The sequence below is a fragment of the Eleutherodactylus coqui genome, chromosome 7 (genome assembly GCF_035609145.1).
Source record: "Eleutherodactylus coqui strain aEleCoq1 chromosome 7, aEleCoq1.hap1, whole genome shotgun sequence".
Lineage (NCBI taxonomy): Eukaryota > Metazoa > Chordata > Amphibia > Anura > Eleutherodactylidae > Eleutherodactylus > Eleutherodactylus coqui.
The window spans coordinates 14,843,460-14,915,548 of NC_089843.1; the positions used below are offsets into that span (position 1 = coordinate 14,843,460).

The 72,089-nt window shown below is 48.2% G+C and overlaps 1 protein-coding gene across 1 annotated transcript; it reads right to left on the reverse strand.

Moving 5' to 3' along the window:
* Positions 1 to 3,997: 3,997 nt before the first annotated feature.
* LOC136572370 (zinc finger protein 436-like) lies at positions 3,998 to 46,889 on the reverse strand. Its single transcript, XM_066572883.1, has 8 exons — positions 46,824 to 46,889; positions 35,883 to 36,044; positions 25,877 to 26,050; positions 25,677 to 25,800; positions 11,595 to 11,683; positions 11,253 to 11,510; positions 11,027 to 11,135; positions 3,998 to 5,108 (listed from the first exon to the last, which is right to left on the reverse strand). Exons 2-8 carry the CDS (start codon positions 35,985 to 35,987, stop codon positions 4,126 to 4,128), a joined length of 1,842 nt encoding a protein of 613 aa, XP_066428980.1. The 5' UTR covers positions 35,988 to 36,044; positions 46,824 to 46,889; the 3' UTR covers positions 3,998 to 4,125.
* Positions 46,890 to 72,089: the final 25,200 nt, after the last annotated feature.

Consider the following 72,089-nt stretch of genomic DNA (forward strand, 5'->3'; position numbering starts at 1 on the left):
TTGGCAGACCCACTCGTGCAGAACTTATAGGAGGTGTGGGGCAAGGATCGTAGTAACCTGGAGCATTTGCGGGTGGTGATGCAGAGAAGGAGCATGAGCTGACATACGGTTTTAGAACCGTTTGCCGTGGGTCAGTTGGTGTATCTGTCTTCTAGGAATTTGAAATTTAAAGGTACCCACACTAAAACTAGCTCCTCTGTTCGTGGGACTATTTTCAGTCACCAGAGTCATTAACCCCATGGCATATGAGTTGGCCCTGACGGACTCGTGGAAGGTCAATAGGGTTTTCCACAAGTCGCCTCTTAAGAGATTCGTCCCTCCACTGGAGCTTCCCTGGCCGCAAGGTGAGGCGAAGAGGGTGTCAGAGAACCGGTATGAGGAAAATCCTGGGCGGTCCAGGCCAAGCGCCGGTTCCACCAAAGCGGAAGAAGCCGGCTGGTTTCCCCTGATAGCGACGCCAGTGGTAAAATAAGGCCCGCAAAACATCACGACAAACACCTTGTCGGGGCTAATGGGAAAGAGCTGTGGTCTTTGACACATTTTCTCAAAGTGCTAAGGAGTGGGAACACACTCAGTCAATGCATTGCAACTGCCGCTCTGCCGCCTCCCTTGGGGCAGAGCCACTGAGTCACCCCCCTTCCCCGCCAAGTCCCCACTCTGCCTGTCTGGCCATGGGGCCAACGTGCGGCCATTCCAAGCCTGCGCACCCACTCAGAAAAGCAGGGTTAGGTGGAGGTGGGCGCCCTGCCTGCCCCCACCGTGACCCCCATGGCCCCTCTCCCATGTGGCGGTGTGAGGCGGCCGCCCCAAGCCCGGGCACCACCTGAGAAAAAACGGGTAACGTGGAGGTGGGTGCCCTCACCTGCCCTCGTAGCCCCTCTCCCACGCACAGCTACGTGAGGCAGCCACCCCAAGCCCGACACCCTCTCAGAAGAGGCGGGTGCCCTCGCTGCCCCTGCCGTCTGACCCCCACAGTTCCTCTCTCACGCAGCGGTGCGAGGATGAGATAGCCGCACCAAGCCTGGGCACCCCCTTTGAGAAGCCGGCAAGGTGGAGGCGGGCACCCTCGCCTGCCCCCACCATCTGACCCCAATGGTCGCTTTTACACACAGTGGTGCGAGGATGAGGCGGCACCCCCTCCGAGAAGCTGGGCAAGGTGGAGGTGGACGATCATGTCTGGCCCCTATGGCACTTCTTCCACCCAGCGGTGTGAGGATGAGGCGGCCACCCCAAGCTCGGGCACCCCCTCTGAGAAGCCGGGCAAGGTGAAGGCGGGCGCCTTCGCCTGCCTCTGCCATCCGACCCCCGTGGACCCTCTCCCACGCAGCGGTGCGAGGATGAGGCAGCTGCCCCAAGCACGGGCACTGCCTCCGAGAATCCAGGCAAGGTGGAGACGGGTGACCTTGCCTGCCTCCGCCGTCTGACCCCCGTGGCCCTTCTTTCACGCAGCGGTGCGAGGATTGGGTGGCCGCCCCAAGCACGGGCACCCCCTCAGAAAAGCCGGGCAAGGTGGAGGCGGGCGCCCTTACAAAGACGTGATCGTGCGGGTACAGTAAGACGTGATCGAGGTGGTTAACAGGAGATCAGACGTGGAGGGGGTACCCTCGTTGTGCACAGGCAAGGCTCGACCTTTCCTCTCCCGCGAGGGGTTGGCTTTGATGGATGGTCTGAGGCGGAAGCAGGTGCTTGATTTTGTGTGGTGCGCCTTGCGTAGGTCCCTTCGGGGGAAGCACTCTGCTGGGTATGCGGCACATGGGTGCAGCCATTTCGCAGGTATGCAATATTTAGTGGGGGGGGGGGGGTTCATTTTATTCCCCTGCATCTCATGTGACATTTTTCATTCGTGAATACACTTGAAAATAAACTATTTAATAGATTTGCCTCCCCCCATTGTCTTTTATGGTTTCTCCTGCATTATTTGTTAAAGGCCGCTCTCAGTGCAAATCCTTTTACTGCTAATATAAACCAAGAATAGTTTAGGGTTCTTTTTGCTCTCTTTGCCGGTCAGTCTTTCTGCCTTCACTTTAGCAATTTTGATTTTTTTCTTGACATGATTTTTTTTGTCTGTATGATTTTAGCGCTTCTTCGCTGCCTTCTTGTTTTAGTAGTTTAAATGCTTTCTTTTTTCGTTTATTGCCCCTTCACAGTCTTGTCGAACCACATTGGTTTCTTTCTACTTGTGTTTTAGTAATTCACGAGGTAATTAGGATGTTTTTAAACTTTTCCCATTTGTTGTCTGTACTGATATTTTTGAGAATGCTGTCCCAATTAATGTTACCGATAGTAGCTCTGATGGAGGTGATCAAATTTTGCTTTACTAAAGTTTAGATTTTTTGTCACTCCCTGGTAAGGTTTCTTATTGAATGACAGCTGGAAATTAATTCTATTGTCGACCCGCTCCCTGACTCAACCTCCAGTCTTCTCCTCTCCAACAAGGCATTTCAGAGTTTGGTTAGTCTGAATACAATTACTGCAGACAAAGCAGATCTTAAAGAGTTTCAAGCTACTATGTATGCTGTTACCGGTGACCGGCAGTATAATCTAGGGGCTCGTTCACACAAGCGTATATGTGCAGTACAATACTGGCATAATACACACTGAATAGAACCCATTGATTTTATGTTCAGTCGAGTGGGAAAAAAGCACAGCCTGTACTAGTTTGGTACATATTATGCAGAGAAACCGGCCATTGAAGTGAATGGGTCAGCATAAATACACAGGAGTCGCACTCACTGCATATTTACACTGACTCAAATCAATGGCCCCTTCTGAGTTTTTTTGCATGACCAAATCTGCAGGGTATTTCTCACAAGAACAGTCAAAAAATGCAGGCAATTATGATTTTCAGTCACGTAAATACAGTGTATATTTATGCAACCAAGATCCGCATATGCCCATTTGAACGAACCCTAAGTGATCCTTTTATAGCTGCAGAAGGGCTTACCTGGCCCCAACCACATTCCTCTATACTCCTGGGGGTGAGACCCCAACCAGTGTCATCAAACAATACAGCATGGAGAGTTAATGCTGGGCCCATGTGAGCTCTGTGCCCTGGAGAGCACAGGACACGGGTGAGTGACTCTGCAACCCTTATACATGTGCAGGCGACTGCTACAGTACATGTCACATTGCTCACACTACCTCCCGTAGCACTTAAGAGACACAGCAGGGATAACATGGGGTTTCCTCAATAATCTAGCTATGCAAGTGGTGGTGGAAAGGTGGCAGGCATGCTGAGACTTTGAGACTAGTGAGCACCTGAATTTGATACATAAATTGAGTGTATAGGCTGAAGCACTGTCCCCATCTCCCTGCCACATACAGGATCTCTGACACATCCAAAAACCTTTGGAATTGTGTCACCCCCAAGTATCCTGTTGTGTTTAATCCAGCCGAACTGATGAAGGGTCTCGACTCTGAAACACCTTTTCACTTGCTGGTTTTGTATTTAGTCAAATAATAATAAAGAAGTGCTTTCACTATCGCATATCGGACCTTAATCTTCTAGTAGCTTGGAGTGTTGCACCCTCACACCAGTATTTTTCCACACTCACGCCCACCTTGGTGGAGCGTTATCTGGTTGGCAGCACCTCCATCATTTGAAACCCTTTTTACTCCAGAACTATTTCACCGCTCTCACTGGGTCTTGCTCCACCCTTTTTTTACCTTTTTTATCTTTGTTACTCCTGCAGTGGTGACAGTCAGCATTGTATTTGATTAGACACAGGAAGGAGGCTCCCTCTGTCACTCATAGCCGTCCCGTGAATCTTATGGCTCTGTGCATGCATTATTCTATCTCTCATTTGCATAAGTACAGTAATAAGAAGCAAGGTGCATGGTGACCATTCAGCTTCACTGCTATGAAAGTAATGGCTTTTTTCCCCTTTATATTCACCATACCTTTCCTCCATGGATCCTGGCCACAGTTGACTTCGGGCTTCTATTACGTTTGGGTGTTTAGTAGATCCAGGCTAACCGCAACCAAAGTAAAACCACTCATTTGGGCTGTTTAATGTCTGTGAGTTACCTGAGGCATTACATTTTTTATTAGCATTTCCCACATTCCAAACAAGAATATGTTTTCCACTCTGTTGAGTTTCAAAAACATTTTCCACCCACAACACATCAAAACGTCTGCTTCCCAAAGTGTCTCCTTCTCTGATGATCGCTAAGTTTGCCTCTGCTAATAAAACATTTCTCACATTCTGAACATGAGTATGGTTTCTCTCCCGTGTGACTTCTCTCGTGTGTAACCAGAACTGCTCTTTTTGTAAAACATTTTCCACACATTGAACATGAATACGGCTTTTCTCCTGTGTGACTTCTCTGATGATCCTTAAGTTTGGCATTGGTAATAAAACATTTCTCGCATTCTGAACATGAATACGGCTTCTCTCCTGTGTGACTTCTTTTGTGTCGGATAAGATTTGATTTGGACGTAAAACCTTTCCCACATTCAGAACATGAATACAGTCTCTCTCCCGTGTGAATTCTCGCATGGGTAATTAGATTTGATTTGGAGGTAAAACATTTCCCACATTCTAGACATGAATACAGTTTCTCTCCTGTGTGAATTCTCTCATGTTTAACAAGATCCGATCTCTGCACAAAACCTTTCCCACACTCTAAGCATGAATACGGCTTCTCTCCTGTGTGGCTTCTCTCATGTCTAACCAGACTCGATTTATCAGTAAAGCATTTGTCACACAGTGAACATGAATGCAGCTTCTCCCCTGTGTGAATTCTTTCATGTGTCACAAGATTTGATTTAGCTGTAAAGCACTTTCCACATTCTGAGCAGGAGAATGGCTTCTCCCCTGTGTGAACTCTTCTGTGCATAACAAGATCTGAGCTTTTATTGAACTGTTTTCCACATTCCCCACATTGAAACCGCTTTGGAGCTGCACTTGTGGTCACAATCTGTGATTGGTCAGGAAAAGGTTGCTCATGAATAGGGGGATTATAAGACAGGTCGGTATTGTGAAGTGCTGGATGCACGATAAGGGTAATGAAATTTTCTCCTGAAGGGGACGGCACGATACCTTCATCTTCTACTTTATAATTTAGCAAAAACATGAAGTTTCCATCAGGATTCTGACCGGGATTTTCTGTTAAAATTAAAAATTGATATGGTAAATTTTTTCAGTACAAAATAGAGAAATGTATTTATAGCCTTCCCTGGAAACGTGCAGTTTTTGATGTAGTATTTGAGGCAAAGCCAAGAGTGGGCAAGCAGACGGCAGCGGCATAAGGCCCTTGCGGACGCTGGGATCCAGCATTGCAGCCCCGCTGTGCCTTCGGCGGTTTTTGTGACAGACGATGTTACAGGAAATCAGGTGACCCCCGCAGTCAATGAGAGGCTGCAGCATCAGGTTTCTGAACTCCTGGCACCATGGCGCTCAAGACTTGCTCTCTCCGTGTCTTTGTGTGTTTCCTCTGGGCACTCTGGTTTCTTCTCACTCTCAAAAAACAAGTTAACCCTTTCCAATCCACTATCTGACGTCTAAAGACATTATAATTTAATGCTGTACAGCTCCGATGTTGGAAGACGTCCGTCGGGGTTCTCTTACTGTATATTGTCAGCCTCTCTGTTGTCAGAGCCTATCCAACGTGTCACCTCATGCAGTACTGGCTTTAGCCAGTAGATAGCACCGTTGTATAACGGAAGAAAAAGAGCATACAAATTGGATTGGAAAGGGTTAAATTGGCTTGCTATGAAATTGGCTCAGATGCTAATGTGTTTGAAATAGGAAATATAGAGAGTCACCTTCGTGGGGAAAAGATGTGAGTGATAAATAGGTTGGCGCTTTCCCACCATCTGTGACATCATCACAGGGGGCTGTTGGCCTTATTTGAATAACTAAGCCAGTCCCCTTCTTACAGTCGATGCAGAGATAGAAAAGGGGGCGAGTTTAGTTACTGAAATGGACCGAACAGCCACCCCCCTGTGATAATGTCACCGACACTGTGTAGGTGGAAGGAGCTCCGTAGCATGTGACCTGATGTCAGAACTGGACCGCGTGTTTCAGTATGTGGATCACCACTTTACGGGTGCGTTCACACGTTGCGGAGATGCTGCGAAGAAAACACAGGAAAATCATTTACTATTAAAATGATTGAGATTAAAGCAAATTCTGTTCAAATGTAGAGAAACAACCCGCTGTGGATTTCCTACTGTAACTGTTCTGTACCGAACCGATGGTTTTACTGCAACAATTCTGCAGCATTTCCACAACGTGTGAACGCACCCTCAGTGTTTTCCGGGGCTTAAGGCCCAATATCTACAGGTGCATTTGATTTGCGGAATACGCGCCTGGGATCTGCACATCAAGCCGCCCACAGGGAAGCACTGATACTTCATTTAACACATACGGATTTCTTTTCATATGATTTGCGGATGCCACATGCGGATAATAAATCACAGCATGCTCCACTGTAGCGCGGGTACGCCTCATTCATCTCTATGGGAGCTTACGATCCGCAGTGCATCCGCAAATACAGTTACGGATTCACTACAGATTTGAAGGTTAAAATGAATTAGGGAGGTGGGGTTGCGCATTTTTTCTGCTCGGATGATCCACAGTGCATCCGCGTACATCCACACGGAAAAAGGACGCAATCCGCGATCTCCCACAAGCAACAAAAACCTATTTAATGATGCCTCGCAGCGCATCCATTGTGGAAATCTACATGAAAAATCAGCGTGTGCCGTAGACATGAGGCCTTACTATTGACCCAACCTCAGGATAGATCATCAATAGCTGATCGGCAGGGTCCACTGCAGGGGGTCCCAGCCACTCGGCTGATATCGGACCTGCTCTCATTGTGACCAGAGCTGGAAGCAGACGGCTCTCCCTAGTGCAGCGGCCCTGGATTGGTATCACATTGAATTCATTCTCAGGGCCGCTGCTTTGTCTGCCAATCATGTCTGGCCTCCGACAATAAACTCGGTCCTTCAATCCCAACTGGGCATTATTTGCGCAATGCTTTGCTACCTTTTGGCTGCTTTGCGCAAAAAATGCTACGCAGCAAGCATCTCACAAGTTACACAAACAGTGCAGATTATTGTACCGTTTACGTGATTTACATTGACTTCTATGGAAGTTATGGAAACAGTGTAACACGGGTACTTCGCTGTTTACATAAGTCCAGCCACCTCTTACAGCCTTGATGCGGTGGCAAGAGGCATGGGGCCAGGTAGCCCCATTCTACAGACAGGCGCCGGCTCAAGAGGAGGGTCCTACATCTATCAGACATTTATGGTATATACATGGGACATGCCATAGATTTTAGTGGCCAACTTGAGTTCTCTCTCTCAGATCCTGGCTGTTAGTGCAGCTGCTGTACCCCATAAACTGCCTCCCCCAGTGTTAAGCCTGGAGCACAACTGGACTCCTAGAGCACCTTGTAAATAATCCCTCTTCAGATAATACCCTACACATAGCCGCTTTACCCCAAAGCTCTACACAACTCGATCAAAGCCATTTAACCCCTTGAGTGGCACGCCCGGAAATTTTCCGGGACGAGCTCCACTGCTCATAGTGACATAGCCCGGAAGATTTCCGGGCTATGTATCACTATGGGAGCTGCAGAGCACAATGCCACAAGCTGTGACAGTGTGCTCTGCCTGCACAGACCCACACAGAGCAGTGCAAGGGCTTTGAAAAACCAGCAGAAGATATTGCCGATATGTCGATATGCCGGCAATATCTCCTGCTTTGTTTACAGGTTGCCATAGAGACCATCGGCTTGTCAGAAGCAAGCCGATGGTCTCTGTGGCAGGGAGAGCTGGTTGTTAGCTGTCAGAGGACAGCTAGGTACTAGCTCTTACAGCAGAGATCAGAGAAAACCTCCGATCTCTGCTGTGTTAACCCTTTACATGCTGCAGTCTATGTGACTGCAGCATGTAAAGGGCTGTCACTGCAGCATGTAAAGGGCTGTCACCATCGGACCCCCGGAATGTGATTGGGGGTCCTGATGGGTCCCTGTGGAAGTCTCCTAAAGGGACAAAAAAAATAAATAAAAAAATAAAAAAATTTAAAAATTATAAAAAAAATAATAAAAACACTTGTCTCCCTTTACTTTGTAAAAAAAATCAAAAATACAAATCACACATGTGGTATCCATGCGTCGTAATGACCCAGAGAAGGAAGTTAATGCATTATTTAACCCCTTAATGACATGGCCCCTTTTTTTCTTTTTTCCCCATTTCTTTTTTTTCTCCCCCGTTTAAAAAATCACAACTTGTCCCGCAAAAAACAAGCCCTTATATGGCCATGTCAATGGAAAAATGAAAAAGTTATGGCTCTTGAGACGCAACTGCAAAATTAGTTGAAATTCAATGATTAGACCATTTTAAAAAACCTGCCCTGGTGGGCACGACAGGGTGGTAGGAAACCCGCCACTCAAGGGGTTAATGAGTGCCGTTCAATGAGATCAGAACCGGTTTAAGTGGCCAATTCAGACTCCATACGATCGTTCACCAGCACATATATTTTCATTATTCCCCCCCGCTCACTTGGGAAGAAGTGCCGCAGCTTCACAACATATCTGATCTGCCAACAATAGAGCACTTGCTCGCTTGTCAACTAATCGCTGCCCTGTGTGATCAAGTGATTGAATGTTCTAACAAGTACTCGTTCACAATCATTGGCCCATGTAAAAAGACCTTAGAGGGCAATTCCTATCTTAACAAATGATCACAGGACAGGGAATACCTTGCCGATCAGTGGGGTCTGCCTTCTGGGACCTCACTGATCCAGAGAAATTGCGCCTGGTGAGTCCCGGAGTTTTAACAGTGGTGGCTGTGCCCATGTGCCGCTCACTTCAATGGGCCTGTGATAGAAAGCAAAGTTCCATTGCTCACAATATAAATAGAAGGATCCCGCAGCACCGCTCTCAATACCCAAACATGGGGAAGAATTCTCTGCACAGCCGATCAATAAAGGTGGACCAACCTTTGTATATTGCAAACTTGAAAAGTGAAGAAGATCCGCAGCAGACAAGGAGATGATGTAAAAAATGTTCTTTTATTCCAAATCCATAAAAATAGATGGTACAGGCAGCGACGTTTCGACCATTGCTGGTCTTTAGCAAGCATGCTTGTACGTCGCTGCCTGTACCATCTATTTTTATGGATTTGGAATAAAAGAACATTTTTTACATCATCTCCTTGTCTGCTGCGGATCTTCTTCACTTTTAAAGTTCCATCGCTCAGCCATCACTTCTAGTCCCACTGAAGTGAATGGTAGCGCTAAAGATTGCCGAGTGCTTGTACTGGGGTATCTCCGCCACTTCCTATTGAAGTGAATGGCTCAATGAAGAACATGCATGGCCACCGCTGTAAAACTAAATGAACCCCTTCCCGCTCCAGGACGTACAGCTGACCTAGTGATATTACTCAATGCATTATATATAAAGGGTTCGTTTCATTGATATTCACGGTCAGTAATACAATGGGAATTTTGTGGTGATTGTTAGGAAAAGAATCATTTCATGTAGATATTTTATTCCATTTTAATTTGATTGTTTTCAGGTGAAGCAATATTTATTTAGTGAATTGATTATTTCTATTACTGTTTGAGGGAACTCTATTTCTCTCCCGGCGTTCTATGGATTGACCTTCTTGTTACAGAAGAATAGATTGATAAAGCTCGATTGACCATTTGCAATGCAGTTATGCGCTCCACGGACGGGTCATAGGATTGTTGTACGTGAAGGAAGGAGATCTCTCCCGCACACGGAGTACGTCAGAAAGCCCCGACTGGGCACATGATGGACGCCTCCATGTACGCTCCTCTGATACCCATATATATGTGTTTAATGTTTGTATGCTTGACAAAGACACTTTTTTCATTAGTGCTGAAATGCGTAGCATCTGGAATAAACTTATATTAACTGCACTACCACACGTTATCACACGTTAGAGTTTCTTTGGACCCGAGCAGCGCGGTGCCATGTTTTACTTTTAGCTGTGTAAAAAAAAAAAAGTAATTTTGCCATATCTATAATAAAATCTATACCATAAAAGAAAAATACATATTTGGTATATGTATTCTGCATTATTTTCCCCGCACGGTGAACATAGTCTGAAAAAAAAACAAAGACCGCCAGAGATACACTTTTTCAGTCACCCTGTCCCCCAGAAAAAAAATGCAATAAAAAGCGATCAAAAAGTCGTATGTATTCCGGATTGGTACAAACGTAAACTACAGGACATCCCGCAAAAAATAAGCCCTGCCTCAACTACGTTGACGGAAAAATAAAAAAGTTATGGAGTGCAGAAGATGCAGCAGAAAAGAATTGAAAAAAAGTAAATGTCTTTTGAAAAAAAAACAAAAAGTACTACAGCAAAAAAAAAAACAAAAAAACCCTACACAGGTTTGGTATCGCAGTAATCGTACCAATCCATAGAATAAAATTATAAGGTCATTTTTGTTGCAGTTTGTGCGCCGTAGAAAGAAGACGCACCGAAAGATGGGGGAATGTCATGTTTGTTATTTTTTTGTTTTACTCCACTTAGAATTTTTTAAAAAGTTTTTCAGTACATTATATGGTACTTCAACCCTTTCCAATCCACTGTCTGACCTCTGAAGACATTATGATTTAAGGCTGTACAGCTCTGATGTTGGAAGATGTCCGTCGCGGTTCTCTTACTGTATATTGCCAGCCTCTCTGCTGTCAGAACCTATCTAATGTGTTAGCTCATGCAGTACTGGCTTTAGCCAGCAGATAGCGCCGTTGTATAACGGCAAAAAAAGACTAAGCCCCTTAGGAAAACCAGGATACAAATTGGATTGGAAAGGGTTAAAGAGCACCAATGAAAACTACAACTCATTCCGCAAAAAACGAGCCTTCAAACAGCGACTGCGATGGATAAATAAAGGAGTTCCTTTTTTTCTTTAAAGGGGGGAGGAAAAAACTAAAATGGGAAAAAAAGGGGCCGCATCATTAAAGGGTTAAAAACACAACTCGGGAAAGCTCTTTGAAGCCTCCGACTTGACTTTCTAAGTTCATTATTACATACCTGCAGTAACATCTACCAGAGTGTCCTCCTCTGTGTTACTCGTAGATGGGTGATCGCCCCTCATCCTCTCTTCTTCAATCTCCATTTTAAAATTACTCAGACCTTCATCCTGACCGAACAGAGGAAACCATTCAGTAATATCTAACAAATCAACCTAAAAACACCCAACATTCATGACTGCGGGATGGAACAGCTCCACACAGTCCTATATAGACTTGGCTCCGACCTGCCGGTTCTCTGGGTCATGGTGGTTCTCCTCTGGGTAGTCCTGCGAATACAGAGGACATCTCTCTATTGCGTTGCTCTCGATAGGTCCATCTACAGGATACACACAGTCATGGATCCGCTGATGAGCGTAGTTATTGAAGGAACCCTGTTCTTCTACAAGCACTCTCCCCTCCTTACACTGACGATCGGCCCTTAAATCCATCTCCTCTTCTGTGTCATCTATAATCTCAACCTTAATATCAATCAGATTTTCATCCTAAACAGACAAGAAAAAATGTAGCATGAACCTGGGTTGGATGACTTCATGGTGGTACTACGGGGAGACCTCAGCATGGCCTACCTCATGATTGTTTGGGACATTAGGATGTTCCTCTGGCTGCTTCTGATTGTATATGGGTCGGGGACAGCTCTCTGCTGGATTTCTCCCATCTGTACAGACACAAACACACAGTGAGGGTTTAGATATCTATTGTATATGTGGCCATATCGTGACAGCTATGACCCATCGAGGCCCTGACTCCTCTAGACCTCTGATGTGTCCTTTAGTGTTGGGAAGTTGCTCGGTGCGGCCTCAGTGGATCAGACTTGTTTCTCTCGATCAGATGAGAGTTGGGAGGAGAAGTCGTCACCTTCATCTTTGTCCTGTTCCTGCAGTGCAGCCAGCACATTATCCTGTCGATAGAGGGCACTGCCATTAGGGAATCCCACTGCCATAAAGGAGTATTCTGGGCACTTTTCAACTGATGACCTATCCTCTTGATAGGCAATCAGTAGATAAAGAATGGGGAATCTGCCACTTGGGACTACTGTTTATCAACTGATCGCCCAGCCCGCTTTCCAATGCAGCAGGTCAGATGTAACCTTCAGCGCACAAGGGAAGACGTGGGAGCACTAGCTTCACTCCCATTGAAATCAATGGGAGAGCCATGCTGCTGTTCCACTTCCTACTCCTGTGCTGGGCAGGAAATGGGATAGCAGTGCGGAACTCCTATTGATTTCAATGGAAGTGAAGCTAGCAATCCCACTTCCTCCCCTGTGTGCTGATGACAACGTCAGACCCACTACACTAGACAGTGGGCTGGATGATGCCCATCCATCAACTACTGATGGCCTATCTAGAGGAAAAGAGCCCAGACTACCCCTTTAAGAGGGGACTTGTCTGTAAAATGTAAGTTAGTGGTACCATCCACATGATGCCAGAACTCAAAGTATCCAGCAGATCATTGCCCATCACAGTGCCCCTGCTGGCTTGTCTCCTTTCCATCCTGGTTCCATATCGTTCCCAGGTAAGTGATGCACCCGGATGTCCACATGATGTAAACCGTGATCCGACAGGCCAGGCTGCCATCTTCTATTGCTTCATGGTCCAAAGCTGGATGCAGTTTCTGATTGAATACCTGTGGCTGATGCTGGGAGACCAAGTCCAATCCATTGAGGCCGCACCAAGGAAATTACAGATAGGGAAAAGGTTCAACCTTGGGCAAACCCCTTTAAATATCTACAATACAAAAGGGACACTTTCAGGATGGCTTTTTCAATTTTGAAGTGGACTGTTAGGGGGTTGATGCAGCCCTATGACTAAAGGAGAGGGGCACCAAGCAAGGGCCCCCCAGTTTCCCAATGTGTTCTTATAGGAGATGTGGACAGTGGTCATTTCTCTTTCCTTATAGTAACAGACTCTTTTAAAGGTCAACTAAGAAAGTCTCATCCGTGTGCAGAAGAGGCGTAATTAGGGAACTCCTGAATTACATGTCATTTTACACGCATATGAATACACTGCAGATGACTGTATTAACCCCTTAAGGACACGGCCTGTTTTGGATGTAAGACCGTCACGATGTTTGGTGGGATTTCCATTTCCACTTTTCAAAAGCCAGAACTTTTTATTATTTTTTGTCAACGCAGCCGTATGGGGGCTTGCTTTTGGGTGGTGACCTGTAGTTTTTATTGGTTGGGTAGATTATGATACATTGTAGAACTTGTATTAATTTTCTTTGGAGGGCAGGGAGAAAAACAAATTGACAGTTTTTTGTGTTATTATTTCTACAGTGTTAATCAAGCAGCATAAATGACATGAGAATAAAGTGTTTTGCAGGTTGGTATGATTAACCCCTTAATGACATGGCCTATTTTGGCATTGAGGACGCAACAATTTGGGGGGGGATTTTCATCTCCACTTTTCAAAAGCCATAGCTTTTTTTATTTTTCCGTCTGCACGGCCGTGTAAGGGCTTGTTTTTTGCGGGGTGAACTGCAGTTTTTATTGGTTCTTTTTCGGGTGCATATAATGTATTGTAAAACTTTTATTAATTATTTTATGATAGCAGGAAGAGAAAACAAATTCTGCCGTTGTTTTTTTGTACAGTGTTAATCATGCAGCATAAATGACACAAAACCTTTTTTTTGCGGGTCGGTACGATTATGATACGAAAATTCGTTTTTTCCACAATAAAAACACCATTTTGGGGGAAATTATTTGTTTTTATAAATTGCTGCATTTAAACTCCAATAACTTTTTTTATTTTTCCATGGACAGAGCTCTGTGAGGGCTTGTTTTTTGAGTAATGAGCTGTAGTTTTTATGGGTACCATTTTGGGGTGCATATGGCTTTTTTGATTACTTTTATTGCTTTTTTGGGAGGCAAAATGAAAAAAAACATTTTGCCTCAGTTTTTTTAGGTTGCTTTTTTTAAGCTTTTGACTGTGCAGGATAAAAAGTATGTTCATAGAATCATAGAATGGTAGAGTTGGAAGAGACCTCCAGGGTCATCGGGTCCAACCCCCTGCTCAGTGCAGGATTCACTAAATCATCCCAGAGAGATATTTGTCCAGCCTTTGTTTGAACACTTCCACTAAAGGAGAACTCGCTACCTCCTGTGGTAACCTGTTCCACTAATTGATCACCCTTAGGGCGCCCACCCACTGGCGTTTTTTTTTCCCTGCGAAATTCGCAGCATTTTTTTCTCTGCAGGGGTCTATGGGACTTGTAATGTTAAAATCGCGATCGCGCAAAATCGCGATTTCGCGGTAGATTGCGATTTTGCGCGATCACGATTTTAACATTACAAGTCCCATAGACCACTGCAGAGAAAAAAATGCTGCGAATTTCGCAGGGAAAAAAAACGCTAGTGGGTAGGCACCCTTACTGTCAAAGTTTTTTTTAATATCTAATCTGTGTCTCCTCCCTTTCAGTTTCATCCCATTGCTTCTAGTCTTTCCTTGTGCAGATGACAATAGGGCTGATCCCTCTGCACTGTGACAGCCCTTCAGATATTTGTAGATAGCTATTAAGTCTCCTCTCAGCCTTCTTTTTTGCAAGCTAAACATTCCCAGTTCCTCTAACCGTTCCTCATAGGACATGGTTTGCAGACCGCTCACCATCTTGGTAACTCTTCTCTGAACTTGCTCTAGTTTGTCTATATCTTTTTTAAAGTGGGGTTCCCAGAACTGGACCCAGTATTCCAGATGAGGTCTGACTAAGAAAGAGTAGAGGGGGATAATTACCTCACGTGATCTAGACTATGCTTCTCTTAATACATTTCAGAATCGTGTTTGCCTTTTTGGATGCTGCATCACATTGTTGACTCATGTTCACACCATGATCTATTAGTATACCCAAGTCTTTTTCACATGTGCTGCTGCTTAGCCAAATTCCTTCTATTCTGTATGTTCTTTCTTCATTTTTCTTGCCCATATGTAGGACTTTGCATTTCTCTTTGTTAAATACCATTCTGTTAGTCGCTGCCCACTGTTCAAGCTTTTCTAGATCTTTTTGAATCCTCTCTTTCCTAGTGTTCGCTATCCCTCCTAGCTTTGTGTCGTTGGCAAATTTGATCGGTTTTCCATCAATTCCCTTCTCCAGATCATTTATAAAAATGTTAAACAACACTGGGCCTAGGACAGAGCCTTGGGGTCCCCACTTGATACATTCTTCCACTTGGATGTGCAGCCATTTATGACCACGCTTTGAGTATGATCATTCAGCCAGTTGTGAATCCACCTAACAGTTGTCTTGTCAATCCCATATTTGGTCATTTTTTCAATAAGTATGGTATGAGATACTTTGTCAAATGCTTTACTAAGGTCAAGAAAAACTATATCCACTGCATTTCCCTGATCAACCCAGTCAGTGATAATATAGAAGGAAATTAGATTAGTCTGACATGACGTGTTTGTTACAAACCCATGCTGGCTCTGTTTAATTACTCCATTTTTATCCAAGTACTTGCATACATGATGTTTAATAATTTGTTAAAAGATCCTTTCCGGTATAGAAGTCAGGCTCACAGGCCTGTAGTTTCCTGGATTCACTTTCTTTCCTTTTTTGAAGATGGGGACAACATTTGCCCTTTTCCAATCTTCTAGGACTTCTCCTGTTCTGCACGAATTTTCAAAGATTATGGTGAGTGGTTCAGCAATTACCTCTGCTGCCTCCTTTAGTATCCTGTTCAATTGTCGTGCGAGTCATTATGGATATGACGATACCAAATATGTGGGATTTTAAGTTTTTTTTTTTTAATACTAATAGGGGAAAAAGCACAAAAGTTTTTTTTTAACTTTTTTATTATTTTGACACTGGTCTGATCTTTTTTTTTACATTATTTGTGTCCTTGTGGGGGATTTGCACCATAGCACCTATGATCGCTGTGATAAAGCATTGCAGGACTTCTGTCCTGCAGTGCCTTATCGCTTGTTATAGCGATAATAGGCACTGGCAATGCAGGACGCCTGTATCTGGCAACCTGTTGCCATGGTAACCTGATGGCCCTCCACGACTACATAGCCGTCATCTCTGTGTCTATATATTGAGGAGAATCTACCTCTCCTCTGTGTCTATACACTGAGGAGAATCTACCTCTCCTCTGTGTCTATATACTGAGGAGAATCTACCTCTCCTCTGTGTCTATATACTGAGGAGAATCTACCTCTCCTCTATGTCTATATACTGAGGAGAATCTACCTCTCCTCTGTGTCTATATACTGAGGAGAATCTACCTCTCCTCTGTGTCTATATACTGAGGAGAATCTACCTCTCCTCTGTGTCTATATACTGAGGAGAATCTACCTCTCCTTTGTGTCTATATACTGAGGAGAATCTACCTCTCCTCTGTGTTTATATACTGAGGAGAATCTACCTCTCTTCTGTGTCTATATACTGAGGAGAATCTACCTCTCCTCTGTGTCTATATACTGAGGAGAATCTACCTCTCCTCTGTGTCTATATACTGAGGAGAATCTACCTCGCCTCTGTGTCTATATACTGAGGAGAATCTACCTCGCCTCTGTGTCTATATACTGAGGAGAATCTACCTCGCCTCTGTGTCTATATACTGAGGAGAATCTACCTCGCCTCTGTGTCTATATACTGAGGAGAATTTACCTCGCCTCTGTGTCTATATACTGAGGAAAATCTACCTCGCCTCTGTGTCTATATACTGCCGCGGGCACGGGTGGCTGGTCAGCATGGTGCACGCGCTCGTGGGCCCAGGTGGCAACGTGCGCGCGCCTGTGAGTGCAGCTCTATGCACGAGCCCCTGGTTATAAGATTCTGCTGGAAGGTAGTCGCCTCCCTCTCTCCGCCCCTGGTCGGAGGCTTCTGGTTATAAGGCTGGCAGTGAGGTCCATTCACTGCCAGTTATTGGTTTCTGTTCAGTGTGCTAGCATTCTGCCTCTGTCAGTCTCCTGCTGTCAGCTAGTAGGGACCGCTGCCCAGTTGCCCGCCTGGGGTTAGCCAGGAGTGGAGGCAAGTAGGCAGGGACAGGGGTTGCGGGTAAGTTCTAGGGCAATCCGGGCTGGCGTATCATCGGGTAGGATACCGTAACATAATAACTGGCCCTTAAAATTCCCCAGCGGGGTTTGTTTTGCTCTCCAATGGAGACTATGAGTGCCCTTGCTAATCAGTTGCAGGATCTAGTGGGCGTGACCCAAGACCTGTCCGGTCGTATGGTGGCCCAGGAGCAGCGAGTGTTGGCGCAGATTCCTGCCACTCCATCTATCCCTGAGCCCAAGTGTCCTCTCCCTGAGGTGTTTTCCGGGGGGAGAAGCAAGTCTTTTGTTTTTCAGCAGGCATGTAGACTATATTTCCAGGTGTGGCCCGGATCCTCCGGCTCTGAGTCCCAGAAGGTGGGATTGATTCTGTCCTTACTGTGGGGTCCCCCCCAGACATGGGCCTACTTCTTACCCGAGAGTTCGGCTTGCCTGCAGTCTGTTAATTCATTTTTTTGGGAACTTGGAGGTATTTTTGATCAGCCGGACTGGGCGGGGGTTAGCAGTATCTCACCTTATGGCTTTGCATCAGGAGCAGCAGTGTGCTGAAGACTATTGCTCTAAATGTAGACAGTATGCCGGTGAAACCTCCTGGAACGATGACGCCCTCAAGGATGTGTTTTTGTTGGGTCTTTCTGATGCTGTTGAAGATCTAATTATTTCCCATCCCGCTCCCGTAACACTTAATGAGGCGATGGAATTGGCAGTAAAGGCTGACAGGAGACTGAGATCTAGAGAAAAAGAACGTCAGGCCTCTAAAACTAGGGAGTCCTGTAGATCCATTCCCATTTCTCCTATGCCAACTCCTGGGGCCGAGCCTATGGAAGTGGACCAGCTAAGTTCCGGGGAACGGCGCGGTTCGGGATGACTCAGTCTTTGCCTCTACTGTGGGGAAGCCGGACATCGGGTAACAACCTGTCCACAGAAGCAACGGCAACATCACTCTGAATCGGCGGAAAAACTACAGATCCTAGGCGATTGTCGGAAGGGTCCCCTAGGATCACAGGTACTCCCTAAGTTGTTGGTGCCTTGTCAGGGTGGCTTCCGGAATTTTATTCGGTCCGGTCTAGCCCAAATTGATTCGGGTGCTGCCAGCAATCTGATTAATTAAAATTTTGTCAGACCTCTGATGACCGAATTTTCCATGCTCAAGCCCCCCATACGCTTCATCAGTATTGATTTGACCCCTCTCTCTGCAGGTGTTGTCCAATGGAGGACTCCCCTACTACAGTTCACTGTGTGTGTTCTCCATTCTGAGAATCTGTCTTTCCTGGTTATGGAAAAGATATCTGTTGATGTGGTGCTTGGTATGCCCTGGTTGGCAGTGCACAACCCCCAATTTGATTGGTCCACCCGGGATTTGACTCATTGGAGGTCGTCCTGTCATAATCACTTAACTACTATAGCCATATGCTCAGCAGATACTGTGCTTGTCCCGGAGTATTTGTCCGATTTTCAAGACGTATTCTCCAAAAAACTGTCTGAGACTTTGCCTCCCCCTAGAAAGTGGGACTGTGGTACTGATCTGATTCCCGACAGTCCCATCCCTAAGGAAGCCATTTTCAATTTGTCAGAGCGTAAGCACGAAGCCCTTAAGTCCTATATCTCGGAGTCTCTGGCCAAACAACATATCTGACCATCCAGGTCCCCTGCCGGGGCAGGTCTCCTCTTTGTTGAGAAGAAGGATGGGACATTGAGGCCTTGTGTGGATTATCAGGCCTTGAATAAAATGACAGTGAAGAACCAGTGCTCCTTGCCCCTGATTCCGGACTTGTTGAATCAGGTGGTAGGAGCCCACTGTTTTTCCAAACTGGACTTAAGGGGGGTGGGGGGGGCTTACAGTTTAATTCACTTTCGAGAGGGAGATGAATGGAAGACCGCGTTCAACACCGCGTTAGGACATTTTGAATGTCTGGTTATTCCTTTCGGGCTCGGTAACACCCCCGCTGTGTTCCAGGGCTTTATGAACGCGGTCTTCCATGACTTCCTGGGGGTATTTCTGGTCATATATCTTGATGACATTCTGGTGTATTCTCCAGACTGGGATTTACATGTGCGACACCTGAGGTTGGTTCTCACCCGTTTGCACGAGTATGAACGTTTTGTCAAGTTGGAGAAATGTACATTTGGTTCTAAACAAGTATCTTTCCTGGGTTATGTGGTCTCACCCACGGAGATTCGGATGGAGTCTGATAAAGTAGCAGCAATCTCCCAATGGGTCAGACCAGACAACCTTAAAGCTCTCCAGCAGTTTTTGGGTTCGCAAATTTTTACCGCAAATTCATTAAGAATTACTCGGTTATCGCTCAACCCTTGACCGATCTGACTAAGAAGGGGGCCAACTTGGTAAAATGGTCGCCTGCAGCCCTAGAGGCTTTTAGTTGTCTAAAAAGAGCATTTACTACTGCCCCGGTGTTAGTACAGCCGGACGTGCAATGACCCTTTTTCATTGAGGTAGATGTGTCTGAGGTGGGGGCAGGAACTGTATTGTCTCAGGAAGTCAGTGGGAGATCCAGGTATAGTCCATGTGCGTTCTTTTCGCGGAAATTTAGTTCAGCAGAAAGCAACTACGACATGGGTAACCGTAAGTTGCTGGGGATGAAATGGGCTTTAGAAGACTGGCAACACCATCTTGAGGGGGCTAGACACCCCATTACCGTGTATACCAATCACAAGAATTTGGTATATCTCGCCAATGTTAAAAAACTCACAGCTTGTCAAGCCAGGTGGGCGTTGTTTTTCGCCAGGTTTAATTTCGTCGTGACATATATCCCAGGAGAGAAGAACGTGAAGGCGGACACCCTGTCACGGAATTTCGGGGCACTGGAAAGTGAGACTTTGACTCCCGAGAATATCTTGGCACCTGTGGTGGTGGTGGCAGCTGTAGAATCTAACTTCGTCCCTTAACTACAGAATGGTCAGCAGGATGCTCCTTCGGGGCTGCCGGAGGGCAGATGGTTTGTGCCAGAGACCTTGCGTCTCAGAGTCATTGAAGAATCTCACTCGTCAGTTTTCGCAGGCCATCCGAAAACCAAAAGAACTTGCCAAGATTTTTGTAAAAGAAATCATTCGCCTACATGGGGTTCCCCGAAACATTGTATCTGATCGCAGGGTTCAGTTTGTGGCGCAGTTTTGGTGAGGCTTCTGCAGAAACCTGGGAACATCGCTTTCCTTCTCGTCAGCATTCCACCTGCAAACCAATGGTCAGACTGAGCCGAAGTACCAAGATTTAGTGCAATATTTACGGTTGTTTGCTAGCGAGAAGGCTCATCAGTGGGCAGAGTTTGCACTAAGCAACCGCACTTGTTCTTCCACTGGGGTATCTCCATTCTTTTGTGTATGCGGTCAGCATCCTCGCTTCCTTACAGTGATCCCTACTCCATCTGTCTGTCCTGCAGCTAATGTCGCCACAGATACGCTGCAGGGAGTATGGAAAGAGGTACAGAAAAACTTGGAAGCAACGGGGGCTCGTATGCAGTTGTGTAGTGGGAGGAGTCTGTCAGTATCTGAACCTTACAGGGTGGGACAGAAGGTATACCTGTCTTCTAAAAATCTCAAATTAAGGGTCCCGTCCTTGAAGCTGGCGCCGCGTTAAGTGGGGCCCTTTGTCATCACACGTGTAGTGAACCCTCTCGCCTATGAACTGGGTTTGCCAGCTACATGGAGGGTTCACAGGGTCTTCCATAAGTCTTTATTGAAACCTTTTGTCTCTTCGGTGATGTGTGCATACCGAGGAGAATCTACCTCATCTCTGTGTGTATATACTGTGGAGAGTCTACCTGAACTCTATGTGTCTTTACCGAGGAAACTCTACCTCACCTCTGTGTATATACTGAGGAGAATCTACCTTACCTCTATGTGTATATAGTGAGGCAATCTAACGCTCCTCTACATGTATATAATAAAAAGAATCTAAGTCACCTCTGTGTGTATTTACTGAGCAGAAGAAGGCGGACGTGGACTACAGGGATGAAGAATGCCTTTAAGGTTAAGAAGGGGCTGCAACCTCAAGTTTGGAGGTAAATTTGAATAAAAAGGGGCATTACCTTTAAGGGTAAAGAATGAGGAGAGTGTCAGGGCTCAAACCCACAAGGCTATCTGGGAGTTGGACAGTTCCCTTGCTGAAACCTAGCCCTGTTCTGCATTTCCCAGTTCCTGCCTCCTAGTCCTGACCCCACCCGTTCCTGACTATATAAGCCTAGCCCTGCCACTCCTTTAGTGTGTGGTTATTGTGTTCCACCACCTTGAACAAGCTCCTCTTCCTCCGGCTCCTCTACAAGCATACTGATACCTACTGCTGCTGACCTTTGGCTTCCATTGACTTCATTTCCATCTCTCTCCATTTGTACTGCATATCGATAACTCCTGCTGTTGACCTTTGGCTTGCATTGACTATGCTTCCGTGTCATCCATTTCTACTGCATACTGTGACTTCCCAATAACGACTCCCGGCTATTCTGATTACTCTCCAGTGACTGGCTCGGCTAGTACACCTGCGGCTCCAATCCAGCTTCAGTAAGACACAACAGAGAGTGGGAGGGGAGGGACATTCTATAGAGGGACATTGGTACATACAGTCTGAGGAGACTAACGCTGCTCTGTGTGTACATATTTTATTCCTTGGTTCCTCTAAAGTAACCACAACTTCATAAAATTTTTTGTGCGAACAATTAACTTGGGTGAAGCCGGGAATACAAGCTAGTTTATTATACGGGTCGTTATCGCTGGATGAAACCAAAATTTTTTACAGTTCTTTTAAACAAAAGGGAAAGTACACACATTTTTTTTTTCATTTCTGTGTCCTCTGAAGCGCATTACCCAAAACTATCCAGGTAATCCCAGACTCACACAATTTCAGGCGTGCTCTAAAAATGCACCTGTTCAAGGAGGCATACCATATCTCATAAACCAAACCCCTCTGTACTCCCCCTGATAACATGCTGCCAGCCACCAACCACCCCATGTAGTCATACCGATTCAGCCACTATACAGTTTAAGTCTGACCATTGTCTATGTGTATAGTATCCCTCACTCTCCACCTCGCCATACCGTGTACATCTCAAGCCAGTAAGTAAGCTCATTGGAGCAGGACCCCCACCCCCACTGTCTCCATCAACTGATTATTACATGTAACTGTGGCTTTGGTTCTGTTTCCCCTGTTTTCGAAGCGCTGTGGAATATGTTGCTGCTATATAAATAAAGATAATTATTTATTTTAATATTTTTGTGTTTTTTAAACAGCATATTTATTTATTTGTTTACATTTTTTATGTCCCTGTAGGGGACTTGAACCTGCAATGCTTTGATCTTCCTGATAATACATTGTAGTACTTCTGTGAGCCTTTCACATGCCACGATCAACACTGACTGCAACATGTAAGGGGTTAACAGTGTGCTCTCACCAGTTCCAATTGTTTCAGTGGGAGCTTGGATGTCAGGAAGTAAATGTATACCCATTTGTGGGAAGCTCTTCCCAGCTAGGATGTACATTTATGTCGTGGGGCGGGAAGGGGTTAAAGGGATTTTCCCATTAAAGGGGTTTTCCAGGCAAAAACTATTGATGATGACCTATCCTCAATATAGGTCATTAACAGTTAATCACGGGGGATCTGCCGCTTGTGATCCTCAATGATCAGCTGATTGCCTGACCCGCTGTCAGTACATTAGGCTGGACGTTTTCATAGGGGTCAGGAAGTGCCACAGGCTGGCATCACTCACACTGAAATCAATGGGAGCTTAAATGCATATTACACTTCCACCTCCGACACCAGAGATAGGCTCGGAAGTGTAATAGGAGGCTTCAGTTTTTGTCTGGAAGACATTTATCCTCCATCTACGCAGTAGGGGATAAATATGTGATTGGTGGGGACCCTCAGCGATGGCAAGAATAGCCCCTCAATGCCCCATGTGAATGGAGCCGTGCTTGTACATACGGTCACTATTCACTTCTATGGGACAGGTGGAGATCAATGAGTTCAGCATGCAGCAGCTCTCCTATTGCCGTAAAGGGAGCGGCGGTCACTGCTGCTCCACTCACATTGTGCATTTAGGGTGCTGTTCTCTGGGTCAGTGGGGTGCCTGCAGTTAGATCACCAACAATCAGACATGTACCCCCTATCCTGTGGATAGTGAATATATGCCTTTACCTCGTTAGGACTTCAGCACGACTGCCAGAATCAATTGTATTGGTAAGCTAGACCCCTGTATATCTCTTCTTACCCGTTAGGAATAATGAAAAAAATGAGGTACCGTGTTAGCCAGCAGAGCAAAATGTGATTGTTCCCAGTAAAAGAACCCAGGCAATCTTATAGATATGATACCGTTTAATGGCTAACAGAAATACATGATGTTACTGCAAGTTTTCAGACTTTTACTCTCAGTCCTTCATCAAGGCATAGTGAAATGGATCCGAAGAGACATGCATATTTATACACACATACTTATGACAGGGCACAGACATGGATGTGAATAATAAATATTCACTGGTAAGGGAGTGAAGGTTTTATGGTCCCTAAGTTAGTGAATCCTAGCACAGAAATACAAACTGTAGTGACTGTGGATGTGGAACCACTTTGTCAACCTATCGGGAAGGTGAAGATCTGATCCAGCACAGCTGACAACCAACACCAGTGCGAGAGTCAAGATATCAGATGAACAGCCCCGTATACGGATGGAAACTAGGGAAGGTATCTTGCCCTGAACTGATAATCAGGAGGAAGAAACTCCTGCCTATAAGCGGAGCACTCGTCCCGATAAGGACGACCCCACGGTCTTCCTCTAGGCGCTGACTTACCTTGGTGAGCTAGAACACCTATAGGACAAAGAACAACAACGGGGAGGACAGAAACAAAAGGAAGAACGAGCTGACAAGGATAAACAGAGAAGCAGACAACGGGAATAACAGACCACAGAGTACACGAACGAAGAACACAGAACACAAGCAGAACGCAAGGTGGCAAGTTAACTGCTAAAGCAGTGACTGAACATGAAGTGAAGGGAACAAACTCAACAACACTGCAGCAGGGTCTGAAAGGCCCAGGGCAGCTATATAGGATGGTGATTAGAAAAGGTGCATCAGCTGAACAGGAGACCAGAAGCTATTAACCCTAGGAGTGCTGGAAGAGAGTGAATAGAAGCTCAGAGAACAGATAAAATGGGACGACGCCCATATTTGCCAGAAACAGAAGCAGAAGATTGTGTCTGAATAGTGCCACCTGCCATTAGACTGGGTGATAAGCTGAAGAGAAGGCTAATAAGATTTCCATCAATTTACAAAGAGATCTCCAAAATTTAGATGTAAATTGCACCCCTCTATCTGACACAATACGCTTAGGAAAGCCATGGAGGCGGAAAATATGATCAATTAATTTCTGGGCAAGTTAACTGGCGGAGGGCAAACAGGCCCATTTTAAAAAATCAGTCCACTACTACCCATATAAAAGTACAGCCACTGGACGGAGGTAAATCTGTAATAAAGTCCATGAAAATACCGCAGATGGGACAGTTTCCATCCTAAACACATCAAAAAGTCCACTATCTACAGCCAGGCCATCAGGTATAACCGGATCTGCTCTAACCCAACAGTCAGAGAGGAACATTTGTACCATCTTAAAAGGAAAATTATAAACCAGGGCTACCATCCCACCTCAATGGATGACCAAATCACCAGAGCCACCAGGATACCCAGGAATCAACTACTCCAATATAGAGAAGGAAACAAACAATTGTATACTTCTAGTAGAGACCTACAATCCGCAGCTAGAGGTACTAAGGAAAACCGCAAAGAAACGTCACCATACCCTGCACAAGGATGACCGTCTGAAAACCATATTCCCGGACCCTCCACTTCTGGGTTGCAATCAAGCTCCAAATTTGAGGAACTTTATAATCAGGAGTGCACTACCCTCTGACACACAAAAAGGAACTTATCCCTGTAATGTAAGGAGCTGTAAGACCTGCTCACATATACTGACTGCGGACAGGATACGGATCCCCAACACACAGCAGGACTATAAGATCCCAGGGACATTCACATGTTCCACGTCTGATGTTGTCTACCTGATCCTGTGCATTAAATGTCCTGTGGAAGCCTTTATGTTGGAAAAACAGGACAAAAACTTAAAGCGCGGATGAGATCTCATCGTCACATGATTAAGCACAGAAAGACCGAATTACCTGTGGCTGAGCATTTCTCTAGTCACGGACATGACATAGGAGATATGAAAGTTAGGATATCGAAACGCAATTTCAAGTCACAAAGCCATAGAAGAACTTTGGAATATAAATTCATAACAACTTTTGACCCTTTTAATAGAGGGTTAAATTCTTCACAAGGATTCATGCGTGAGTGGGAAGTATGAGAAATCTATAGCACAGATCACACTGCTGGCCTGGTGAAACCCTCCCCCCAATACTAATTCAGGGACCATAAACCCTTCACGGCCTCATCAGTGTCTTTTCACATCCATGTCTGTGCCTTGTCATAAGTATGTGTGTATAAATATGCATGTCTCTGCGGATCCATTTCACTATGCCTTGATGAAGGACTGAGTAAAAGTCTGAAAGCTCGCTGTACCATCATGTATTTCTGTTAGCCATTAAACGGTATCATATCTACAAGATGGTTTCTCTTACTGGAAACAATCACATTCTTCTTACCCAGTGATGTGAGGGGCTGCTGGTCCTCCATCATGGCCTCCTTGTACAGATCTTTGTGTCCTTCTAAATACTCCCACTCCTCCATGGAGAAATAGACAGTGACGTCCTGACATCTTATAGGAACCTGACAAAACAATATACACTCGTTACCCAGAAGCCTCCAGTTACTGTATAATGTCCCCCATTCCCCGCAGCGTCACCTCTCCTGTCAGCAGCTTTGTTATCTTGTTGGTGAGTTCCAGGATCTTCCGCTCATGTATCGACAAGTGAGGGGGAGGCTCCGTGATGGGGCTTGGGCTCCATCCTCCTGACTCATCGACATAGATGATGGGAGTTGTACAGTCACTGGATGTCTTCTTCACTACAGTGTAATCCTATGTATGGAGAAGAGACACTTAGAGAACTGGAGCCAGTATTCATCCAGAGGTAATATAGAGCCGACACCACATCTGGAGTATTGGGGTCAGCACTGGAGACCTAACCTATAAAGAGATACTGAAAGCACAGAACAGGTCCGAAGGTGAGCTACAAAAATGGTGCAAGGCCTCAAGAATCAAACTTACCAGGAAAGATTTAAAGGGGTATTCCTGTCTTTTTTAATTGATGACCTGCTCCTTGGATACGTCATCAGTAGTTGATGGATGGTGGTCCACTGCTCAGGACCCCAGTCCGTCAGCTGATTGTCCGGTCTGCTGTCAGTGCAGCAGGCTGGGCATGTGTCATAAGTGGTCCGAGGAGGAAGTTGGAGCACTGGCTGCACTCTCACTGAAATCAATAGGAGCACCTCGCTTCTTCTACACTTCCTGCTCAGGACAGAAAGTGATGTCCTGACCATGAGAGGAGTAGGGAACACAACAGCGCTCCCATTGATTTCAAGTGCTCCCCCTGCTTCCTCTTGACCATAGTTGATGACATCCGGACCATTTACATGGACTGAATGTTCGTTTCCGACCAGTGTCCCAAGTAAATATGCATGCGATCAGATGAAAAATGAGCAAATGCTTGTTTGTCAGCTGATCAGTTCTTTTATGTGGACATAAGAATGTTCCTTGGTCACAGAATATTGTGTCGTGTAAACGGGAATGTGCTGCCGACAAACAAGATCTTTCCGTTTTTTAAGGTAACCCTCATCTTGCAAAGTCCTTTTAAACAACTCCCCAATGGCTTCTTGTATTGCTGATTGGGCTTGAATGGGCAACTGGTCGGCCACGTAAAAGAACCCTTAAAGGAGTTTTATGTAAAAACCCGTTCCCCATGCAGTGACATAACTAACCAACAGACACTCCCCGTTCCCTACTGTGTGCTGCACCGCCACGCCGGATCTCCCCTCTGATGTCAGGTTTACAGGCTGCAGTCCAACCTGGTTTGCAGGATGTTACAAGCCCTGCAGCCAATGATATATCTCAATGATCGATCGCTGAGCTCTGTCATTGGTTGCAGCACTTGTGACATCTTGTAAACCGGATCAACTGCAGCCTGTAAATAAACAAACCTGCAAGTGGCAGCGCAGGTCACAGCAGGGAGTGCATGTCGGTTAGTTATGTCACTGCATGGGGAAAGGGTTTTACAGAAACTATACAACTCGGACAACCCATTTAACCCCTTAAGGACATGACCTATTTTGGGCATAAGGATGCAATCTCCATTTTTCAAAAGCTATACCTTTTTTATTTTTCCGTCTATGCGGCCGTATGAGGGCTTGTTTTTTGTGCGGTGACCTGTAGGTTTTATTGGTGCAGTTTTTGGGTACATAGATTATATTGTAAAACTTATCATTTTTTAGGATAGCAGGGAGAGAAAACGCATCAATTCTGTCATAGATTTTTGTTGTTTTTTTACAGGGTTAATCATGCAGCATAAATGACACAATACATTTTTTCTGCGGGCCGGTACGGTTACAACGATACCAAAATTCTTTTTTTTTTAGGTTTTTCCACAATAAAACCCCTTGTTTTTGGAAATTATTTTTTTCTATATTGCTGCATTCAAAGTCCTATAACTTATTTATTTTTCCATGAACGGGGCTCTGTTTTTTGGTGAGATGAGCTGTAGTTTTTATTGGTACCATTTTTAGGTACATATTGCTTTTTTGATTACTTTTATTGTGTTTTTTGGGAGGCAAAATGAAGAAAATAAGCATTTTGCCTCAGTTTTTAAAGTTTTTTTTCCACTTTTTGCCGTGCAGAATAAAAAGCACGCTCATTTTATTGTACATGTCATTATGGATATGGCGATACGAAATATGTGGGATTTTAATTAAAAAAAAATAAAAATGCCAATATAGGAAATAGCACAAAAAAGGGTTTCCCCCCCCCCCTTTTTTTTTTTTTTACACTTTTTATGTCCCTATAAGGGACTTGTACAATTACACTTCTGTCCTGCAATGCGTTATCCCTTGTATTAGTGATTAGTGGCACTGACAATGCAGGATACCTGTATCTGGTGTCCTGTACCATGGCAACCTGTTGGGCTCTCCGAAATTACATCACGAGAGTTTGATGACATCACAGAGGTAGTGTGCTCCCTCTTTGAACCCTTCACATGCCACGATCTACATAGATCGAATCAGGGAAGGGATTAACAGCGGGGGTCGCTGTCTCGATGCATCCCCGCAGGTGTAGGGGGGAGGCTGGTTATCTGTGACAGCTGGCTCCTACTGCCGGATAGTGCGGAATCTCTTCTGATCTCACACTATCCACGTTAGGGTCTGTACGGATCTCATGTTCCATGACCCTAGCGCGACCGAGTCGGTCGGTGAATAGATCCCTATTCCTCTGAAAAAATTCTTTGCTTTCTTGTTTCTGTGATTTCGACAGGGTTTCTGCTATAATCCCTTCCTGGATATTACCCTCCAGCTCTGTGACCAAGCAGGGAGAACCCAGTGAATCCCGCTCCTTCCAGGGTTTTAACAAATTTACATGGTAAATTTGGATGGGCTTTCTCCTACCTGGTTGGAGAACTTTATAATTGACTGTCCCCACTTTTTCCACCACCTCGTATGGTCCTTGCCGCTTGGCAAGAAATGTACTTTCTACTGTAGGGACTAGAACCAGCACCCGATCCCCTGGGTTAAACTGTCTGACTTTGGCTGACCGATTATAGATGTTAGTCTGCCTTTCCTGCACTTGGAGGAGCTGTTCTTTCACTAGTGGCATTATCTTGGCAAGTCTCTCCTGCATTTGGGCCACATGTTCAATGACACTCTTATGTGGGGTGGCTTCACTCTCCCACGTTTCTCTAGCTATGTCAAGCAGTCCATGGGGTTGTCGTGCGTATAATAGCTCAAAGGGGGAAGAACCTCGTGGAGGCTTGTGGTACCTCCCGGATGGAAAATAGTAAATACAGAAGCAAACAGTCCCTATCCCGGCCATCCTTTTCTAGCATATTTTTTAGTGTTTTATTGAATCTTTCCACCAACCCATCTGTCTGGGGGTGGTAGATGGAGGTGCGCAATTGCTTAATCCTCAGTAACTTGCACAGTTCCTTCATCACCTTCGACATAAATGGGGTCCCCTGGTCTGTTAGGATCTCTTTGGGAAGCCCCACCCGGGTGAACATCTGGAACAACTCTTTACCGATACATTTAGAGGAAGTGTTCCTCAGAGGTATTGCTTCTGCATACCTGGTGGCATAGTCCACAATTACAAGGATATACTGGTGACCTCTAGCTGATTTCACTAGGGGTCCCACCAAATCCATAGCGATTCGCTCAAATGGTATTTCAATTATGGGTAGTGGTACCAACAGGCTTCTAAAGTGCAAGATAGGAGCAGATATCTGGCACTGAGGGCAGGATCTGCAGAAATTCTCTATTTCTTTATGGCACCCTGGCCAGAAAAACCTCTGTAAAATACGTTCCTGTGTTTTTTCTGTCCCTAAATGACCGCCCAGTATGTGAGTGTGGGCTAGGTCGAGGACCATACGCCTATATCCACCAGGTATCAGAAGTTGTTTTACCACTTTATTCTTTACTTTCGTTACCCGATATAACAATTCATTAATCAATTCGAAATGGGGAAATCGCACCTCACCCCCTGCCTCTTGGGGTACACCATTGATCACAGAGATATTTTCTCGTGCATTTCTTAAAGTCAGGTCATTAAGCTGTGCAATCCCAAAATTATCCCTGTTCACCTCAAGGTCAGGTACCTGGGGTTCCGGAGTGCGTTCCTCAGAATCAGTCAGTCCTGCAAAGGGAAATTCGTTATACTGATGTTGAACATCTCCCGTGTTGTTCAACGTGCCGATTCCACAGGGCCGCGGTACCTCTGCCCACAGTTCACAAAACAAAGGGAAGTCCCTCCCAATTATCAGTGGGTAGAGTAATTTGTTAACCACCCCCACCTGGTGTACATAGGTTCTGCACACTGTGCGTATGGTCACCTGGACAGCCGGGTATTCTTTGGTGTCCCCGAGTATACAGACCACCCCCAATCTGCCTCAGGGGGCCAGTCCAGTTGAGATAGCTGAGTCCAGTAATGAAATCATGCTCCCTGAGTCCAGCAATGCCGACACTTCCACACCATTTACTGTCACCTGGCACATCTGTGGCTGGGTGTCTCTGTCCACCCCTGTAGCGCAGGTAGAATGTGCCACCAAAGAACAGTCCCAGCCATAGGAGCATTCCACAGGTTCGACCCAGGCTGGACAATGAGCGGCGATATGCCCTGGACTTTGGCACTCCCAGCACATAACGGGGGTGATCGGGTTCCTTCGCATGGGCTCCAAACCTCTCTGGTTCCTTGGCTTCCTTTCTGTAGTGGATTTGGAGCTCTCTCTCCGAGTGTCTGCAGGATGGCTACCGTTCGACTACCGGCCGCTGTGGGGTGTCACGCCCACCAGGTTGTCGATGTTCTCGGGATTTCCCTGTGCAACGCATCGTTGGATAGGCCTGGGCAGAGTCTGTATGAACCGGTCCATCACAACCTTCTCCGCTATTTGTGTAGGCGAGGAGGTTTCCGGTTACAGCCATTTTTGGGCCAGGTGCAAGAGATCAAACATTTGTGACCTGGGCGGTTTGTCTTGGCTCTACTTCCAGTGATGGACTCTCTGTGCTCGGACTGCCATGCTCACCCCCAGGCGAGCCAAAATCTCAGTTTTTAGCTTATCATACTCCCCGGCATCCTGTTGGGGCAAGTCATAATATGCCTTTTGCGGCTCCCCAGTGAGATAAGGGGCTATAACTTCCGCCCATTGTTCTGATGGCAGTTTTTCCCTTGCTACCACCCTTTCAAAGATGGCCAGGTAAGCTTCTACATCATCCTCTGGGGTAATTTTTTGTAACGACCACCTTACGGTATTTAATATGTCCATACTAGTGGATGACTTCTCCTCTTTTCTTTTAGTCTCCATTAGCATCGCCATCTGACGAGTCAGCAGTTGATTTGTTTCTTGCTGCTGAAGCAATGCTTTCTGCTGCTGTGTGCTAGTTGCTGCTAACTGTTTTATTAACTCCTCCATGGCTATGGCAACAGTTTGTTTTTTTCTCGGGGAGTCTTCTACTGTCAGCACCTCTAGCTGTTTTATTAACTCCTCCAGAGCTATGGCAACAGTTTGTTTTTTTCCTCAGGGCGTCTAATACTGCCAGCGCATCCTCCACCACTTGTAGCAACACGGGGGTTAAATAGCACACCAAACGGTCACTTTCGCTTCTTGGTTACTTTATTCACACAATCTTTAGCAGAAACATAGACGACTAGGTCTCCAGAGAAATAATGAACGTTTGCAACAACAAAGTCCTTTTCAATTTTAACCCTCCACAGTCCGGAGGAGGAGCAAGTAAATCCTCAGCTGAGGAAACAATAACAAGTCCGTTGGTTTGCACAGACCTGTGGATGTCCAGAGCGCAGCTGGTCCTTAAGTCTTTGGTATCTCCAGACCCTAGTCCAAGGGCAGGCGTTCCCCCAAGGGTCCTGCTGGAATCACGCAGAGCCTCGTCCACAGAGCCTTTCTGCTCACAAGAGAAGTCACGTTTCAACTGAGCCTGGATCTCCCAGACAGACACACACCTGCCTCTCACTTCCAACTCCTTAAATAGCATGCTGGTTGAGTTGTAAGATCTGGCCTGGGGTAAAAGAGGACCGGTGTACATCACAGAGGCTAATAACCTCTGTCACATATACATTCCACTCCAGACCACACCTCTCACCCTGTTACACACATGAAACACGACATTACTACCGCGAATAGAAGAATCACTGCAGGAGCGAAGACGATAAGAACTAACCCAGTGCTTACTGTCGGCTAAACGACTGCACGAGTGGGTGACGTCACGCAAGTCGGTAGCGCTTGTGTAGATCACCGCTGAAGTATCGCTCACTTCCCGCTCAGTACTTCCCCTTCTATGAGAAGTACTCAGCAGGGAGAGTCAATGTGAGTGACAACTAAAGCATCTGACACCGTGACGCATAGCAGGCGGATATATAAAATGAGGTAGCTGGGATTGGGTGAATACGTGTGTATCTGGGTAAAGAACTGGCAGAGGGTGTTAATAAATGGTTCATAATCTGATTGGGTCACCGTCGCTAGTGGGGGGGTGCCACAGGGTTCAGTATTGGGCCCCATTCTGTTCAATATATTTATCAACGACGTGATAGGTTCTGCACATGGGCGGAGGACTGCGGCGAGGCTGGGAGCAGTGGCACAGGTAGCGCAGAGCCTAGCCAGCGGCTCCAGCATAGAGAACAGTGGCGAGCCAGGGAGCGCCGGGACAGAAGACAGCGCCGCCACTGGGAGCTGCGGCGGCAGAGGCTGGAGGAGGCGCAGGAGGAAAACGCAAAGTGCACCACAACTGTGAGGGGGGGGGGGGGCTGCTGTGGGGTGTAATTATCGCACTGGGGGCCGCTGTGGGGTGTCACTATCACACTGGGGGCCGCTGTGGGGTGTCACTATCGCGCTGGAGGCCGCTGTGGGTTGTCACTATCGCACTGGGGGCCGCTGTGGGGTGTAATTATCGCACTGGGGGCCGCTGTGGGGTGTCACTATCACACTGGGGGCCACAGTGGGGTGTCATTATTGCACTGGGGGACGCCGTGCGGTGTCACTATCACACTGGGGGATGCCGTGCGGTGCCACTATCGCACTGGGGGACGCCGTGCGGTGCCACTATCGCACTGGGGGACGCCGTGCGGTGCCACTATCGCACTGGGGGACGCCGTGCGGTGCCACTATCGCACTGGGGGACGCCGTGGGGTGTCACTATCGCACTGGGGGACGCCGTGGGGTGTCACTATCGCACTGGGGGACGCCGTGGGGTGTCACTATCGCACTGGGGGACGCCGTGGGGTGTCACTATCGCCCTGGGGGACGCTGTGCGGTGTCACTATCGCCCTGGGGGACGCTGTGCGGTGTCACTATCGCCCTGGGGGACGCTGTGCGGTGTCACTATCGCCCTGGGGGACGCTGTGCGGTGTCACTATCGCCCTGGGGGACGCTGTGGGGTGTCACTATCCCACTGGGGGACGCTGTGGGGTGTCACTATCCCACTGGGGGACGCTGTGGGGTGTCACTATCCCACTGGGGGACGCTGTGGGGTGTCACTATCCCACTGGGGGACGCTGTGGGGTGTCACTATCCCACTGGGGGACGCTGTGGGGTGTCACTATCCCACTGGGGGACGCTGTGGGGTGTCACTATCCCACTGGGGGACTCTGTGGGGTGTCACTATCCCACTGGGGGACGCTGTGGGGTGTCACTATCCCACTGGGGGACGCTGTGGGATGTCACTATCACACTGGGGGACGCTGTGGGGTGTCACTATCGCACTGGGGGACGCTGTGGGGTGTAATTATCGCACTGGGGGCCGCTGTGGGGTGTCACTATCACACTGCGGGACGCTGTGGGGTGTCACTATCACACTGGGGGCCGCTGTGGGGTGTCACTATCGCTCTGGGGGCCGCTGTGGGGTGTCACTATCGCCCTGGGGGACGCTGTGGGGTGTCACTATCGCCCTGGGGGACGCTGTGCGGTGTCACTATCCCACTGGGGGACGCTGTGGGGTGTCACTATCCCACTGGGGGACGCTGTGGGGTGTCACTATCGCCCTGGGGGACGCTGTGGGGTGTCACTATCGCCCTGGGGGACGCTGTGCGGTGTCACTATCGCCCTGGGGGACGCTGTGCGGTGTCACTATCGCCCTGGGGGACGCTGTGCGGTGTCACTATCGCCCTGGGGGACGCTGTGCGGTGTCACTATCGCCCTGGGGGACGCTGTGCGGTGTCACTATCGCCCTGGGGGACGCTGTGGGATGTCCCTATTACACTTGGAGACGCTGTGGGATGTCACTATCCCACTGGGGGATGCTGTAGGATGTCACTATCCCACTGGGGGACGCTGTGGGGTGTCACTATCGCACTGGGGGACGCTGTGGGGTGTCACTATCACACTGAGGGACGCCCTGGGGTGTTACTATCACACTGGGGGATGCTGTGAGCTGTCACTATGACACTGGGGGACGCTGTGGGGTGTCACTATCACACTTGGGGACGCTGTGGGGTGTTACTATCACACTGGGGGACGCTGTGGGGTGTTACTATCACACTGGGGGACGCTGTGGGGTGTTACTATCACACTGGGGGACGCTGTGGGGTGTCACTATCACACTGGGGGACGCTGTGGGGTGTCACTATCACACTTGGGGACGCTGTGGGGTGTCACTATTACACTTGGGGACGCTGTGGGGTGTCACTATTACACTTGGGGACGCTGTGGGATGTCACTATTACACTTGGGGACGCTGTGGGGTGGTAGGGCTGTATCAAAATAGACAGCTGCAGATTACGACTGCTTTTTGGATGCAGAAATGCTGCAGAATTTTCCACAGTATTTTCCGCTGAGGACATTCTGCAGTATTTCCGCATCCAAAAAGCAGTCAGAATCTGCACTCTGTCTATTTTGAAACAGCCCGGTCCTTTTTAGAACAATGCGGGTAAAATCATACATCGTGATAAGCCCCGCCCCCTGACGTGTTGGCACTTTGTGATAAATAAGTGGGTTTTGGGTTGCATTTTGGGCACTCGGTCTCTAAAAGGGTCGCCATCACCGATCTAGGAGGTCAGCTGGGAGGGAAAGGAGAGGTGAAAAGAACGAGGAATCAAGGATACTCTGGGTGTACTCGTGTGGTGAATGGGTGTCTGTTGGGGCCCCGGCCCATCCACTACCCCCTCAGCTCTACTCTATAAATCCTGGCCCTCTTCGGGACAGCCTTTTACTTCCATTCCCAGGTTCAGTGTTTATATGGTTTGATCCGTGGCGTTCTCGGTTAACTTGAATTCCTGAGTACTTTTGTAAATTTGCTCTAATTCTTGATATATTTAGTCATATAGTAAATCTAAATCTGATTGTTCTAGTTACAGACGGCAGACGTTCGCTTAGATAATTATGTTTTCTCTCATTTCTTGGTTAGCACATCCCATGATCGACATTCTTTGCTTGTTTTAAACTGTTGTTAATAGAGAAGATGGAACCTCTGCAGCGCCACCTATTGGAAGGCAGCAGTCCTGCAAGTCAATGTCAGACATTTTAGACAAGCCTTATAACAATGACTGGGAATTGTAAGCCAAGTCAGAATCCATACACAGACAGCTGTTTCGGGGTGTTTGCCCCCATCAGTGTGCAGTAGGATTCTGGCTTGGCTAGTGAGAGGCCTGTGATGTAGGTCAGGAAGGGTATTCTTTCTCCTTCACACTGATGAGGGGCAAACCCCCCCCAAACAGCTGTCTGTATATGGTATTCTGGCTTTGGTTTACAATTCCCAGTCATTGTTATAGGGCTTACCTAAAAAGTCTGACACTGACTTTTGGCAAGGCTGCCTTCCAATAGATGGCGCTGTAGAGGTATTGTTCCATCTTCCCGATTTGCATATTTCCCAGAGGAGCCTCCTCACACCTTCTAGGTGCTCCTTAAGGAGAACCGATACCCTTCCTGAATTGTTGTTCATCCCCTAGTGGCCCCTGTTTGTGGGGAAAAAAGCCTTAAATAAAGAATTAATAAAACAAAAGAAAATGTAGTTTACTGCTAGAGTAGAAGATTGGTTACTGCAGTATCTGACTAGCTTCATGTTCTCCGCTGTACTTCTCCTGGACGGTCAGAGTTCTGCTGCCCAGGACGCTGGACTCTTCCTGTCACTTCCTGTTACATCACTTCCCTTCCCTTAGTCTGGTCTGTTAACTAACACAATAAAGACAGTATGAATATGAAGACGTTCACCTCTCCGGTCAGCAGGTAGAGGATCTCCAAGGTGAAGTTTAATATTCTTCTGCTAATCTCATTTCTGTCCTTGTCCATCCTTGGTGGGCCGTTCGGAAGGAGCATTTGGGATGAGACTATGAGAAGACTGGATGGACCGGAGGGTTGTAGCACTGCCGCCACCTTTATGAGAGAAGAGGCACCAAATCACACAGGGGAGCGGGCTGGGAGGGAGGAGTCCAGTGTAGTCATGGGATGCAGGCTCCACCGCTGATAGACAGATTTCTCCCTATTATCATGCACACCACTGTAATTGGTAATACAACAAACAGAATGACCCATATTTAACCCTTTGCAGGTAGTCATTTGTTTGCTGTTTCATATTTGTTTACTCCTTTCAACTTTCAAAAAACTCATCATAGCCCTTTCCTTTTTCCTGCAGCCATCTGTTATTGGTGGAGCGAATTGTATTTTTCATTGGTGCCATTAAACATTTCTACACGGGGTGAAATGTAGAGAAAAACAAACACAATCGCACCATTTTGGGAGGGTCTCTCCCTTCTGCCACACACACGGATATGGGTCAGTGCGAGTCCGACAAGACCAAATACCAAATTTATGGGGTTGTTTTGTTGCACTAGTTTTAAAAAAAAAAAAAAAGTTTTAAGTTATTTTCTAGAGTTGTGTTTTTTTTTCTCACACCGTTCATCGTGCCGAACAAATATTACATTTGTTCTGTCAGAAGAATTGCAAGTGGGAACTAAATTGTTACCGGCTGTGATTGGAGTTCTAAGGCCACATTCACATGAGCACAAAACTGTTTTGGGCCATATACATGTGACGCTTTCCCTCACAGCGATGCTAAATCGCAGTATGTCCTATCTTTTTACGTCCTTCGGAACGCTTCGCCTATTGTTTTCAATGAGACAGTCAAACACATCACGCGCCGTACGATGTGAGGTTTCCCATTGAAAAAAATGGGAAACACTTAATGATTCTCTGATGTGCGTGAAAAAAGCGCTGGAGGATGGTAATTTCACAGAAGTGATGCGCGGTCTTTTCCGTGCGTCCGCACGTTGGTAAACCTGATACCGGGCAGGGTTTCTCAGACTGACATCACACTCGCCTGTGTGAATGTAGCCTAGCCGTGGCTGTTAGAAATACGTGTTCGTGGTTAATCACATGTGCTGGGCAGCTCGACTCCTGTGCCCACTCCATACCAACCGCGCACATCCATGGTACATGGAAGGTGGATATTGTTTCTTTAGCTTGATCAACTCCAAAAAACATTCAGCACCTCCGAGTCTGTAAAAGCCCGGCCTATTCAAATATACATTTCTTTTTGTGAAAATTGCACAAAAACATCTAATGTCAACTTAACCTCCCAGAGAATCGGCCCCCATGAACAGCGGTCCTGAACTACGAGAATGAGCGGCCGGCTGAGGAGACTCACAAGCAAGACCTGCAGGTGTATGCCGAAACCTCCTGCCCCTCGTGCCCCTGTAATCTGGGGGCTCCTCAGCGATCCTGATTATAGTCATTCAGGGACGGTTTTTTTCTTCTTACCATAGATTCTCTTTAACCCTTTACTGACTGCCCGCATGTGTAGAATAAGTTGCTGTATGCGGTGTCTTGTGCCGCCCTGCAGCAAGTCTCCGGCTGTCTGATGACAACCGAGCTCCTGCTCTAACTGCCAGGATTGGAGGAACCGTTGATCCTGACCATTTAACCCTTTAACGTCAGAGGTAAAGAGTGACTACTACATGAGCTAAGGCCCTCCCTTAGAGATTCTGTTAGTACCCTCCAGCACGGATCCGCCCTGGACGATATAGCGCACGTGCTGCAGTATTACGAGGTCATAACGGAGGCTCGAGGACACCTATTAGAGTCAACGATTCCTTTCTGCCATTGGACGAGTGCAGCGTTCTGTTTTCCCATGAAGTAGCAGGAAAACAGAAAGCCGGACAGAAGGTGATCCCCGCGGTGTCCTGAGCCGCACCAGTGAGCCCTCTGCAGTCAGCCCTGGGGACCTACAAGAATAAGCCCGCTGCTGGGGCAAAAGTCATGACAACAGAGTATTATGGCGTGTGTCCATTATGGTAAATTGCGTCTCGCGCCGCCTCCAGCACTTCCCTGAGGCCGCCGCTCACAAACGGATTTTTGCTGTGGAATTTTTTCACGAGTGTAAAAACGCCTGAACTCACCGATTTAATTAAAGAGGTCCGTAATTACTTAATAACCCGCTAAGGACCAAGTGCAGTAAATATGGCGCCTAGTCCTGGGCTTTTATCATGGCTAATAGCAAAAATATGGTGCGGGATTAAAGCTTCCGCTTCTCAGTCACAGCAGAGACCCCGGGGGAGAAGGGGTTTCACAATGAGCGCTGCCTACTAAAAAGTGGAAGTGTTTCTTCCACTACGGGCGACGGCGGTCAAGTGATGACCGGGTGCCCCTGCTACATCAGAGCTGCAGGGTCCTAGTAGACCCTGATCAGCTCTGCCAGTGACTATTGTTACTCTAGCGGATGTTTCCCCTATAACTGGGGCTCCTATGGATGCAGCTCCTACGGATTCCCCAGCTACAGGGAAAAAGTGTGTAATAAATATAAAAAAGACTGTGAATGACCCGCAGAGGTTTTAAGTGATGTGACGGGGGCTACACCGTAGAGGAGGATGAAAATAGGGACAAGAATAAGTTTAAAGAAAAGAATTAAATAAAAAAAATAATCTGTATATAAATAAATGTATGTCTGCGTGTCTGTCTGTATGTCTGTGTGCGTGTCTGTGTGTGTGTTTGTCCTTTATGCATTACTACACCATTCATCCGATCGCCATGACACTTTGGGAAGTTGCTGAGTACACTCCTGGGAAGATTACTGGCATAGTACAACTATCCTACGATAAATGGCGCACGTGCGAGGATCATCGACAGTTATGCCCCCCAGACAAAGATCGTTTGATTTCCATCTCAAGCACAAAAGCAAAAGGCATTACGAGCAACGGGATGCGTGTTCAACTACAAAATGACGCATCCGCCGAACGTATTGCAAGACAATTGCTGGATATTGAGAATGCTGAGGTAAAATGAAAGCTGTGCTGTGATTGGTTGCTATATATTATACTGCTGAGGTAACATGAAAGCTGCACTGTGATTGGTTGCTATTTCTTATACCGTTGAGGTAACATGAAAGCTGTGCTGTGATTGGTTGTTATATATTATACCACTGAGGTAAAATGAAAGCTGTGCAGTGATTGGTTGCTATATATAATACCGCAGAGGTAACATAAAAGCTGCGCTGTGATTGGTTGCTATTTCTTATACTGCTGAGGTAACATGAAAGCTGTGCTGTGATTGGTGGCTACTTCTTATACTGCTGAGGTAAAATGAAAGCTGTGCTGCGATTGGTTGTTATTAGAGATGAGCGAACGTGTCCGTAACGGACACATCCGCACCCGGACACCGGCTTTAGCGAACACTGGAGTGTTCGCGCGTAAGTGTCCGGGTGCCGCCGGGGGGCGGGGAGATGCGCGGCGGCGCGGGCGGCAGTAGCGGGGAACAGGGGGGAGCCCTCTCTCTCTCCCTCTCCCCCCCGCTCCCCGCCGCACCCCCCCGCGCTGCCACGGCGGCCCCCGAACTTTTTCGCCCGAACACCGAGGTGTTCGCAAAGTTCGGTGTTCGGGCGAAAAAGGGGCGGGGCCGAACGTGTTCGCTCATCTCTAGTTGTTATATATCATACCGCTGAGGTAACATGTAAGCTGTGCTGCGATTGGTTGTTATATATTATACTGCTGAGGTAACATGAAAGCTGTGATGTGATTGGTTGTTATCTATGTATATAAAAACAAATGTATATATGTCTGTCTTCGCAGCAAAGTGTGATGGGTAAGCTAGTATTATATATTTAGAAGGAAACGACCCAAAGCCGTCACCGTATCCGCCATGTAATCCGAAACCATAAATATCAATAAGCGGCACAAAGTGAGGGACCCGCTCCTGTACTTCATTTTAGCGTAGATTTACTTATTAAAAACACAAGCGTCAGGCTGGGCTCCCACGGGGCGGAATCCCACCGAAAATCTCTTGGCTTTGCCGGAGTGAAAAACCGCAAGATTTCCCCAATAAAGCGCAGTTTCAAAGCCTGCGGCACTAAGCAGCGGGTTTCCGAGCGGCAGCATACTTTTCCATTGCAGCTGGCGCTCCCATAGAGAGGAGCGCGGCCACGACAAAAAAAATAGAGACACATGCTGCGGCTGGGGTATCCGCGCCCCAGCGCCGGCTTTGTCGTGACAGATTAGCTGTCCCGTGTGGATGAGATTTTTGACAAATCTCGTCCACATGGCTGGCTAATACCGGGACTAGCGGCCGCAAGTGGATTTGCCACAGTGAAATTCCGCACGAAATTTCGGCGGCAAATCTGCCCTGTGTGAACCCAGCCGAAATGTTTTTAAAAACAAAAGAAAACATTTGTTTAGCCTTTTATCCCCAATTAAACTAAAGAACGGGAAAAAAGTCAGTAAAAAAAAAAAATAAAAATTTTAAAAATAGCCCTCATATGCCACGGAAAAAAAATTGCAGCAAAAATTATTTCGGTAGTCGAAGAAAAAAAGAAAAAAAAAAAAAAAAAAAAGAGAGCAGCACATGGGTAAAATGCTAAAGGTGTCCGGTCTTTAAGGGGTTAGAAATGCGAAGTGAACAGAGAGAATCCGCCCATGCGACGGCGTCCGCACTAGATTTTACACTAGAATCCAACGGAAATCATGGCTGAACCCTACAACAGCTCGCAGCGGGCACGGATCTGAAGGTTGCGCCAAATGTATTAAATGGCTCGTGCGTCCTGACAGAAGCGCCAACTTTACTTAGACCAGCGTCTGAACCTGCGGGGGGAGTAAATAAAATGCGTTAGGGTGCGTTTACACGGGTGAGCTTTGTGCGATACCGCCCTGGCAGATATGTGATTTTTACAAAAATGCAATGTTTGGCAAAAAACCTGCACTGGAATGGCAGCAAGTGCAATTCTTGAACGTCTAGAAACTCTGCATTATTCCCAACGGGAGCAGATTAGAGTCGCGTCACGCCTCCATCGACACGTCAGCGCAGCGCCATATTTTATGTAGATTCTATAGGGTAGAATGGGTGATATTCCGCCAAAATAGGCCGAGCTGCAGGTTTTCTCTCGCATATCATACATGTAATACCCCCATTAACTACAACGGGCTCTTTTCCCATACAATTTCTGCGCATTCTGCAACCCACCCCCTCTCCCCGCAGGACGAGCGCCTGTGTAAACGCGTCCTTCATGTACAGTAGTTAGAAGAAGAAAAAAAACAGCATTAGCAAACTAACTACAAAAACCGCCATTATTCAGTATTGTCCCATTACAACAAGTACAGCAGATGCACCACATTACCCGACGACCCGGAACCCCAGAAACTCAGCAAAAACACCTGAGGATTCGCCATGTACCCGCCAAACCAGAACCCCAGGAACTCAGCAACAACTACTGAGGACACGTATTGTGCCCCACCGAAAGAGAACCCCAAGAACTCAGCAAGAACTCCTGAGGATGCGTATTGTGCCCCACCGAAAGAGAACCCCAAGAACTCAGCAAGAACTCCTGAGGATGCGCCACATGTCCCGCCAAACCAGAACCTGAAGAACTCAGCAACAACACCTGAGGATTCGCCATGTACCCGGCCAAACCAGAACCCCAGGAACTCAGCAACAAGTCCTGTGGACGTGCCATGTACCCGACCAAACCAGAACCCCAGGAACTCAGCAACAACTCCTGAGGACGCGTATTGTGCCCCGCCAAACCAGAAGTCCAGGAACTCAGCAACAACTCCTGGGGATGCGCATTGTGCCCTGCCGAACCAGAACCCCAGGAACTCTGCAAAAAGTTCTGGGGACGTGCCATGTACCCGGCCGAACCAGAACCCAAAAACTCAGCAACAACTCCTGAGGACGCGCCATGTGCCCCCCTGAACCAGAACCCCAGGAACTCAGCAACAAGTCCTGAGCACGTGCCATGTACCCCGCCGACCTGGAACCCCAGGAGCTCAGCAACAAGTCCTGAGGATGCGCCACGTACGCCGCCGAACCAGAACTCCAGGAGTTCAGCAATAAGTCCTGTAGACATGCCACGTGACCAGGAACCTCAGTAACTCAGCAACAAGTCCTGCAGATGCGCCACGTGACCCGGAACCCAAGGAACTCAGCAACAAGTCCGGCGGACATGCCACATACCCCGCCGACCCGTAACGCCAAAAACTCAGCAAAAAGTTCTGTGGACGCACCCCATCGACCACGGAACCCCAGAAACTCAGTGACGAATCCTGCAGGCGCGCCACATTTCCCGCTGACCAGGAATTCCAGGAACTCAGTAACAAGTCTAGCTGAGGTACCACATATCTCGCCAACCTGGAACCCCAGGAACTCAGCAACATGTCCAGCGGACGCGCCCTGTACCCCACCCACCCGGCACCCCATGTACCTCGCCCGGAACCCTAGGAGCTCAGCAACAAGTCCTGAGGATGCGCCATGTACCCCGTCGAACCAGAACCCCAGAAACCTAGCAACAACTTCTGAGGACGCGCAATGTGCCCTGCCGAACCAGAACCCCAGAAACTCAGCAACAACTCCTGAGGACGCGCCATGTGCCCTGCCGAACCAGAACCCCAGAAACTCAGCAACAACTCCTGAGGACGCGCCATGTGTCCCCCTGAACCAGAACCCCAGGAACTCAGCAATAAGTCCTGAGGACATGCCATGTACCCCGCCGACCTAGAACCCCAGAAGCTCAGCAACAAGTCCTGAGTATGCGCCACGTACGCCGCTGAACCAGAACCCCAGGAGCTCAGCAATAAGTCCTGTAGAGTGCCACGTGACCAGGAACCTCAGTAACTCAGCAACAAGTCCTGCCCGCCACGTGACCCGATACCCCAGGAACTCAGCAACAAGTCCGGCAGACGTGCCATATACCCCGCCGACCCGTAACGACAGAAACTCAGCAACAAGTTCTGTGGACGCACCCCATCGACCATGGAACCCCAGAAACTCAGTGACGAATCCTGCAGGCGCACCACATTTCCTGCTGATCGGGAACTCCAGGAACTCAGCAACAAGTCTAGCTGAGGTACCACATATCTCGCCAACCTGGAACCCCAGGAACTCAGCAACAAGTCAGGCAGACGCGCCCTGTACCCCGCCCACCAGGCACCCCAGGTACTCAGCAACAAGTCTGGCGAACGTGCCATGTACCTCGCCCAGAACCCTTGGAACTCAGCAACAAGTCTAGCTGAGGCACCACATATCTCGCCAACCTGGAACCTCAGGAACTCAGCAACAAGTCCGGCAGACACGCCCTGTACCCCGCCCACCCGGAACCCCAGGAACTCAACAACAAGTCTGTCGGACGTGCCATGTACCCCTCCCGGAACCCTAGGAACTCAACAACAAGTCCTGCGGACGTGCCATGTACCCCTCCGACCTGGAACCTCAGGAACTCAACAACAAGTCCTGCGGACGTGCCCCGCCCGGAAACCCCAGAAGCTCAGCAACAATTCCTAAGGACGTGCCATGTGCCCCGCTGAACCAGAACCCCAGGAACTCAGCAACAAGTTCTGAGGACGTGCCATGTACCCCGCCGACCAGGAACCTCAGCAACAAGTCCTGAGCATGCGCCACATACCCCGCTTAACCAGAACCCCATGAGCTCAGCAATAAATTCTGCAGACGTGCCCCATGACCGGGAACCTCAGTAACTCAGCAAAGAGTCCGGCAGACGTGCCACATACCCCGCCGACCCGTACCGCCAGAAACTCAGCAACAAGTCCTGTGGACACACCCCATCGACCACGGAACCCCAGAAACTCAGTGACGAATCCTGCAGGCGAGCCATATTTCCCGCTGACTGAAAACTCCAGGAACTTAGTAGCAAGTCTAGCTGAGGTACCACATATCTCGCCAACCTGGAACCCAAGGAACTCAGCAACATGTCCAGCGGACGCGCCCTGTACCCCGCCCACCCGGCACCCCAGGAGCTCAGCAACAAGTCTGTTGGACGTGCCATGTACCTCGCCCGGAACCCTAGGAACTCAGCAACAACTCCTGAGGATGCGCATTGTGCCCTGCCGAACCAGCACCCCAGGAACTCAGCAACAAGTCCTGAGGACGCACCATGTACCCCGCCGACCTGGAACCCCAGGAACTCAGCAACCAGTCTTGAGGATGCACCATGTACCTGGCCGAACCAGAACCCAAGGAGCTCAGCAACACGTCCTGAGGATGCACCATGTACCCGGCCGAACCAGAACCCAAGGAGCTCAGCAACAAGTCTTGAGGATGCACCATGTATCCGGCCGAACCAGAACCCAAGGAGCTCAGCAACAAGTCCTGAGGATGCACCATGTACCCGGCCGAACCAGAACCCAAGGAGCTCAGCAACAAGTCTTGAGGATGCACCATGTACCCGGCCGAACCAGAACCCAAGGAGCTCAGCAACAAGTCCTGAGGATGCACCATGTACCCGGCCGAACCAGAACCCAAGGAGCTCAGCAACACGTCCTGAGGATGCACCATGTACCCGGCCGAACCAGAACCCAAGGAGCTCAGCAACACGTCCTGAGGATGCACCATGTACCCGGCCGAACCAGAACCCAAGGAGCTCAGCAACAACTCCTGAGGATGCACCTTGTACCCAGCCGAACCAGAACCCAAGGAGCTCAGCAACAACTCCTGAGGATGCACCTTGTACCCGGCCGAACCAGAACCCAAGGAGCTCAGCAACAAGTCCTGAGGATGTACCATGTACCCGGCCGAACCAGAACCCAAGGAGCTCAGCAACAAGTCCTGAGGATGCACCATGTACCCGGCCGAACCAGAACCCCAGGAGCTCAGCAACACGTCCTGAAGATGCACCATGTACCCGGCCGTAGCAGAACCCAAGGAGCTCAGCAACTGGTCCTGAGGATGCACCATGTACCCGGCCGAACCAGAACCCAAGGAGCTCAGCAACAACTCCTGAGGATGCACCATGTACCCGGCCGAACCAGAACCCAAGGAGCTCAGCAACAAGTCCTGAGGATGCACCATGTACCCGGCCGAACCAGAACCCAAGGAGCTCAGCAACAAGTCCTGAGGATGCACCATGTACCCGGCCGAACCAGAACCCAAGGAGCTCAGCAACAAGTCCTGAGGATGCACCATGTACCCGGCCGAACCAGAACCCAAGGAGCTCAGCAACAAGTCCTGAGGATGCACCATGTACCCGGCCGAACCAGAACCCAAGAAGCTCAGCAACAAGTCCTGAGGATGCACCATGTACCCGGCCGAACCAGCACCCAAGGAGCTCAGCAACACGTCCTGAGGATGCACCATGTACCCGGCCGAACCAGAACCCCAGGAGCTCAGCAACAAGTCCTGAGGATGCACCATGTACCCGGCCGAACCAGAACCCCAGGAGCTCAGCAACAAGTCCTGAGGACGCACCATGTACCCGGCCAAACCAGAACCCAAGGAGCTCAGCAACAAGTCCTGAGGATGCACCATGTACCCGGCCGAACCAGAACCCCAGGAGCTCAGCAACAAGTCCTGAGGATGCACCATGTACCCGGCCGAACCAGAACCCCAGGAGCTCAGCAACAAGTCCTGAGGATGCACCATGTACCCGGCCGAACCAGAACCCAAGGAGCTCAGCAACAAGTCCTGAGGACGTGCCATGTACCCGGCCAAACCAGAACCCAAGGAGCTCAGCAACAAGTCCTGAGGATGCACCATGTACCCGGCCGAACCAGAACCCCAGGAGCTCAGCAACAAGTCCTGAGGATGCACCATGTACCCGGCCGAACCAGAACCCCAGGAGCTCAGCAACAAGTCCTGAGGATGCACCATGTACCCGGCCGAACCAGAACCCAAGGAGCTCAGCAACAAGTCCTGAGGACGTGCCATGTACCCGGCCGAACCAGAACCCAAGGAGCTCAGCAACAAGTCCTGAGGATGTACCATGTACACGGCCGAACCGGAACCCAAGGAGCTCAGCAACAAGTCCTGAGGATGCACCATGTACCCGGCCGAACCAGAACCCAAGGAGCTCAGCAACAAGTCCTGAGGATGCACCATGTACCCGGCCGAACCAGAACCCCAGGAGCTCAGCAACAAGTCCTGAGGATGCACCATGTACCCGGCCGAACCAGAACCCAAGGAGCTCAGCAACAAGTCCTGAGGATGCACCATGTACCCGGCCGAACCAGAACCCAAGGAGCTCAGCAACAAGTCCTGAGGATGCACCATGTACCCGGCCGAACCAGAACCCAAGGAGCTCAGCAACAAGTCCTGAGGATGTACCATGTACCCGGCCGAAGCAGAACCCAAGGAGCTCAGCAACAAGTCCTGAGGATGCACCATGTACCCGGCCGAACCAGAACCCAAGGAGCTCAGCAACAAGTCCTGAGGATGCACCATGTACCCGGCCGAACCAGAACCCAAGGAGCTCAGCAACAAGTCCTGAGGACGTGCCATGTACCCCGCTGACCTGGAACTCAGCAACAAGTCCTGCGGACGCGCCTCGCTACCCGGAACCCCAGGAGCTCAGTAGCGAAGCCGTCGTGAAACCTGCTACATACAAAAAAATATTAACGCAAAAATCGCCATTTTCTGGAGTCTCGCAGCAAAATGATCCCATAAACTAGTCGGTAACAGAAATGGGGCTCCTCCCTCGTAAAAGCCTCAACAGACATAGCTGGTCAGTAAGGGGTTAAAGGCTATCTGCCGCTCTAACGGCCCCCATCAGAGGGTCACAGATCAGGCCTTGTAGTCAGGACTGACCCCGCCCACCCAAGGGAGCAGGGAGAAAGCTGTCAATCAGCGGAGGGCGCGGCCGCTGAGGACGAGGACGAGGACGAGGAGCGCCGGGTATGCGGGGGGCGGGGGATGTATACAAGGTGTGTAGGAGGGGGAGCCGCTTACTGAGGACCGGACGCTCCATACACCGGCAGCACACCGCGAGAGCACAAGGACCTGTGTGATGTCACCGCCATGTGACCAGTCACATGACGGGGCGGAGCTCAGCTGCGGCGAAGAGGCGGTTCTGGAAGCGAAGGGGACAGTCATGTGACCTAAAGAGTGGAGCTCCTGTGGTTGCTATGGAAGGTGATGCAGCCAGCAGTTGCCTAGATGGCTAGAAGCAGGGAACATGCTGGGAGTTGTAGTTCTTCTAGCTCCCACCTGTAATGTCCTTTCATAACCCTTAATAGCAGCCTGGTCATGCTGGCAGTTGTAGTTCCCTTCTATTGTATTTCCTATCTATATTCTCTCATATCCAAAACTGACTGGGCCTGCTGAGACTTGTAGTTCTTCCTGTAAGGCCTATTTATAACCTGTAATGACAGTGTGGGCATGCTGGAACCTGTAGTTCTCACCTGTAGTAGCACAGTATGTAGGCCCATGTCCATCCAGTTCAGCCTACTACCCCTAATGTTGATCCAGAGGAAGAAAAATAAACCCCAAGGAGGTAGAAGACAATTTACCACATTCCTCCCCGCCTCCAATCTGGAATCAGAATAATCCCCGGATCACCGCCCCCCGAGGAATCAGTGATACAACATGGAATATTGTATCTATTATAACTCCTGCCTAGCCAATAATGACAGCCCTGACATGCTGGGAGTTGCAGTTCTCTCCTATTGTATTTTACCTCCTCACTGTAATGTCCTCTAATAATAACAGCCTGGACATTCTGAGACTTGTAGTTCTCTCTTCCTATACCCCCTGCTTGTGAGGTTCTTTCATAACTGGCAATAACAGCCTGGACATTCTGAGACTTGTAGTTCTCTCCTATTGTATATTACCTCTTCCCTGTAATGTCCTCTGAAAATGACAGCCTGGACATTCTGAGACTTGTAGTTCTCTCCTATTGTATATTACCTCTTCCCTGTAATGTCCTCTGATAATAACAGCCTGGACATTCTGAGACTTGTAGTTCTCTCCTATTGTATATTACCTCTTCCCTGTAATGTCCTCTGATAATAACAGCCTGGACATTCTGAGACTTGTAGTTCTCTCCTATTGTATATTACCTCTTCCCTGTAATGTCCTCTGATAATAACAGCCTGGACATTCTGAGATTTGTAGTTCTCTCCTATTGTATATTACCTCTTCCCTGTAATGTCCTCTGAAAATGACAGCCTGGACATTCTGAGACTTGTAGTTCTCTCCTATTTTACTGGATTGCAGGAATCTGAACAATTTTTGTTCAGTGTAAATGCAACGACCAAACAACAAATAATAATTCATTCACTTTTCATTCGTTATTCAGTTTATCCACGCATAAAAACTGAACTCTGATGGGCAGTGTGACCAGGCAGATGGTCATGTCAGCGCAATATTTGCTACTTGGTATGTTTTCAGGTGTTAAATATGAAGGGTTAATGTTTGAGCTCAAGGAAACTTACAAATCACTCATAACACTGAATGGGATAGGAAGTTGTCTGTTTATTATTCATAAGCACTCATATACGAGGCATGTGCAGAAAGTGATTCCAACCATTCCTCCGCACACATAGAGGAGAGGAGATCCTGCTCCCCTATCTCTATCTCTCCCATACACTGTACACATAGAGAAGAGGAGATCCTGCTCCCCTATCTATATCTCTCCCATACACTGTACACACACAGAGGGAGGAGATCCTGCTCCCCTATCTCTATCTCTCCCATACACTGCACACATAGAGGAGATCCTGCTCCCCTATCTCCATCTCTCCCATACACTGCACACATAGAGGAGATCCTGCTCCCCTATCTCTATCTCTCCCATACACTGCACACATAGAGGAGAGGAGATCCTGCTCCCCTATCTCTATCTCTCCCATACACTGCACACATAGAGGAGAGGAGATCCTGCTCTACTATCTCTATCTCTCCCATACATTGCACACAGAGGAGATCCTGCTCCCCTATCTCTATCTCTTCCATACACTGCACACATAGAGGAGAGGAGATCCTGCTCTACTATCTCTATCTCTCCCATACACTGCACACAGAGGAGATCCTGCTCCCCTATCTCTATCTCTCCCATACACTACACACATAGAGGAGAGGAGATCCTGCTCCCCTATCTCTATCTCTCCCATACACTGCACACATAGAGAAGAGGAGATCCTGCTCCCCTATCTCTATCTCTCCCATACATTGCACACATAGAGGAGATCCTGCTCCCCTATCTCTATCTCTCCCATACACTGCACACATAGAGGAGAGGAGATCCTGCTCTACTATCTCTATCTCTCCCATACACTGCACACAGAGAGGAGATCCTGCTCCCCTATCTATATCTCTCGCATACACTACACACATAGAGAAGAGGAGATCCTGCTCCCCTATCTCTATCTCTCCCATACACTGCACACATAGAGAAGAGGAGATCCTGCTCCCCTATCTCTATCTCTCCCATACATTGCACACATAGAGGAGATCCTGCTCCCCTATCTCTATCTCTCCCATACACTGTACACATAGAGAAGAGGAGATCCTGCTCCCCTATCTCTATCTCTCCCAAACACTGCACACATAGAGAAGAGGAGATCCTGCTCCCCTATCTCTATCTCTCCCATACACTGCACACATAGAGAAGAGGAGATCCTGCTCCCCTATCTCTATCTCTCCCATACACTACACACATAGAGGAGAGGAGATCCTGCTCCCCTATCTCTATCTCTCCTATACACTGCACACAAAAGAGATCCTGCTGCCCTATCTCTATATCTCGCATACACAGCACACAGAGGAGAGGAGATCCTGCTCCACTATCTATATCTCTCCCATACATTGCACAAATAGAGGAGATCCTGCTCCCCTATCTCTATCTCTCCCATACACTGTACACATAGAGGAGAGGAGATCCTGCTCCCCTATCTCTATCTCTCCCATACACTACACACATAGAGGAGAGGAGACCCTGCTTCCCTATCTCTATCTCTCCTATACACTGCACACAGAAGAGATCCTGCTGCCCTATCTCTATATCTCTCATACACAGCACACAGAGGAGAGGAAATCCTGCTCCACTATCTATATCTCTCCCATACATTGCACAAATAGAGGAGATCCTGCTCCCCTATCTCTATCTCTCCCACACACTACACAAATAGAGGAGATCCTGCTCCCCTATCTCTATTTCTACCATACACTGTACACATAGAAAAGAGGAGATCCTGCTCCCCTATCTCTATCTCTCCCATACACTGCACACAGAGAAGAGGAGGTCCTTCTCCCCTATCTCTATCTCTCCCATACACTGCACACATAGAGGAGAGGAGATCCTGCTCCCCTATCTCTATCTCTCCCATACACTACACACATAGAGGAGAGGAGATCCTGCTCCCCTATCTCTATCTCTCCTATACACTGCACACAGAAGAGATCCTGCTGCCCTATCTCTATATCTCTCATACACAGCACACAGAGGAGAGGAGATCCTGCTCCACTATCTATATCTCTCCCATACATTGCACAAATAGAGGAGATCCTGCTCCCCTATCTCTATCTCTCCCACACACTACACAAATAGAGGAGATCCTGCTCCCCTATCTCTATTTCTACCATACACTGTACACATAGAAAAGAGGAGATCCTGCTCCCCTATCTCTATCTCTCCCATACATTGCACACATAGAGGAGATCCTGCTCCCCTATCTCTATCTCTCCCATACATTGCACACATAGAGGAGATCCTGCTCCCCTATCTCTATCTCTCCCAAACACTGCACACACGGAGGAGAGAAGACCCTGCTCCCCTATCTCTATCTCCTATACACTGCACACAGAGGAGATCCCGCTGCCCTATCTCTATATCTCACACTGCACAAAGAGGAGAGGCGATCCTGCTCCACTATCTATATCTCTCCCATACATTGCACAAATAGAGGAGATCCTGCTCCCCTGTCTCTATTTCTCCCATACATTTTACACATAGAGAAGGGGAGATCCTGCTCCCCTATCTCTATCTCTCCCATACACTGCACACATAGAGGAGATCCTGCTCCCCTGTCTCTATTTCTCCCATACATTTTACACATAGAGAAGGGGAGATCCTGCTCCCCTATCTCTATCTCTCCCATACACTGCACACATAGAGGAGATCCTGCTCCCCTATCTCTATCTCTCCTATACACTGCACACAGAGGAGATCCTGCTGTCCTATCTCTATATCTCGCATACACTGCACACAGAGGAGAGGTGATCCTGCTCCACTATCTATATCTCTCTCATACACTCCACACATAGAGGAGAGGACATCCTGCTCACCTATCTCTATCTCTCCCATGCACTGCACACATAGAGGAGATCCTGCTCCCCTATCTCTATTTCTCCCATACACTGTACACATAGAGAAGAGGAGATCCTGCTCACCCATCTCTATCTCTCCCTTACACTGCACACATAGAGGAGATCCTGCTCCCCTATCTCTCTCTCTCCCATACACTGCACACATAGAGGAGATCCTGCTCCCCTATCTCTATTTCTCCCATAAACTGCACACATGAAGGAGAGAAGATCCTGCTCCTCTATCTCTCCCATACACTGCACACATAGAGAAGAGGAGATCCTGCTCCCCTATCTCTATCTCTCCCATACACTGCACACATAGAGGAGAGGACATCCTGCTCCCCTATCTCTATCTCTCCCATACACTGCACACATAGAGGAGATCCTGCTCCCCTATCTCTATTTCTTCCATACACTGTACACATAGAGAAGAGGAGATCCTGCTCCCCTATCTCTATCACTCCCATACACTGCACACATAGAGGAGATCATGCTCCCCTATCTCTATCTCTCCCATACACTGCACACATAGAGGAGATCCTGCTCCCCTATCTCTATTTCTTCCATACACTGTACACATAGAGAAGAGGAGATCCTGCTCCCCTATCTCTATCACTCCCATACACTGCACACATAGAGGAGATCCTGCTCCCCTATCTCTATCACTCCCATACACTGCACACATAGAGGAGATCCTGCTCCCCTATCTCTATCTCTCCCATACACTGCACACATAGAGGAGATCCTGCTCCCCTATCTCTATTTCTTCCATACACTGTACACATAGAGAAGAGGAGATCCTGCTCCCCTATCTCTATCACTCCCATACACTGCACACATAGAGGAGATCCTGCTCCCCTATCTCTATCTCTCCCATACACTGCACACATAGAGGAGATCCTGCTCCCCTATCTCTATCTCTCCCATACACTGTACACATAGAGGAGATCCTGCTCCCCTATCTCTATCTCTCCCATACACTGCACACATAGAGGAGATCCTGCTCCCCTATCTCTATCTCTCCCATACACTGTACACATAGAGGAGATCCTGCTCCCCTATCTCTATCACTCCCATACACTGCACACATAGTGTACTGGATTATATTTTTCTCCATATGAGAACATAACACGCTCAATCATGCATGTAAATACGCCTATTTTAATCCCTGCGTATCCCTCCTTACGTATGAGAGCATATACCGCACTTGATCATACAAGTGAATACGCCTATTTTCCTGGTGCTACCCTCCAACATACATAGGATAATATGCCCCGGGCGCGCTCCCTCAAGGCTTATACAGCCAAGTCCGCCCTTCTTACACATTAACCCTCACAGAATCTGTCTCTTGGTCTTGTATAAACAATCTTTAACCGTCTCAAACACAACATTCACAGCATACAGAATACCCCTAGATAGGTTACATGGTGATAATTGAGTAGACAGAACTACATTACCTGCCTTTGAGTGATTTGTCACTCTGGAGTAGAGATACGCAGATAAACAGGCAGAAGTCATCTCACACAGGTAGATCAACGTAAAGCAATCTTACCGTGTTCTGTAGATTTTCGGGCCCCTGAGATCTGCGTGTTATCTGCCAGTCTCTGTATTTCCCAGAATGAAGAAATCACGGATCTACTTGCTCACCTAGGAAACGACAAATGTAATGGATTATATTTTTCTCCAGTAGGTTTCAGGGTATTCTGTAGCTTCCTAATTGTATAGTGTGCACACTTCATCGACCAGATCAGACACAAGTGTTGATTCTCAGGTCTAATATGGTTCTGAGTATACAATGCCCAGAGCCTCAATTTATTGAAACACATAATACCTGCCCTTTATGGGCGTTTAACAGATTACATCAGTAACGTATACATATTCTTATTCGCTGGGTCATATAGAATTCACTGACCCCTCCCCACCTTTCTCTCAAGTCCAGTGTACCTGGCAATCTTTGTCCTCTCAGCATGCGGTCAAGCAAAAGCAGTTTCTTTGAGAGTGGGGGAAGGGCTGTGAAGACGCCCGAAATGCATACAAGTAATACAGTATAGGAATGTGACTTTAACTCTTAGAGGCTGCAGTGGAACTTTATATTAGGCTAAAGTTATAAAACACACATCTTTCACCATGCCATTGTCCAGCAATTACCATAATGAAATTATGCAGCCATTAGCCTCTACAGAGTTAAATCACTACAGCTGCGCAATGCTTCTAGTTTATTACAAATCGATAGACATTTTACGCTAACTAATCATCATGTCTACAACAATAGAGAAGAGGAGATCCTGCTCCCCTATCTCTATCTCTCCCATACACTACACACAGAGAAGAGGAGATCCTGCTCCACTATCTATATCTCTCTCATACACTCCACACATAGAGGAGAGGAGATCCTGCTCCCCTATCTCTATCTCTCCCTTGAGCTTGATAAAGGCATCAGTTGATGCTGAAACGCGTTGCTTTTATTGTCCATGTAAACGGTGTTTGGCAATAAAAATTTTGCTTGCTATGAACGGTGATTCCTAGAAGCTTATTCCCGTTTTTTGCAAATAGTTACGGTGTAGCGCAGCTAATAAGGTTTTTTCTGCTACTACTTGATTCACATAGAGGAGAGGAGATCCTGCTCCCCTATCTCTATCTCTCCCATACACTGCACACATAGAGGAGATCCTGCTCCCCTTTCTCTATCTCTCCCATACACTGCACACATAGAGGAGATCCTGCTCCCCTTTCTCTATTTCTCCCATACACTACACACATAGAGAGGAGGAGATCCTTCTCCCCTATCTCTATCTCTCCCATACACTGCACACACAGAGGAGATCCTGCTCCCCTATCTCTATCTCCCCCATACACTGCACACATAGAGGAGAGGAGATACTGATCACCTATTTATAGCTCTCCTATATACGGGAAGGTGCTATCTCTGTGATGTCATCAGCCCTTTGCTATGTAATCTCAGAAGGCTGATGTATTACCATGGCAACCAGGCTCCAGACAATGGCACACTGGTCTGCCATGGCCTATGACCACTAATAATGGTGATTCCGTGTTTCCCTGATAATATGACCTACCCAGATAATAAGCTACACTACATGTAAAAAAAGGAAACAATATTCACCTAGCAGCTGGCATTAGGGTCCCTTGCGCTGCTGCAGGTTGCCGTGTCCTCCTACATGCCGACAGAGCAGTTCTTTCTGGTATACCCCGCCTCTAGAAAGCTAATGTTCTGATTGGTTAATTGAGCGCCACATGAGCCAATGAAAGTCAACGCTCGATGAACCAATCACAGCCATTCAGTGATGTCAAGGGCTGTGAATGATCGAGTGTCGGCTGTGATTGGCTTGCGCTTGGTCGAATCACAGCACTTACTTGCTGATGGCAAGGGAATTCAAAGCCGAGCAGAGAGATGACAGCAGGGAGAATTACATAGCAGCTTGCTGCACCGCCGGGAGGACACAGACGCCGACTGGGAGGTGAGTATTGCGGTTTGTTTTTTTACCTAGTCTAGCTAGCTCACTCGAGTGTAAGCCAAGAGGGCTTTTTCAACATAAAAAAATGTGCTGAAAAAGTCGGCTTATACTGGAGTATATATGGTAACAACGTTTACACTGTATCCCATTGTAATACCATGCATCTGTCCCTGCAGATCATATCAATTATTACAGGCCGGGGGCTATGGCGGGGATGGAATTCGCTGACCACCTCAATACAATTCATAGGAGAAAATTTTTTACAGTTAAAGGGGTTGTCCCGCCGCCCAAAGTGATTTTTTTTCCATGAATGCCTTGTAGAGTAAAAGCATCATACAATGCAGCATTAAACCTAAAAAACAATATTCTGCTAACTTTTTTTATTCTTTATCGTCTTCTTGTAAAGTTGACCTGTAAAATCATTAAAAGATGGCACCGCCTGGGTAGTTCCCATGATGCTCTGCTCTCTCTCCCCCTCAGCATGTGCACTCCCAATGACGCTGGTCACATGACTGGAAGGCCGGCGTCATTATGGGACACGCACGCCATGATGGGGAAAGCGATATCGGGCTGTGAGTGACGGCCCGATATAGCTCTCTACCTCCGTGCGAGTCCCCTGCGGGGAATCCCTTCACTGCTTTCAATGGAGCTGGCAGCCGTCCGGCCCCATTCAAAGCAATGGGAGATCAACAAGATCTCCTGCTACTGCTCTGACAGCTGAAGCAGAAGATTCCTTCATCTCCCTGGAATGTCTCCTCATCACTGAACACTGGGACAGCACTGTCACATCATTGTCACAGTGTCCAGTGATGAGGGGACATGCCGGGGAAATGAAGGAATCTCCTGCTACAGCTGTGACAGCAGTAGCAGGAGATCGTGATCTCTATCATTATTTTCAATGGAAGAGGATCGCTATCCTCTGCCATTGAAAGTAATTAAGAGTGAAAGTAACACCAAACATGCCCCCACACAGTGCCCCTCCACAGTGCCCACACACAAGTACAATGACAGCACCCCAGCCCTTCCCCCACACAAGAACAATGACAGCACCCCCCGCCCCTTTCCCCACACCAGGACAATGACAGCACCCCCACCCCTACCCCACACAAGTACAATGACAGCACCCCCACCCCTCCCCCACACAAGTACAATAACAGCACCCCCACCCCTCCCCCACACAAGTACAATGACAGTACCCCCACCCCTCCCCCACACAAGTACAATGACAGCACCCCGCCCTTCCCCCACACAAGTACAATGACAGCACCCCCCCACACGGACAATGACAGCACCCCCCGTCCCTCCCCCCACAGTACACTGACACCTTAATATAGATAACACAGGACCCACTATTCACAATAGACACAGCTCACCTCCTCCCCTCCCTGCACAGGCAGGATTACACTGAGAGGTGACACCTATATGTAGAGAACATATGAGCCACCATTCACAATAGTCACAGCTCACCTCCTCTCCTCCCTGCTCAGGCAGGATTACATTGTGTATGATAAATTACTGTGACAGCCCCCCGCCCACAACCCAGCACGACAAATTACTGTCACAGCCCCCCTCCCATCTCATGAGACAAATTACTATGACAACACCACCCCCTCTTCCCTCGGCGACAAGTCTATGTGACAGAACCCCCCCAGTGACAAGTCTATGTGTCAGCACCCCACAGTGACAAGTTTATGTGACAGAACCCCACAATGACAATAACCCACCAGTAATATTACCCCCCTTAGTAATAACCTATCAGTAAGGTAAGTAACATTAACCCCTTCAGTAGCTTCAGTAATAATAGCCCCCTTACCATCCCATTTACTTACCTCCTCCTTGCAGCCAGTGCAACTCCACTGCTCAGCGCTGATTCCGGGTGCACACTGACATCAGTGTGCAAGCCGGAATGTTTCTTCCCCTGTCCTCTCCTGCGGAACTAAGAAGGAGAGGACTCAGGGAAGGAGGATCCCAACTGCACACTAATGTTAGAGTGTGCACCTGGATCAGCGGCACTGTATTATTACCGGAAGGGAGCTTGGCAGCCCCGCTGGTAATTACTACAGTGATGAGCAGTCATCGTCATGCATGCCCCCTCGGTTGGAGGCCCTGACTGCTGCCCGCGGAGCCCCAGAGCACAGTTTGGGAACCACTGATCTAGACAATCAGTAACTTTCATTAACTGATCTGTCATCCGTAGTATGATTGGACAAATAAAATCATCTAGTAGACCTAGTCCATAAATATTACATGAGGCTTACTATTGTACACATTATCTGCAGCTCCACTGGAAAAGTGTGCACTCAGAGCTCACCATTTATGACTGACCATTATGCAGTAACATAAAATTTGGCAAGACTACTACTGTGTGATCTAGAGCTCCAGACAACTTGTCATCTAAAAGGCAGAGCATTAGGGGCATGGCTTGGCCATTTCGGGGAGCAGCAACAAACCTTGAGTGCTGTGGCTACCGGTGGCGCTGACAGCTTACTACGCGGCGATACCTGTACACTGATGACAGAGATGGGCAGCAGCAAGAAGAGCCATGTCCAGCGGCACCCAGGAGCCAATTCACGCACCCCCACTGGCCAGAGGATCAGCGCATTCCTACTTGCAGAGCATCGATTGGGACCCGTCCAGGGACAGGAGGACAATGGAGCAGTCGGCAGCAGGGAGGAGGGGCTGCGGGCACGCAGCACAGCTCTGGAGCGGCTGATAGTAGTAGGGGAAATCCCCCAGCCTTTCCACTGCTACTCTCATAGCAGCCGTGGAGACAGTCACTAGGAGCGGGATGCCGGCGGTGGCACCCCAAACTCCATGGTAGCAGACTCCACGTGGTGGTCATTACAGAAGGGGGGTAGCGCAACCCCCTGGAAGATCACCACAGCACTGGAGTAGAGGTATGGCAGATGGGACAACAGTCACAAATGATAAAGGGTGACTCCCCTCACCAGGCACCCTACAGGAGTCTCACAATCCCCTCTAGGGGTGCACCTAACTCCAAAGGTGGGGGGACCCCCCAGCTCTCACAACCATGGAGGCTAATATGGTGGACTTTCTCCAAATGCAAGGGACCCCTGCTCATGATGCAACCCCAGGACTACAACACCAGTGCCCCCATCCAGCACCTCCAAGGTTGACACCAGGCATAACTGCTTCTCATCACACTACTGCTTGACTGCCTGACCTAAGCGCAGGGGTGCAGCACGGAGTGGAGATGATACGGGACAATTCAGGGGTCCCCTCTACACCCTCATCCCAACAAGCGAGCTGTGAGTCTACGATGTCTGAGTTCCATGATTTGAAGGCTCAGTTGCAATCTATCCCTACAAGAGAAGATATGGAAACATATGTGTCATGCTTGGAATCCACATACAAGGCTAAGATGTGCTCTGTCTGCCAGGGCGTTCACCACTTAGGAGAGAGGGTCTCAGGAGCCGAAGTTGATGTGGTGCCCCTCTCTGATAAAGTGGAATACCATGAGTCTGCTCTGGCCACCATATCCCACCAGTTACATATTATTATGGACTCTGAATGATGTAAAAAACAGGTGCCTATTAGGTGCCTTACAGAGGACATTGATCCCTTGGGACTAGAGGCAATGATGCAAAATATCTTTAATGAATTGCTAGGTGCCCCACCAGATGCTCCATTGGAGCTGGACAGATGTCATAGAGCCCTTGGTCCAGAGACCCGTATCAACCTCATGAATTGTCTGCAGGGCCTATAAATTTCAACTGAAAGAAGCCATAATGATAGGAGCCCGAGAACGTCAAGAAATCAGGCATAGGGAACGCGGCTCCAAATATTACTTGACCTCTGCAGATTCACACTAGCTAAGTGGAGGGCACTCCACCCACTGCTTGAGGAACCTCATCACCGAGACATGGCGTATAGCTGGGGTTTCCCCCTCCGTCTTCAGGTCCATCACAGAGGAGTCACGAAAAAGCCGAGGCATCCAGAGGAAGCCCTGGCCTTTTGCGAAATGTTTGACGTTCTGATGCCAGACATTGTGGGTTGTCTGACTCTGCCTTCACTACCCATGAATGAGCACCTTCAGCAACCTTACAGAGGGCCCCGGAGAAGGAGATGCTGCTGAGAGGGGCGAGGTGGCGCCGAACTCCCCCCTGGCTCTCCACATGGCTGATCAGATAAGATTGATGGGTTGTTGCTCCTGAATTATTGCAAATCATATATGCTGCTAGCATAATGTTCCTGATGTTTCTTAGTAAATGCTTTTTCATAGACTTACATACATAATGGCTGTTGTTACCATGTGGTGGGCTGGGAGGTGCCTTCTGGAGCAGTCTCTTCGCTAGTGGAAAGCGCTTCCAGACCAAGGGGCCCGAGACTGACTTTTAGGTTGGTCTATGGGCAATTGCTAGATTTTTTTTTCAGCCCCCAACTTTTTTTGGGCGCAGGTGTCTCCCTCATTTGCGCGGAGTGCGGGTGCACTCCAGCTATATAGCGGCCCCCACTTTGTGGGGGTGGTTGTTTGAATTTTTGTTCTGTGTGCCTGTTGTTTAACTGGTTCTGAGTGAACTTCATTTTAGGTTCTGTCTACTGTTTCTCTCACGTGTTGTCTATTGTTTTTTGTTTTCTTCTTCTTTTCTCATTTCTGCTTACAATACTATTTGTTGTTTTTTTTACCCTCTTTTCTAATCACCTACTTTGTACAGAACAGAGTCTGAGTGGCGATTGACATTCTGAGGCGGCCCCTGCCCCTCCCATCTAGGGGTCTATTCTTGCTCTTGCTGTTGTCTGTCCTTACTGCTCTCCCCCTCTTTTCACCCCTTTCTTTTGGCAGCTTGTGTGCCCTGTCTTGTGGTCCTATCCTCTCTGCCCGAAATTTTGGTGGACTCCGCCGTGCTGTAGCCGCGGCTTATAGTCATGGTTGTGTTAAATTTCTGCTCTCTAAATGTCTGTGGCCTTAATGTGGCGCAAAAAAGAAGTCAGATACTGTATCAAATGCAAAAACTGAAATCTTATATCTTATTCCTTCAGGAAGCGCATTTCCATGCAGGGCACATCCCGGGTCTGAGAGATCATCATTTTGCAGCATGGTACCACAGCACAAAACCGCCAACCAATTCAAGAGGGGTGTCAATTGCGATACACAGGGCGGTGCTACACAAGGTCCTGGATGAGGTGATTGACCCAAAGTGGCGGTACAGGTGACTTAAAGGTCAGAATGTGGAGTAAACTCCTCACACTGGTGGCATGATACCTTCCCAATCAGAGTCCTCTACAAATGGATAGAACCATATTGGGCAGATTGGCGGATTTTGCGGAGGGGGGTGGTAATATTGGGCGACTTTAATTTTCCATTTAATCCTGAGCGTGATTGCTTATCTGGGCGGGCGTCTGTTTCTGCTGCACAAGTTGGCCTGTTTCATAGAACTCTTCGTCAACTTCAATTGGTGGATGTGTGGAGGGTGACTCACCCCTCAGAACGAGACTACTCCTACTTTTCCCTGGTGCACCAATCGCATAGCCGTATTGACCTTATAGTCACAAGTCACCATGCCCTTACTTGGAACCCGGAGGCCTCCATTGGGTCTGCAATCTGGTCGGACCATGCCTTCTTACTCTGACAGTTCCTGTGGTTTCAGAGAGTCCCTGGTAATGAAGGTTGAATGACAATCTTTTCAAGGATCCGTTGTGCAGTGCGGATCTACGCAGCACCATTGGGAATTTTCTTAGCGTTCAGACAGCTGACACAACATCTAAACCAGTTCAGTGGGAGATGCTCAAATGTGTCCTGAGGGGTCTTTATCAAACATGGGGCATGTCTGAAATGGGCTAAGATAATCTTCCTGCTAGCCAAAGTAGCCAATCTGGAGAAGTTGTTCCGACAGGCAGGAGCCCTATCCACTCAAAATGAAATACTGAATGCTAAGGAGAAATTGAGACCTCTCGACCAAAAATACCTGCGATTCAGGGATAGTTTAAAATGCTACTCATACGAGCATTCAAACAAATGCAGTTGCTCGCTTGCACGCTTTCTCCGCAATAAGACTAACCTAACATACGTAACTAACATCGCGAATAGTGCAGGCCAAAAAAGACACAACCCCAGGGAGATCACAGAAGCGTTCAGAGCATATTACCATGCCTCTATAATATAAAAGGGCAACTAGCCGATATGACGCCTACCAGCCGGAAGGATTGGATTGATGGCTATGTACAGATGACGGCCCTTCCAAGTATTTCAGGAGAGACTAGAGAGTCCTTGGAGTTGGAGTTTACGGCAGAGGAAATTAGCAAGGGTATTAAATCCTCGCTGTCAGGGAAAGCTCACGGCCCGGATGGTTTCACACCCCGCTTTTTTAAACAATCCGGAAAATCCTCACTCCAATCCTGCAAGAGATGTTTAACCAAATATCACCCTCAGCTCCTTTCCCCCCCTCAGTCGCTTATAGCCCACATTACAGTACTCCACAAACCCGGGAAAGTCCCGGGAGTGTGCTCCAGATACCGTCCTATTTCGCTCCTTAATCTGGATGTCAAGCTGTTTTCCATGGTCCTAGTTGGCTCCCATTCTGCCGGCCCATATGCAAAACGACCAAGTTGGATTTGTAAAGGGGGTAGAAGCCAGAGACAATACCAATAAGACCCTCCTGCTGATTAGTCAGGCCCAACATTTTGCCTCCTCTCAGTGGACACAGAAAACGCCTTTGACCGCGTTAGCTGGGACTTTCTAAGCTCTGCGCTGATGCATTTATGTCTGGGGCCTAGATTTCTGAGCCGTATTCTGGCGTTGTATGGGAGCTCATTGCCACAGGTCCAGGTGAAAGGACTCATGTCGGACCTGGTACCTCTTAGGAACGGGACGAGGCAAGGCTGCCCCCTGTCCTGCCTTATGCCATTGTCATGGAGCATTTGGCTGTGGCCCTGATGAATAATCCAGATGTGCGTGGCGTGCAGATTGGGACGCAACTCTGTAAGATGGCCTTGTACGCAGACGATCTCCTTTTCATCTCTCAGCCACGCATTTCATTCCCAGCAATTTTGCAGGAGTTCTCTAAGTTTAGACACCTGAGCAACTTCAAGGTTAATTAACACAAATCAGAGGCCATGAATATTTCTCTCCCACTATGGCTGGTAGCCCATCTAGCAGATCATGTGGCATGAAAAGAGACTTCTATATGGGGCACTCGATGTGTGTTCCTTACCGTATATACCGGCGTATAAGACGACTTTTGAACCCCGAAAAATCTGCTCTGAAGTCGGGGGTCGTCTTATACGCCGGTAATACCAAAAAAAAAGTGTAAAAAAAAAAAATCATTACTCACCTCCCCCGGCATTCTGTTGCGCTCCGGCAGGATGTCGCTCGCTCCTCGTCCCCGGCGCAGCATTGCTTTCTGAATGCGGGGCTTGGAATCCCCGCCTCCAGAAAGCTAATACACACGCCGTCAGCCAGTTACAGCCATTCAATGACAGCATTGAATGGCTGTGATTGGCTGAAGGCGCACGTGGCTTCAGCCAATCACACCCATTCAATGATGTCATTGAATAGTGTGATTGGCTGAAGCCACGTGCGCCTTCAGCCAATCACAGCCATTCAATGCTGTCATTGAATGGCTGTAACTGGCTGCCGGCGTGTGTATTAGCTTTCTGGAGGCGGGGATTCCAAGCCCCGCATTCAGAAAGCAATGCTGCGTCGGGGACGAGGAGCGAGCGACATCCTGCCGGAGCGCGACAGAACGCCGGGGGAGGTGAGTAATGATTTTTTTTTTTTACACTATATTACCGGCGTGTAAGGTGAAAGTTGGGGGGTCGTCTTATACACCCCATCGCCTTATACGCCGGTATATACAGTATATTCGAACATCTTACACAATCTCAGCCTTGAAGCTATTGCTTATTATCTTGGTATTGATCCTTTGATGCCACCCAAACAAAGGAATTTTTATTGGAGGCTATAAGTTTTATTCTAAAGAATAACTATTTTACATATAATGGGACGTATTATTTACAGACCAGCGGGACGGCGGTGGGGACGAAATTCGCTCCAAGTTATGCACATCTTTTTATGGGGTATTTTGAGAGGTTATTTAAAGACAAACGAATCACCTTTTATCGACGATTCATAGACGATATTCTATTAATATGGGAGGGTGAAATGGATGATTTAAATACATTGATTACAGACATCAATAAGAACAAGTTCAACTTAACATTTGAGAATAGTTTTAGCAAAACTGAGGTAGTTTTTCTGGATTTAGTTATATCGTCAGAGGAAGGTAGTATACAGACCCAAACGCATTTTAAACCTACCGACTGCAACAGTTTTTAAAATTTTTCCAGTTGTCATAAAAAAGACTGGAAAATTAATATACCATTCGGGCAATTTAAAAGGATTCTGAGAAACTGCTCTACAATAGAGATGTATAACTCCCAATCCCTAGTTCTGAAAGATCGCTTTAAAAACAAGGGATATCCCACAGATCTGATAGAAGCAGCATACAACAAAGCATTAAATGAATACAGTCAAATAGATGGGACTATTTCTTTGAGCAAAAAGAAAAAATTTGATATACAAAAAATGTCTTATTTATCACAAAATTTAACTCCCAATCTAGTCTAATTGAGAAAATCAAGAAGAAGAATTGGGAGATTCTTAAAAAGGATCTGCTATTAAGAAATGAAATCCAAAATAGACCCACTGTTATCTATCGCCGTAACAGGACTTTACAGCACACACTTGCCCTTCGATTAGAGATGAGCGAGCACCAAAATGCTCGGGTGCTCGTTACTCGAGACGAATTTTTTGCGATGCTCGAGGGTTCGTTTCGAGTAACGAACCCCATTGAAGTCAATGGGCGACCCGAGCATTTTTGTATATCGCCGATGCTCGCTAAGGTTTTCATTTGTGAAAATCGGGGCAATTCAAGAAAGTGATGGGAACGACACAGCAACGGATAGGGCAGGCGAGGGGCTACATGTTGGGCTGCATCTCAAGTTCACAGGTCCCACTATTAAGCCACAATAGCAGCAAGAGTGGCCCCCCCCAACAACTTTTACATCTGAAAAGCCCTCATTAGCAATGCATACCTTAGCTAAGCACCACACTACCTCCAACAAAGCACAATCACTGCCTGCATGACACTCCGCTGCCACTTCTCCTGGGTTACATGCTGCCAAATCCCCCCCCCCCCCACGACCCAGTGTCCACAGCGCACACCAAACTGTCCCTGCCCAGCCTTCAGCTGCCCTCATGCCACGCCACCCTCATGTCTATTTATAAGTGCGTCTGCCACAGGAAAAGCAGGCACACACTGCAGAGGGTTGGCACGGCTAGGCAGCGACCCTCTTTAAAAGTGGCCAGGCGATAGCCCACAATGCTGTACAGAAGCAATGAGAAATCCAATCCTGTGCCACCTCCATCTGGAGCTGCACACGTGGGCATAGCAATGGGGAACCTATGTGCCACACACTATTCATTCTGTCAAGGTGTCTGCATGCCCCAGTCAGACCGCGTTTTTTTATATATAGTCACGGGCAGGTACAACTCCGCAATGGGAATTCCGTGTGCACCCACAGCATGGGTGGCTCCCTGGAACCCACCGGCAGTACATAAAAATATCCCATTGCATTGCCCAACACAGCTGAGCTAGTAATGTCGTGCTTAATGAAGGTGGGCTTCGGCCCACACTGCATGCCCCAGTCAGACTGGGGTTCTTTAGAAGTGGACACAGATGCATTTACAACTCCCTGTGGACCCACAGCATGGGTGGCTCCCTGGAACCCACCGGCGGTACATAAAAATATCCCATTGCATTGCCCATCACAGCTGAGGTAGTATTGTCATGTTTAATGCAGGTGGGCCTCGGCCCACACTGCATGCCCCAGTCAGACTGGGGTTCTTTAGAAGTGGAAACAGATGCATTTACAACTCCCTGTGGACCCACAGCATGGGTGGGTGCCAGGAAGCCACCGGCGGTACATAAATATATCCCATTGCATTGCCCAACACAGCTGAGGTAGTAATGTCGTGCTTAATGCAGGTGGGCTTCGGCCCACACTGCATGCCCCAGTCAGACTGGGGTTCTTTAGAAGTGGACACAGATGCATTTACAACTCCCTGTGGACCCACAGCATGGGTGGCTCCCTGGAACCCACCGGCGGTACATAAAAATATCCCATTGCATTGCCCATCACAGCTGAGGTAGTATTGTCATGTTTAATGCAGGTGGGCTTCGGCCCACACTGCATGCCCCAGTCAGACTGGGGTTCTATAGAAGTGGACACAGATGCATTTACAACTCCCTGTGGACCCACAGCATGGGTGGCTCCCTGGAACCCACCGGCGGTACATAAAAATATCCCATTGCATTGCCCATCACAGCTGAGGTAGTATTGTCATGTTTAATGCAGGTGGGCTTCAGCCCACACTGCATGCCCCAGTCAGACTGGGGTTCTTTAGAAGTGGAAACAGATGCATTTACAACTCCCTGTGGACCCACAGCATGGGTGGGTGCCAGGAAGCCAGCGGCGGTACATAAATATATCCCATTGCAGTGCCCAACACAGCTGATGTAACGTCAGCTGTAATGCAGGTGGGCTAAAAATTAATTTGATTACACTGTAGGCGAGGGCCCACAAAAATTGCTGTATCAACAGTACTAATGTACCTCTGAAAAATTGCCCATGCCCAACCAAGAGGGCAGGTGAAACCCATTAATCGCTTTGGTTAATGTGGCTTTATTTGTAACAAGGCCTGGAGGCAGCCCAGTTAAAATAAAAATTGGTTCAGGTGAAAGTTTCAACGCTTTAATGAGCATTGAAACGTATAAAAATTGTTTAGAAAAATTATATGACTGAGCCTTGTGGGCCTAAGAAAAATTGCCCGTTCAGCGTGATTACGTCAGGTTTCAGGAGGAGGAGCAGGAGGAGGAGGAGGAATATTATACACAGATAGATGAAGCAAAAAGGTCCCCGTTTTGGATGGTGATAGAGAACGATGCTTCCATCTGCGGGTGCAGCCTACGTATTGTTTAGGTATCGCTGCTGTCCGCTGGTGGAGAAGAGAAGTCTGGGGAAATCCAGGCTTTGTTCATCTTGATGAGTGTAAGCCTGTCGGCACTGTCGGTTGACAGGTGGGTACGCTTATCCGTGATGATTCCCCCAGCCACACTAAACACACTCTCTGACAAGACGCTAGCCGCAGGATAAGCAAGCACCTCCAGGGCATACAGCGCAAGTTCAGGCCACGTGTCCAGCTTCAACACCCAGTAGTTGTAGGGGGCAGAGGCGTCACCGAGGACGGTGCTGCAATCGGCTACGTACTCCCTCACCATCCTTTTACAGTGCTCCCGCCAACTCAGCCTTGACTGGGGAGCGGTGACACAGTCTTGCTGGGGAGCCATAAAGCTGTCAAAGGCCTTAGAGAGTGTTCCCCTGCCTGCGCTGTACATGCTGCCTGACCTCTGCGCCTCCCCTGCTACCTGGGCCGCGGAAATGCGCCTTCGGCCACTAGCGCTGTCGGATGGGAAGTTTACCATCAGTTTGTCCACCAGCGCCCTGTGGTATAGCATCATTCTGGAACCCCTTTCCTCTTCGGGAATGAGAGTGCAAAGGCTCTCCTTATACCGTGGATCGAGCAGTGTGTACACCCAGTAATCCGTAGTGGCCAGAATGCGTGTAACGCGAGGGTCACGAGAAAGGCATCCTAACATGAAGTCAGCCATGTGTGCCAGGGTACCTGTACGCAACACATGGCTGTCCTCACTCGGAAGATCACTTTCAGGATCCTCCTCCTCCTCCTCCTCCTCTGGCCATACACGCTGAAAGGATGACAGGCAAGCTGCATCTGTACCCTCAGCAGTGGGCCAAGCTGTCTCTTCCCCCTCCTCCTCATGCTCCTCCCCCTCCTCCTCCTCTGGCCATATACGCTGAAAGGATGACAGGCAAGCAGCATCTGTCCCCTCAGCAGTGGGCCAAGCTGTCTCTTCCCCCTCCTCATGCTCCTCCCCCTCCTCCTCAACGCGCTGAGATATAGACATGAGGTTGCTCTGACTATCCAGCGACATACTGTCTTCCCCCGCCTCCGTTTCTGATTCCAAAGCGTCTGCCTTTATGCTTTGCAGGGAACTTCTCAAGAGGCATAGCAGAGGAATGGTGACGCTAATGATTGCAGCATCGCCGCTCACCATCTGGGTAGACTCCTCAAAGTTTCCAAGGACCTGGCAGATGGCTGCCAACCAGGCCCACTCTTCTGTAAAGAATTGAGGAGGCTGACTCCCACTGCGCCGCCCATGTTAGAGTTGGTATTCCACTATAGGTCTACGCTGCTCATAGAGCCTGGCCAACATGTGGAGCGTAGAGTTCCACCGTGTGGGCACGTCGCACAGCAGTCGGTGCACTGGCAGATTAAACCGATGTTGCAGGGTGCGCAGGGTGGCAGCGTCTGTGTGGGACTTGCGGAAATGTGCGCAGAGTCGGCGCACCTTTCCGAGCAGGTCTGACAAGCGTGGGTAGCTTTTCAGAAAGTGCTGAACCACCAAATTAAAGACGTGGGCCAGGCATGGCACGTGCGTGAGGCTGCCGAGCTGCAGAGCCGCCACCAGGTTACGGCCGTTGTCACACACGACCATGCCTGGTTGGAGGCACAGCGGCGCAAGCCAGCGGTCGGTCTGCTCTGTCAGACCCTGCAGCAGTTCGTGGGCCGTGTGCCTCTTCTCTCCTAAGCTGAGTAGTTTCAGCACGGCCTGCTGACGCTTGCCCACCGCTGTGCTGCCGTGCCGCGCGACACCGACTGCTGGCGACGTGCTGCTGCTGACACATCTTGATTGCGAGACAGAGGTTGCGTAGGAGGATGAGGAGGAGGAGGAGGGTGGTTTAGTGGAGGAAGCATACACCGCCGCAGATACCACCACCGAGCTGGGGCCTGCAATTCTGGGGGTGGGTAGGACGTGAGCGGTCCCAGGCTCTGACTCTGTCCCAGCCTCCACTAAATTCACCCAATGTGCCGTCAGGGAGATATAGTGGCCCTGCCCGCCTGTGCTTGTCCACGTGTCCGTTGTTAAGTGGACCTTGGCAGTAACCACGTTGGTGAGGGCGCGTACAATGTTACGGGAGACATGGTCGTGCAGGGCTGGGACGGCACATCGGGAAAAGTAGTGGCGACTGGGAACTGAGTAGTGCGGGGCCGCGGCCGCCATCATAACTTTGAAAGCCTCCATTTCCACAACCCTATACGGCAGCATCTCCAGGCTGATAAATTTGGCAATGTGCACGTTTAACGCTTGAGCGTGCGGGTGCGTGGCGGCGTACTTGCGCTTGCGCTCCAGCACTTGCGCTAGCGACGGCTGGACGGTGCGCTGAGAGACATTGGTGGATGGGGACGAGGACAGCGGAGGTGAGGGTGTGGGTGCAGGCCAGGAGACGGTAGTGCCTGTGTCCTGAGAGGGGGGTTGGAGCTCAGTGGCAGGTTGGGGCACAGGGGGAGAGGCAGCGGTGCAAACCGGAGGCGGTGAACGGCCTTCATCTCACCTTGTGGGGTGCTTGGCCATCATATGTCTACACATGCTGGTGGTGGTGAGGCTGCTGGTGGTGGCTCCCCGGCTGATCTTGGCGCGACAAAGGTTGCACACCACTGTTCGTCGGTCGTCTGCACTCTCAGTCGAAAACTGCCAGACCTTTGAGCACCTCGGCCTCTGCAGGGTGGCATGGCGCGAGGGGGCGCTTTGGGAAACAGTTGGTGGATTATTCGGTCTGGCCCTGCCTCTACCCCTGGCCACCGCACTGCCTCTTCCAACCTGCCCTGCTGCTGCACTTGCCTCCCCCTCTGAAGACCTGTCCTCAGTAGGCGTAGCAAACCAGGTGGGGTCAGTCAGCTCATCGTCCTGTTGCTCTTCCTCCGAATCCTCTGTGCGCTCCTCCCTCGGACTTACTCCAATTACTACTACCTGAGTGATAGACAACTGTGTCTCATCGTCATCGTCCTCCTCACCCACTGAAAGCTCTTGAGACAGTTGCCGGAAGTCCCCAGCCTCATCCCCCGGACCCCGGGAACTTTCCAAAGGTTGGGCATCGGTCACGACAAACTCCTCCGGTGGGAGAGGAACCATTGCTGGCCATTCTGGGCAGGGGCCCGGGAACAGTTCCTGGGAGTCTGCCTGCTCCTCAGAATGTGTCATTGTAATGGAGTGAGGAGGCTGGGAGGAAGGAGGAGCAGCAGCCAGAGGATTCAGAGTTGCAGCAGTGGACGGCGCAGAATTCTGGGTGGTCGATAGATTGCTGGATGCACTTTCTGCCATCCACGACAGGACCTGCTCACACTGCTCAATTTTTAATTGTGAGATGAATGTGGGGACGCCAGAAACGTGCCTCTCTCCTAATCCCGCAGCAGTCGGCTGCGATACACCTGGATCAGGAGCTCGGCCTGTGCCCACACCCTGACTTGGGCCTCCGTGTCCTCGCCCGCGTCTACGTCCTCTAGGCCTACCCCTACCCCTCAGCATGCTGTATTACCAGTAGTGCAGAAACAGAACGCTGCAATTAAATGTGCCGCTTATTGGCCTGTGGTTGGAGGCTGACTTCCCTTACGAAACGCACAGCAGAGCCAGGAAACAATTTTGCGCACGTCTGTAGTGAGACGTAGGTGCGTATGACTGAGCTAGTGGAATTCACAGCGCAGTAGCAGTCAAGTGGCCAAAGGCCAGTAGTAGGCCTTAAGTATTTTGCTTCTATTTTTTTTAAATGCTGAGCTGATACAGCAGACAGATACTGTAGGCAGCGTATAATATTATGTATACTGTTTCCCTCTGGCGGGATGACGGCGGTGATGTAACGGAGACAGCAGAGCCAGGAACAATTTTGCGCAAGCCTGCTGAAACGCTTAGCTGCGTATTAATTAGGACTACTACCCCCAGCAGACAGATACTGTAGGCAGCGTATAATATTATGTATACTGTTTCCCTCTGGCGGGATGACGGCGGTGATGTAACGGAGACAGCAGAGCCAGGAAACAATTTTGCGCAAGCCTGCTGTAACGCTTAGTTGCGTATTAATTAGGACTACTACCCCCAGCAGACAGATACTGTAGGCAGCGTATAATATTATGTATACTGTTTCCCTCTTGCGGGATGACGGCGGTGATGTAACAGAGACAGCAGAGCCAGGAAACAATTTTGCGCAAGCCTGCTGTAACGCTTAGCTGCGTATTAATTAGGACTACTACCCCCAGCAGACAGATACTGTAGGCAGCGTATAATATTATGTATACTGTTTCCCTCTGGCGGGATGACGGCGGTGATGTAACGGAGACAGCAGAGCCAGGAAACAATTTTGCGCAAGCCTGCTGAAACGCTTAGCTGCGTATTAATTAGGACTACTACCCCCAGCAGACAGATACTTTAGGCAGCGTATAATATTATGTATACTGTTTCCCTCTGGCGGGATGACGGCGGTGATGTAACAGAGACAGCAGAGCCAGGAAACAATTTTGCGCAAGCCTGCTGTAACGCTTAGCTGCGTATTAATTAGGACTACTACCCCCAGCAGACAGATACTGTAGGCAGCGTATAATATTATGTATACTGTTTCCCTCTGGCGGGATAGCGGCGGTGATGTAACAGAGACAGCAGAGCCAGGAAACAATTTTGCGCAAGCCTGCTGTAACGCTTAGCTGCGTATTAATTAGGACTACTACCCCCAGCAGACAGATACTGTAGGCAGCGTATAATATTATGTATACTATTTCCCTCTGCCGGGATGACGGCGGTGATGTAACAGAGACAGCAGAGCCAGGAAACAATTTTGCGCAAGCCTGCTGTAACGCTTAGCTGCGTATTAATTAGGACTACTACCCCCAGCAGACACGCAGTAAACTGAAGACGGTCACAGGCAGCCAAATATAGTATTTTTCCCCAATTTTTTTGAAAAAGCCCACTGCCTATATAGCCTGTATATCTCTTTCCCTGCCTCACCAGTACTGCCCCTATACTCTGTACAATGACTGCAGACTGAGGACGCAATGCTCTGCACGCCCGATATACAAAAAAAAAATTGTGCAACACTGCTAAAAGTAGCCTCAACAGTACTGCACACGGTCAGATGTGGCCCTAAGAAGGACCGTTGGGGTTCTTGAAGCCTAAAATCACTCCTAACGCTCTCCCTATAGCAGCTCCGGCATCAGCAGCACTTTCCCTGATCTCTGTCAGAATGCATCTGTGGCGAGCCGCGGGAGGGGCCGATTTATATACTCGGGTGACACCTGATCTCGCCAGCCACTCACTGCAGGGGGGTGGTTATAGGGCTTGAACGTCGCAGGGAGAAGTTGTAATGCCTTCCCTGTCTTTCTATTGGCCAGAAAAGCGCGCTAACGTCTCAGAGATGAAAGTGAAAGTAACTCGAACATCGCGTGGTGCTCACCTCTAGTAACGAGCATCTCGAACACGCTAATACTCGAACGAGTATCAAGCTCGGACGAGTACGTTCGCTCATCTCTAAAGAACACCTCTATAGTAGGCCAACTGGAGTCTGAGGAGTTGGATTAAGAACAGTAGTGTAATAGCAGGAACGTACATTTGGTACTTCTGGTGGTGCTTATGGTGAAGGTAAACAGATGAGGCAGCCCTCGTTTTTTAAATTATTCCATTTAAAATTTGAATGTTGCATTTGGGATTTTCTAATGATAAATTCTAGAAGTCATGCAAAAACAGTAGAGCATTTTGGGAAGAATTAGCATTTTGTACAATATACGCGCTAACCAGGAGACTTCATGATGTGAAAGATGACTCAATTCAAATTCAATAGACAACAATAGGAAATTTATAGAGATTTATGAGATATTATCTTCCTGCCAAAAAAGGGAAGTTCTAGCTGAATGGATTTTTTAGAATCTTCTTTAATAATACCAAAAATTACTGATTTTAACCCCTTAGTGACCAAGCCTGTTTGCGCCTTAATGACCAGGCCAAATTTTGCAAATCTGACACGTGTCACTTTAGCATGGAAAAACACCAGAAAGGTTTTGCATATCCAAGTGATTCTGACATTGTTTTATCGCCACATGTTGTACTTCATTTAGGTGGAAAAAAAAGACCGATAGAATTTGTGTTTATTTATTAAAAGCGCCAAAATTGGGAAAATTTTGAAAAAATCGTCATTTTTTCACATTTCCAACTGCAATATCTCAAATATGTGCAAACATAATATAGAAATTTTTGCTAAGATTTATATTTCCATCCGTTTACTTTATTTTGGGTGCACATTGGAAAAACTTTCGTGTTTTTTTTAACCATTTAGGAGACGTACAAATATAACATTACTTTTCAGCATTTTGAGGAACACTTTGTTTTCCTACACCAATCCAAGATTGGAAAGGCTCATAGGAGTCAAAATGATAGATACCCCCACAAGTGACCCCATTTTAAAAACTACACCCTTTAACGTATTCACTGAGGGGTGTCATGAGTATTTTAACCCTTCA

Bases quoted from the DNA above. Each gene is read 5' to 3' on its own strand.
- LOC136572370 (XM_066572883.1), bottom strand. From the start codon at position 35,987: ATGCTCCTTCCGAACGGCCCACCAAGGATGGACAAGGACAGAAATGAG. The intron at 11,684-25,676 runs GTAAGAAGAATG...GTGTCTGTACAG, and splicing joins GCAGCCCCTCACATCACTGG to ATGGGAGAAATCCAGCAGAG. The intron at 11,136-11,252 runs GTCGGAGCCAAG...CTGTTCGGTCAG, and splicing joins ATGACCCAGAGAACCGGCAG to GATGAAGGTCTGAGTAATTT.